The 72,089-nt window shown below is 36.6% G+C and overlaps 1 long non-coding RNA gene across 1 annotated transcript; it reads left to right on the forward strand.

The window, feature by feature from the left end:
• Positions 1-13,805: 13,805 nt before the first annotated feature.
• LOC119253359 (uncharacterized) lies at positions 13,806-33,550 on the forward strand. The gene is made up of 4 exons (XR_005127054.2): positions 13,806-13,945; positions 14,901-15,065; positions 26,753-26,839; positions 33,418-33,550. It is a non-coding gene; the product is annotated as an uncharacterized LOC119253359 (long non-coding RNA).
• The last annotated feature ends 38,539 nt before the right edge of the window (positions 33,551-72,089 follow it).

The following is a 72,089-nucleotide window of genomic DNA, read 5'->3' on the forward strand; positions in this document are numbered from 1 at the left end:
CACTTTGTTCATGATTTAAATATTTTTAATATAAGAGCTACTAGTACTTGTCCAACATGTTTACAAAAATCAGCATCTCCTAACTTGGATATCTACCTTTAATTTTGATTTCAGGAAATGAATGTTATATATTAAAATAAAAAACATCAATACTAAAAATATTATCTTATTCACGTTAATGTAAATTAATTATTTTTAATTCAACACATATTTATTGAACTTTTACTGCATCAAAATGTCTGATACTAAAGCTTGAATGATAGAATTTAATCAATCATTAAAATGTTAATTAATTCTTCTACCTTTTATGTTAACCCAACAACTGAATGCTGTTGTTTTCTTGTGTCCTCAATTAAGCAGCATGTCAGGAAGTCATAGGATTTCTGTCTAGTACTAAGCTATACCACCCTGAATATACACAAATATAATTATAGATGAAAGCTCTGAAAATGTTTTTCTTCCATCTAACACAAGTGACACTAAATAACAAGTTTTAATCAGCATAGATTTTTTTTCCTTTGGACTGCAACTTTTTATCTGAAGGTATAATTCTATTTCCATTATTTTATTTCATTTTTAACCTTTAAGCTCATGAAATCTTTCTAGTCAAAGAACTTGCTACAAAAGATTGTGATTGCTTAGTGCCATGTGCCCTCATGTGCTTGGCTTATGAAATGCATGGCTTGAAGCCATCCAATCAAATATATGCCATAAGGTCATATTTTATGAAAAACATTAAAAAATCACAATCCAGCTTCATTTGCTATAACATAGATATGTAGATATGAGGGGAAATATTTTTATAATCTACATTACTATGTAGAATAAATCTATATAATAAAGTTAAAATGTGTATAGCTATGTTTTATAGACACCAAATAAATATGTGTATATTAAACACATTATATTCATAACAGTACTTTCAGTGGCTCAGATAATTAAAAGCATGGCCTAACATTTAAAGTAGGATTTGAAATAAAAAATTTGCAAGTTTTCATAATTGACAACCACCAGCTGGATAGAAGTAGGTCACCCTACAGATTTCAGTTTCTGTGAAGTTATATAGCTAATATGCCAAACACAGTGCAGATCAGATATGGAAAGTGTAAGGACACTTTTCACTTTTCAGTGAAAATTCAGTCTTTTTTAACATGATCTTAACCAATCCAAGGAATTTGATAAAGAGGTATGAAAATCACAATAAAGTCACTCTAATTTTATCAAAATGCTATAAGTTGAAGAACAACATATTCATTTTCTTCCCTCCCGATACAGAAAACTCTTCAGAATAGTTTGTTATCAGCTGGTGACTTTATCTATTTACATTGAAATTATACTTTATAATTGAATAACTATAGTGAATTTTCATTTCCTATTTTGCTGTTTATTTAGAACAAGAAAAATCTGTGAGTCATGCTGTGCAGTCAAACTAGTTTGGGAATGAGAAACCTGTTTGATATTAACCTGCATTGGTATCAATCATAATATATATCCTTCAAAAAGATGGCTTTATACAATTCTCAGTGATGAAGGTGATGGTGATGATAAAAATGATATGATGGTGATGAAAATAATAGTTCCATTTCCTGGGGATTCAGTACATGTTAGTCATTTTATGAATCATTTCCCATATATTAGTTTACAGAATCTTTACAACAATGATGAAGATATTATTATTGAGACATTAAATATTATTCTTATTTCACAGATGAAAAATAAGTTTCAAAGAATTTAAATTACTATAGATCCCTGAGGTAAAATCCTGCTGAGTGTAGTATTTCAGGTCTAATTTCTAAAATTTAAAATTACTCTTAAATTTAAACCGGCTTTTCATCATTAGCTGTACAAAACATTTTGTGTAAGAGAAAATGATCATTATCAGAGAATGTTTCTTTGTGACAAGTCTTCTTGTAATGGAAATACCCACAATCAATTTGCATGTGCGTAGGCAGGAACTTGTATATTAGGATATTGTGTTTTGTTTTTTATTTTTATTGTTCTATCCAGATCTCATAAGGTGGAAAAGTTAGTATGTTACTGTCTCTTTTTTTAATTTTTAACTGCATTATCTTATATCCATTACCTATTCTCATTTTTAATAACCCAATCTGTAAATTATAGCAAATTATAAAATCTGATTTATAGAATATTTTAATTATTAAGTGGAAAGTACTTAGCATAGTATCAGACATATTAAATGTTCAAATGTTATTATTATGGCTGTTGCTGTTTGTTGTGTTTTGTTTTGCTTCTAGTAATTTTCCATCAGTAATCGTTGGGTGGGCATTTATTTGTAACCGGCATCCTTTTTTTTCTTTCTTTCTACAGCTTAAGACCTGCTGACACCAATCAATAGCTAGAGGCTAGCATTAGAATAATGAAATAAAGAAACAAATCAATATTACTTTATATCAAACAGGACAAAAAAAAGGTCCAATTGTCTGCCATCATTGACACACACAGGAGGACAATAATATAAAAGGAACACTGCTATCTGAACAGTTGGGTTTTCTCTTCCATGAATTCTTAACTGACATTTAATGATTTGAGGAAATGGTGAATCATTGTCAACTACACCTATTACTTAGATCATTCAAGTAAGCATGCATTCCCATTCCAAATATTAATGTAAAATAGGGAAAACAGAATGAGAGATTAATCACACAATTTATTCCAAGTTAAAACAACTTATACTTTCGAGAAGTCATCTATTATTTCAGCAGCTAAATTGCTAAAATACAGTTTTCAATAAAAATTAGAGCCATCACTTATTTTATTTATTTGAAGATATATTTATTTATACCAGAACCAGGGTATAGGCCCGATGCACAGGAGGGTGAGAGGATTCACCAGAGACAGAGCGGGGAACAGAACAGGCAGACTGACGAAATACACTGCTGAGGGGAGCAGCGGGCAAGACAGGAGAGGTCTGCTGTGTCAGGTGGGTGTCTCCCTGGCCAGCCGGGAATTAATCCCGCACTGCAGAGGCTGCAGACAGCTTCACAGTGCTTTGCTCAAGAGGCCCCATCACTTATTTTAGTGGACAAAACACATTTAAAAAACCCCTCCCCCAAATTTAAGTGACATCCTCAAATGTACATATTACTTATGTTCACCATGTTGAAAATCAGTTCTTTAGAAAGCACCCATCTATAACTGGAAGATTATACCTTTGACAAAGACCTTCCCATTTCCCCTACCCACAGCCCCTGGCAAACATAATTCTGCTCTTTATTTCTATTTACTTACAAAAAACAACAAACATCATATGTAGAAATGATACAACATAGTATTCACCTTTCTGTGTCTGATTTATTTCACTTAGCCCTACAGGTTTATTCACATCATTGCAAAATGCAGGATTTCCTATTTTTAACAGCTGAATAATATTTCACTGTATATATCTACAATATTTTCTTTGTTCATTCATTCATTCAGCCACTTAGATTGTTTACCATATCTGGAATTGTGAATAATCATGCAATGAATATGGGATTACAGATATTTCTATCAGGTGGTGATTCCGTTGTCTTTGGATAAACCCAGAATTCATTGCTAGACCATATGGTAGTACCATTTTGTTTTTTTTAAGGAAACTCCATACCATTATTCATAGTGGCTGTATACATTCCCATAAACAATGCTATTGGGTTCCCTTTTTTACACATACTCTCCAATCCATTTTGAATGAGTTTTTGTGCATAGTATAAGGTACGGGTCCAATTTGTTTTGTTTTGTTTTGTTTTTGAATGTGACTGTCCAATTTTTCTAACACCATTTATTGAAGAGATTGTCTTTTCCCCACTGTATTTTGATTTCTTTGATTTAAAATAATTAACCATATATGTGTGTATTTAGTTCAGGGCTTTCTATTCTGTTCTTGATCAAAGTATCTGTTGTATGCCAAACCATGCTATTTTCATTATAATAGTCTCTCTCTCACATATCTGTCTCATCTCGCTCTCTCTGTCTCTTCTCTCTCTCATCTCTCTGTCATCTCTCTCTCATGTACTCTCTCTCTCTCTCTCTCTCTCTCTCCCTCCCTCTCTCTCCGTGTGTGTGAGAGTGTGTGTGTGTGTATGTAACTATAATAGAGTTTGAAATCAGAAGTGTGATGCCTTCAGTTTTGCTCTTTCATTATCATTGTGGCTGCTTGTGACCTTTTGTGATACTACACAAATTTCGGAATCTTTTTTTCCTATTTCTGTGACAAAAGCTATTGGAGTTTTAATAAGAATTTCATTGAATCTGTAGATAGATGTAGATAGTGCAGACAATTTAAAAGTTTTAATTCTTCAATCCCTGAGCACCAAATACCTGTCCATTTACTAGTGTCTTCTTTAATTTCTTTCATCAATCAACAACTGAAATCAGGGCCTCCCCTGGAGGCGCAGCGGTTGAACACTGGGTTGCGAAGCTGCCCGCAGCCTCTGCAGCGCCGGTTCAATCCCCAAGCCGCTTGGCGAGGGTCCCACATGGTGTGCAAACCTCTCCTGCCATGCCCGCTGCTCCTCTCAGCAGTGTATTTCTTCGTCAGTCTGCCTGTTCTGTTCCCTGCTCTGGCTCTGGTGGATTCTCTCACTCTCCTACACTTCTGACTGTACCCAGTGCTTGTATAAATAAAATAAATAAATCTTTAAAAAAAAAACAACTGAAATCAAAGGGTAAATAAAATAACTACTCTTGGCTAAATATTTCATTTATAACTTCATTAATGTAAACTTTATTATCATCTGGCAAATTAAACACTTTATAACTTATGAAAAGTCATGGGAAATTATTTATTTATTTTGGATTTATAAGATAAGGCAGCCCCCACAGAACTCAGCACATCATCACATGTCAATTAAATGAGTTGCATTTTGTTATATGTTCCTATGTTATGTGTCTGTTATATTTTTTATGCAAGTTGTTTGTAAACTAGCACACACTGTTTTCTTGACTTTTGATCTTTCTTTCCAAAATTACAAAGAGTAAATATTCCTATCAGTTGTGATTCCCTCAGCTTTCTATCTTTACATCTTAAAATTACCTGTGTGTATTCATCAATTTCTCAATTCTTAGAGAAATTTGTTGAGTTTTTTGTCTCTGTTGTTTTTGTCATCATTTAACATGCACTCTGAAATGTTTTAATGTTCTGAGAGTTTCCTTCATCTTTTAACTTTAGATTTTGTACTTTAATCTGGCTCTGCTCTCTTGTTAGAGCCCTTATTTTACTTGGCTTGACTTAACTTTAAGGTTGTTCCTTTACTGCCTCCCTGGTGGCTCCGGGGTTAAAAACAGCACTATTAAGCTATCACCAGTCACTGCAGCATGAGTTCGATCTCCAGCCAGGGAGCAAGTCACATGGCACAGCAGACTTCTCCTGCATCGCCTGCTGCTCCCCTCAACAGTGTATTTCAGTATATCTGCCTGTTTTACTCCCCACTCTGTCTCTGGTGAATCCTCTCACCATCCCTCTGCACATCTGGGCTGTACCCCAGTTCTTCTATGCATAAATAAACAAATCATTCTTTTAAAAAAATTTTGTTCCTTTCGTGGTCCCATATTTATCCTTTTTTTCATAGGAACTTACTCAAAATCATATCTTTTATCTGACAGATTAATACTGAATCACATCTTCCTCATAAATACCATGACTCCATCAATATTGTAGAGTCCTCTGCTAGCTATAGTATTGACTTCCATAAACATTCCATCTTACAATATTCTTCCACATTGCTATATATTATCAAACGTTCTACAAGTCATTTCATTCTGAATGCTTCATATAATCTCTAGTTCGGCATATTTAATGAATTATCTTTTACATTAAATGATGTTCCTCCATTATTCATTATATTATGGCAACATAACTTACACAATTGCAAAGCAACTTTAGAAATGAAACTATATTCATATTCTCATTGTAGTCAGTATCCAAGTTTCATTGTATGTTACCTCCTTGTTATTTTTAAAGTGCTATTGACATATAATTTACATACACAAAATTGCATATGGCTAAAGGATATCCTTTGTAAATTCTCCATATATGAACAATTCTGAACATCGCCACATTCATAGGAAATGGATTTATGTATCATGTGAGAGGTTTTCTTGTGGCACTCTATCACCTTTTCCTGCTACTCTTCACAGGCCTATCCCCCCCACCTGTCTCCAAGTTTTCACTATATTATATATTTTTAATGTGTTCCACATCTCTGTGGAACATATTCAAACTCTCCTCTAGCTTATTAAAATAGAAAGAATACATTTACAGTGGTTGTTTTAATATCCTTGTCAAATAAATCTACATGTAAATTTGGATGTTTTCATTGATTTTTCTCTTCATGTTATGTGGTATTTCTGCCTCTTTGTATGTTGGGTAATTTTTTACTTGATGCCAGACATTGTGTGTTTAATTAGCTAGGTGCAGCATATTTTGTAATTCTATAAATACTCTTTAACTTTGTTCGAAAATCATTGTTAGTCGTAGAAAAATATGTTTTTAAATATTGTTTTTAAGCTTTGCTAAGTGGTACCAGAACAAAGTTAAGTTTATAAATAACCTTGTAAACTTTTTGGTTTGTTTTTTTCCATGTTGAGGAAAAAAGAAAATTTGCTCTGATCTTTATCCTCTCTACCTGGATTCCCTTAACTTTATTTTCACACTGCTATCAGTTCCCCATATGGACTATAGCATCCCTGTACAACAAAAATTGATGTTTCTCTCCTTTTCAAAACATTTTAGGGCTGTTCTCTTTATAAATTTAAATCTATAATCAATCCTTAGACATACAAATCTCTCCATGATCTTTGTTACTCACTATAGTCAATGTGGTTGATCCTTCCATTTGGATTCAGAGTAAGAAATAAATGAATCAGGGCCTCACTGGTGGTGCAAGGGGTTAAGCACAGCATTGTGAGGTAGCTGCAGCCTCTGCAACATGAATTTGATCCCTGGCCGGCCAGGGAGCTACCCATATGGGGCAGCAGACCTCTCCTGTCTTACCTGCTGCTCCCCTCAGCAGTGTATTTCAGTCAGTCTGCCTGTTCTGTTCCCCACTCTCTCTGGTGAATCCTCTCACCTCCCCCACACACCTCTGGTCTATACCCCAGTTCTTGTATGCATAAATAAATAAATCTTAAAAAAATAAAGAAAGCAATGGATCAAAGATGGTAACTCACTTGAAATGAATATGTAGACAGAGTGAAAAGTAAGTTTGATATTTAAAGCCTGTAAATGATTGAAGCTATTTTTCATGAAACATCATCGAGTCTATCCTAATATTAACAGATTCTCATTAAATGTTAATTGAATGTGCAAAAGTTGACAGGCGTTATCTAATAGATTCAAATGTTATATTAAAATATTTGAAAAATATGATTCTATAAAATGACAATACTTTAAGATTGAATTATTTTATTGGTACAGTTTATAGAATATAAGTTTTTAAGTGGCGAGTTCCAAACAAGGAATATTTAATTATACCATGAAATTTAAGATTATTGATATTATGCAGAAAAGAACTAATTGATTTACTGATTGAAGGGATTTCATTCAAAATAGTATTAGAGATCTCCATGAACTGATGAAAGTTACCTTGATTTACCAATATATTATTTATTTCAGCAAGCTGATCATTGACAAAGTCATGGCATAAAATATGCTACATGAAAATCTATTGTGCCTATCATGGAAAAAATAGCTCTCTGCATCAGTGCCTTATACTTGTTCTGTGCTTTACAGTGTACAAAAATCTTCATGATAATATACGTCTTCTTACTTTATTTTTGCACTCAGAGAAGGGAATAGGTATTATTTTCTTTGTTTCTGCTTTGCAATGAGAAAATAGAGGCAAGGAAAAATTATCTATCATGCCTAAGGTCATGACATACATAAACTCCACAGAACAAAATAGGTCTTAGAGTCCAAATACTTACTACTTTACAAATATAACTTTCAAAATATTTAATTTTAAGGTATGGATTATGTAAATAAATGTTTGCACTAACCAAAATGCTGAAACAATCCAACAAATTAGTATATTTTAAACTTAAGAGATACTGCTTATGGAAATGAGCCATATAAAGAGGAAAAAAGAAAGGCCAAAGGTTTGAAAAAGACATTTGCAATACATAAATACAACAAAGGATAAAAAGTTTGGTGTGTGTGTATACATGTGTATATGTATATGTATATGTATATATAGAGAGAGATTTGAACTAACAAAAAACTAATAAAAATGTGCATAAAATCTGAATTGATGCTTCACAAATGAGGACACCTAAATGGCCAATAAACATATAAAAAGGAATGTTATTAATAAGTCAATTAATAAGTCATCAAATAAATATTAAGCCAATTAATAAGTCATCAAATAAATATATTAGTAAGTCATCAAATAAATATAAATTAGAACAGTAATATACCCCTAGCTGCAGGATGACTGAAGCTAAAATATAAAGAATAATAATAGCAACAGTAATAATATACTAACAAGTATTAGCATGGATGTAGCAAAGTCCTACTCAAAAATTTATCAAATGTCTATCATGGAGGAATGGAAAATTAAATTATACTACATACAAATAATGCAACACTGCCCAGCACCACAGTTAGCAATCAGCAGCTACATGCAACACTATGAAGGCCTCATTACCGTAAATCGGAGGAAAGATTTGAGAAAAAAAGAGTGCATACTGTATGATTTCTTTTATGTAGTTTAAAAACAAGCAAAATGTATCTGTTGTGTTTAAAATCAGGATTTCAGTTAACCTGGAGAGTTACTGATGAGCCATGGAGAGATGGATCTAATGTCGTCCTGGCAATGCTCTGTTTTTTTTTATGATCTTGGTGTCTTTGTACAGTTACATAAAGTCTATGAAAATTGACTGTATATTTTAATTAAACTCATTTATTTGGGTACAGTTATGAGAATGATATCTCAGTAAAAGTTTCAAAAACTGAACTCAATTATGAAAAGATGTCTTATATCCTGGTATTCCAAGTTCAATTTTTATTTTCATTTTTTAAATTGATAAAGGCAGTGATTGACTTAATTCAATACCATAGATTATTTTCCAATATTTAAAATAAAGTAAACCAAATAATTTAGCATATCACATTTCAGCAGCCACATTCAAGCATGAAGAAAATTAAATGCAGTGGTACATGACATCAAGTATGGTAACAACATGAATAATAGGTGAGAATACTGAGGTTACTTCACAATTTCATTTTTTTAAAGATTTATTTATTTATGCATACAAGAACTGGGGGACAGGTCAGAGGTGTGGAGGGTGAGAGGATTCACCAGAGACAGAGAGGAGAAGAGAACAGGCAGATTGACTGAAATACAATGCTGAGGGGAGCAGCGGGCGAGTCAGTAGAGGTCTGCTATGCTATGTGGGTTGCTCCCTGGCCAGGGATTGAACTTGTGCTGCAGTGGCTGCGGATTGCTTCATAGGTTGTCTCTTAACACCTTGTGCCACCAGGGAGGCTCACGTCACAATTTTAAAGTACAAAGTCTATTTGGACAATAACATTTAACAGTTAATAAGTGTTTGCTAGTTTTACAATTATAAAAATTACATTATAATTATTACAATTGATTTGTTTTCACAGCAAATTATAAGTGGTCTCAGAATAACAAAAATTTAGACTTGACAAGTGTGACTTTACTGGGGAAAAAAATCTGTGTTCCTATAAATCACTTGATGTTATTTACTTGTAGAGGCTTGGTAATTTTTGTGTTCCTAAGTAATGAGTTAACAAAAATAAGTATTTTTGGTTTCTCCTTTAAAAACAGAGATTTTTTTTAGTGCTAACAATGTGTCAGCACTAGATATGTACTTGTCTAGTACATATTAGTGAGTCCAACAGTTTTATGTTCTGAAACACACCAACAAGGTAATATAAAATAATCACAGTCTCAACAAATCTTATGGTAGCAGGAAAGTAATAGATGCATTTTACTTAACACTCAGTATATTTATGATTACATGGAAAAGAGAAACTATGTGAACTTTAATTTTATTTCAACAAATATTTATTGAATGTTACAGGACTCAGTGTTTTGTTGTTGCTGTCGCTTTATTTATTACAATGCTAACTAAGAAATACATGGACTGTGTTCATACAGAACTTTCAGCCCGAGAAGACAGATAACTATTGCATTAAGATATGTTCTAATAAGTTCTAACACATGGGAAAGAGAGGCGCTCTCAGAACACAGAGAAGAGGCATAACAATCGACTTGAGAGACAGTGATAATGGATGACTTCCTGAAAGATGTGAACCCTAAGTGGGTACTGAGAGAGGAGTAGCAGCAAGATCAGGTATGGCAGGGATAGGGTGGAGAGAAGTGAAAGTATGTCTTATACAGAGCACAGTCTCACAGGCTGGAATGAGCATGTCAAGTTAAGAGAGGGAATGTTTGACATACCATAGAGTGAAGAGTTGTGATGTGAAAACATGAAGTATGATAATTCAAGGCTAAGAATGGTCAAGGTGAAAGGACATGGATTATTTTAGAAGTGACAGTGGTTTCTGTTCTGCTTGTGTTGTTTTTTATGAACAGAATACCATGAACAGGTATGTGAGGTCAGTTTTTCAACAGCAAATCGACATATGAAAATAAAAATTGAACTTGGAATACCAGGATATAAGACATCTTTTCATAATTGAGTTCAGTTTTTGAAACTTTTACTGAGATATCATTCTCATAACTGTACCCAAATAAATGAGTTTAATTAAAATATACAGTCAATTTTCATAGACTTTATGTAACTGTACAAAGACACCAAGATCATAAAAAAAAACAGAGCATTGCCAGGACGACATTAGATCCATCTCTCCATGGCTCATCAGTAACTCTCCAGGTTAACTGAAATCCTGATTTTAAACACAACAGATACATTTTGCTTGTTTTTAAACTACATAAAAGAAATCATACAGTATGCACTCTTTTTTTCTCAAATCTTTCCTCCGATTTACGGTAATGAGGCCTTCATAGTGTTGCATGCAGCTGCTGATTGCTAACTGTGGTGCTGGGCAGTGTTTCATATTGACATATGAAACAAACACACCGGAGAAACCAAAAATCACATTTGCGCTTATGGTAGCCAGTGCCATAGGGAAGCCCAATTTCCCCATGAGGCTGACTAACCACGGATGGCTCTGTCCTAAATCACGTTGGACGCCAAATCTGTTATAGGACAGGGAGAGGGGCAGCCCAAACCCCGCAAACCTGCCTATACTAAATGGGTTCTGCCATCCGCCGCATCAACACAAAACACATGAGACTAATGGGAAGGATCTTTAATAAAACTAGGAAACAATACAGGTAAGGCAAAGAGTCTAGTTTCTAAATGAAGCACCCAAAGTTACCCGTCCCCTCGTAGGTAAAAGTCCATCCATATGGGATCGGCCCAGAACAAGGCCCCAAAGCCTGCTACAAGTCTAAAGCATCTTCCAGTGGGGACCCACAGAAAAGGGTCACAAACAACCGGACAAGCCCGGAAGGAAAAGAGCAAAATCAACATCAAGATAAAAGCTGCCATTGTCACCTCCCCACAGGTCTCACCCACATCTGTGTCACCCAGTCCACGACCAAAAGACAAGCGCAGTTTCTTCACGTGTCTCTAGGCTCCATGCGCCTCCTCCAGGTCTCCTGGCTCCATCCTGCTTCCTTCCTTAGTCTCTTCTTCAGCTTCTCCCCTTCCTGCTCAGCTCCACCCTCCCTTGGGTGGGGCAGGGAACCTCCCCCTTTCCTGGGGACCACCCTGTTGCAGTTTCAATGTAAAGAATAAGGTGGAGGAGGCGTCTCCTTGGTGGCACAAGGGGTTAAGTCACAGCGCTATGAAACTATCAGCAGCCACTGCAGCACTGAATGAGTTCGATCCCCAGCACGCAAAGGAGCTGACCCACATGGTGCAGCAGACCTCTTCTGTCCTGCCCACTGCTCCCCTCAGTGGTGTATTTCAGTCAATCCACCTCTTCTGTTCTCCACTCTGTCTCTGGTGAATCCTCTCACCGCCCCCCCTCCCCCACTCCACACCTCTGGCCTATACCCCAGCTCTTATAGGCATAAACAAATAAATCTTAAAAAAAAAAAAAATAAGATGGAGACCAATAGATAAAGTTGGGGAAAATGAGTAATTAAAAGATGTGATACTGGATTGCGTGATCTCCCTTACATGTGGAATCTGAAACAAAAAACAAAAACAAACTAAAACCTAACAAGCAAACAAAAAACCAAACTCAGGGACACAGACACAGATTCATGGTTGCTTGAGGCAGGGCTGGACAAAAGAGTAAGGTGGCCCAATGTATAGACTCCTGTTATAAGATTAGTGTGAAGATGCCAAGAACTGCATGATAACTATAGTTAATGATGCTGTATGATATATATATTTTTAAAGATTTATTTATTTATGCATACAAGAACTGGGGGACAGGCCAGAGGTGTTGGGGGAGGAGGTAAGAGGATTCACCAGAGACAGAGTGGGGAGCTGATCAGGCAGATGTACTGAAATACACTGCTGAGGGGAGCAGTGGGCAAGAAAGGAGAGGTCTGCTGCACCATGTGGGTAGCTCCCTGGCCAGCTGGGGATCGAACTCGTGCTACAGAGGTTGTGGACAGCTTCATAGTGCTGTGCTTAACCCCATGCACCACCAGGGAGGCCGATGATGCCGCATAATATATTTAAAGTTAGTAAGAGTATAGATCTTAAGAGTTTTCATTAATAACAATTTTCTGGTTTTGCTATTTTACCATTGCTATATAAGTTGTTGTCACTAGGGAAAGCAAGATGTGATGTTTGGTATAGGGAATATCTCTGTATTTTTTTCACCTCCTTATTTGTCAATAATAATTTCAAAATAGTAAGAGTTTTTAAAAAAGAAAATATAAATAAATCTAAAGAGACAGAACCCAGATTTAGTGTTAGCCTAAAATGGAGTGAAGGAGGGAAGCAGAAAGGGATGAGAGAGAGAGAAATTACAGTGAAGGAAATACACACACACACATACACATTCACTATCTTGATAGCTTTGAAGATTCCATGTGTATAAATACCTATCAAAATGTATCAAATTCTATGATTAGAGGATATACAGTTTACTGCATATCAGTTTTACAGTAAAACTTAAAAAAATTTCATTTAGGGTCCATAGGGAGTATTTGCATAGGGTGGTTTAGAAGCATAACTTAAAATGAATTAACTAGTTGTGGAACAGAAAGCTTTTGTATACTTCTTGCAAAAAAAAAAAAATGAAAGAGGAGAGAGAAAACAAAAGGAAAGAAAGAAAAGAAAAGAAAGGAGCGAGGGAGGGAAGAGAGGAGAGAGTAGGCATTTAAGAAACTATCTTTAACCTGCAGGGGTAGCTCAGGTGAAGAAGGAAGGTAGAGGATAATGCCCGAAGAGCAAGCACAGTAAAGAAAACGGGCTAAGAAAAGCACTAGGCATAAAGGAGTTTGTTTTTCTTATTAAAGCATTAAGAAATTGAAAGTCTGTCTCATGGCTAGGATATAGTAAGCTCTGAGATAAAATGGAAAACCCTGAGACTGAAGAAGTAGGCAAGAGTAAGAGTCTAGGAAATCCAGACTTTGTTCCGAAAGTAAGTTAAAATCTGCAAAGTTATTACATTCTCTGATATTTCTAGAATCGGTTACTTTTAATGAATAAAAGAGACTCTCAAGATAGAGTGTCCAGTGTATGAAATGCCTGTTATTTGTTACATTAAACCATAGGCAAATCTCTATAGGAGGACAAATGCTCAAATTCTCTCCTTCTGTCCTTCTTTCTCTAGTGTTTTCTAATTGTGTCACCGTGATTTCTTCATGCAGTTAATGTTACTGAAAAGCCACAGGTATTCTGAGCTATGTCATTTAAAATGTCTGGACCCCTGAAAGATCCCTGGATGGAGCAAAACCAGCCGAAGATTAAAGGAGCCATGAAGGTGAATTTTTTTTTAAAAAATTTGTTCATTCTGAATAAGGGACCAGGAAAAAGACTAATTAATACAAAGTAAAAATCTAAATCAACAAGCAACTATAAACCAGAGACACACTATGGTGGGGGGGAGGGAAGGAAGGAAGGGACTGGGAGAGGAAGGACTAGGGTCAAAATAAGGGGGCATGCAATTATATGGGGAATATAAACAAAATGAAAATGCATACATTGTGCAAAAATGAAAAATGATGTAAGAATTATTTAAAATAAAATAGTAAAAATGTTAAATATGGAATACCTAAATCTATTAATAAACTTTTACACTGTTAAATTAAAAAAAAAATGTTCATTCTGTTGCGTGAAATGGCCTGAGATAAGGAAGTACAATAGTTCCTAAAAGCTACTGAAGTTAACTGGGATTAGCATGTTGGAAGTGAAGGTGGTCTAGGGTTAGTGGGTTTCCCTCAGTACCAATAACAAATTCATATAATTTAAGACAATCTGCAAAGAATTGTCCCTGGGTCACAATAATAAGTTCAGAAATAGACTCGCCATACAATTTGAGCCAATAGACTCATGATAGAGGTACAGGAAGCTCAGGAGGTGATCAGTATTGATTTAAAGGGGCCCTTCTCCAACTTCATTGTCAGGAAGACCTGGGGAATGTTGGGAAGAAGGCTTAGGTCGGACTCACAGTATGAGATGGCAGGAGGCATGTAAAACTTGCTGATTGGGAGCTAAACCTAAAATTTAGTAAATATTAATATGAAATGCCATTATTTAAAAAGAATATATAAGGAAATATTTCCTTGAAATTTTCCATTCCTCCTTAATGGCAGGGCAAGGAATAGTAAAATTCAGTGAAGGTTAAGGTCAGAAAATTTCAAAATGTACTGATTCACATCTGAGTTAGTTTTCTGGTCTATGACTCTACATAACTAAGCCTTGTAATCTTCTGATAGTTACCAGTAAAGTGAAAGAAAACAGGCCAGCAAAGAAAACAGTATTAACAGTCACTGAGGAAAGACAACCATCATAAGAAGTTTCTTTAATAAATAATTACAAAAGTGAAAATTACTCTTGAGAAAGGAGGGATACCATGAGGACTAACCACTTATGAGTGTCAGGTAAGCCATGCCAATGGGACATAGATATTATCTATTTAATATTACTTGGAAAGGATTTGGTGAAACTTCCATTGTTGGAACTGAGTTGGGAAGTCTCCCTGGTACAAATGATTTGGAAAGGTGTTCACAATTTTGTGAAAAGTTTTGTATGTGCAATTAATGTTTAACCTTATTTTATGGTCCCCTGCAGTAAGCCTCAGAAAATAACCTGAAATGAGGTGAATTCTCTATTCAAGTGTTATCATTATAAAATTATTTGTAAAAATGAAAAGTTATAATTTACTTCAGTGTCTTTTATTACACTGGTAAGAATATAGGTAAGAGATAGGTAAGAAAACATCACACCTACTTAATATCAATAGAATATTGATGAATTAATAATGACATGAAAATGTGCATCTATTTATAGTCAAATTTAGAGCTACAGAATTATGCAAATAATTCTGCATAGAATTTATATGTGCTTATTCAGAGAGAAAATTCACCAAAATGTATAGAATTCACTTCTTTAGATAGTAAAATTATGGCTGATTTTATGATTTCCATTTTTTATTAAAAAAAAAACAACAAATTCTTACTACAGGAGCCATAATTTTTTAGCTGAAAAAAAAATCTATGTTAAAAACACTTAGATATATTTAAATACATTATATCATTTTGAAATTTTCTGAAATCTATTCGATCATATTATGTTCCATCATTTTATTAAATTCCCAATATTCTCTCTATTATATATGAATTTTTTTGGCTAGTTATGGTAGAATTCAAAGTGCTGGGAAAGTAACTTTTGAATATCTGAATTACAAATCAATTCAGGATATTAAAATGTACTTAATTCTTTTTACCCAAATCTCTTCTTCAAGAAATATATATCTGAAAGAAATGATTATGTGAATATATGAAGCCATCTATACAAAGATTATCTTTCAACACTCTTTCTAGTAGGCCATTTGGAAATAAACTCACTATTCACCAAAATAGGAGTAGCTGGATATAATGCGATACGATACAGTCATTAAACCAAAGACAATCTATCAGCAGACGGCAGCAACAGTCCAGAACTTACTGTTGAACTGAGTGATGGTAGATCACATGTGCTTTTTTCTCTTTTCACATAAGCATTCCCAGGTATTTAATAACCTTTGAAAATATTTTATTAACAGTAATGAAATATTTTTATATTGTGCCAATGCATTGTAAATTATTTAACCATTTGTTTATTTAACTAGTAAACTTAATCAGTTATTTATCCAGCTAGAAGAAACTAAATACAAAAAGAAGTCTCTACACTTACAGCCTCCCTTAACTCTACTATTGAGTTGTACAGATAAACAAAAATGTGCTCAATATTTTCTTTATTACCAAAACAGACCCTTAGATTTTTGGCACAAGAAAAAGAAAAGGACATATGTATCACTGGGAATATAAAGGTTTTCAACTTTCTTTACTGTAAAATAAGAAAGCTTCTTAATTATGCAGATCTTAAAATTGAACATTATTCTTTGTGCAGTTGACTGTCTTGGGTGCCAACTTTTTATCATGTATTAGTGAAAAACAGTATTATATTTATGAATTAAAGGAAAGTAGAATTGGTCTTACAAAGTTACTTAAAATATGATTTACAAATAAGATAAAAATATAATTATACAAACTTCTAGTTATGAAATAAACAAGTTCTAGGAATGGAATATACAGCAGGATGAGTATAGAAAAAATATTTATTCATTATTTACTCATTATTCTCCAAACAACTTTCAAAATAGTGATAATTAAAGAATAGATATACCAGTGTAGAATAATTATATAAAATAAATGTAACTATTTAATTGTTATTTAACATTAATGCAAATGTAAGCACTTAATTTATGATTATATAGTGTCAAATGGTTTAGAATTTAAATTTGTTAATATAAAGTATCTTTTAATATCATAATTTACCACTATAAAATAAAAGCCAAAATCTGAAAATTGATTTTTTTCCTTAACCTGAGAGTACTGAAATTATAAGATTGTCTAATCAAATTATAAATGTTGCAATGTTTTCAGTCATCATAAAAGTTCATTACTTATAAAAACAGCATTCATTATATTAGAAATATTACTTAGGAATAGGATCTCATAGGAAAACCAAAGTGACTCCATCTTACGTCAAACCCTTTATAGGCCGGTGACTGATGGTTGCCCTACTCAGGAAGATAGCCATATTCCCCATTGCTTTCTCCATCTACATTAACCTGTACCTGTTAGCCACACACAAACATTAATCTTAGTAGAATAGAAACATACAAGATAGTCCCTGCATACCTGTAGTCAGTGGTTTTACACAACTCTTATTCTTTAGGTTAAGGGTTGAACCTCACTGTGGTATAAAAGCCCTATCAGGGAGAGGGGTATGGGTCTTGTCTCAACCCCAAATTCTGCCACTGTCTGTGGTGCTGAGGACCCTGTATATTAGTTGCCCATAATAAGTGTTATATGTGATTAATGAAATGTTGTTCTTCAGTCTCAATTTACCTTCTTAATTTGGGGGGAACATATTTGCTTTCATGGTCACACAGACCTTAAGCTGAGAACAAAATAAAAATGTCATTAACATTTCAAAATTTCAGGTTGTATTTTTGTATCACTTTTCCTGCCAATTTCTTAATCCTTTATGGTCTTTAAATATTAGTAATATTCATCATAGAAATGAACAAATTTGAATATTGAGGAAACATCTAGCAGACCCAAGTGCATAAACAAAATTATAAGCATGAAATTAAAATAACTGATGGAAATTATTCTAAATGCTTTTGGCTTCAAAGATGAGTCTGCACAAATGTCTGATTTTGCTTCATAGTTGTATTTCATTTAATTTTTTAATAAGACTTAGACTGGAGGAAAGCATCAGTAATAAACAAAAACTATTTATAGACATTCTGCCTAAAATCAACTAGAATATGTACTTATTAGATTTCCTATATGTATCTCAGGGGTTTCCATTCCCTAACTTTGTCCCGTGAAGAATGTTGTAGGCTTAATGAATGATCTTTTTTTTAATATATTTTATTTTATATACTTTTTACATCATTTTTCATTTTTGCACAATGTATGCTTTTTCATCTTGGTTATAGTCCCCAAGCAAGTCCTTAATGAATGATCTTAATGTAAGACATCATCTGCTACTAATTAAACTTCAGATTTTGAGATCTGATTTAAACACATATGTTTCCTGCTTGTGGTTGCTCATGACTTTATCAGAAAGTAAACACAGATAGGTGGTCAGGTAGGCTCAAAGATTATCACAGAGGTTCTAATACTTATGACCATCCTGTCCCCTACTGAGCCAGCACCTGCAGCTAAAACAGAGGTACTCACTAGATCACCCCTTTAAACCTCCATCATGTGTGAAGATGCCCTGCAGGCCAGGGAACTGTCAGCCCTAGAAGTCTCCATGGAGAGGCTATGGAACAGAAAACCACTCTGTAAGCTATGCCAGTCTCAACTCAAAATGTACCTCAAAGTGCCATTCTTGAAACACAAAACTGAGAAAATAGAATAGAGACATTGCAAGCCACAGAGAGATTCACTGGTTAGTCTATTTCTCTACCAAATGATTTAAATCAAGTCATTCTTTTTTTTTGACATTGTTTTTTTCCACTGAAAATATGAATATTTTATTTCAGTATAAATTATATAAATGAATGGATTTTTACCAAAGTGTTCTGAACGTTAAAACAAAAGTCATAATAATGTGCAAAGCCAAAAAAATCTATCAAAGTTAAATAGATTAAAATTTAGAATCAATTTTTAAAAAGTTCTCTAAAAGAAAATTGTCCATTTCCAATAAAGATATTTTCAGTGTCAGGGGAAATCATACAATGATTATACATGTATCCCAACATCTAGGTGTAGTAGTAATATCACAGGATTAAGAGTGAGATAAGTAGAACAGTATTTTAGCACCATTTTCAAAGATACAATTCCACTAGTGAGAATTTAAAGGATTTTAAAAAGAGCACATTTTGCTTGGGAGATGAGTCAGAAAGTTAATTATTGCTGACACCATTGGTGCATCTGGCTTTGCTTTTTTTTTAACCATTAACGTGAGAGGTTACTGGTAGTTTTGGAATTCAAAAGTGAGTATGTTCAAGTCATGTGATTTTGTGGAATTTAATGTCCCTGAACTTTATTTCCCTCAACTGTAAAAAGAAAATAGCAATGACTACTCCATTTAAATATTATGAAAATAGGGGTTTTACTATTGTTACATTCACTTCTTTATTTCTATGAAAACAGAAAACTGATGACATTAAGCCTTTTAAACTTAATGTATTGATTTCCGTGCCATACTGTGCTCTCCCCTCAGATGATTAGTATAATGTTCTCTTCCTCTATTACATGACTTTCTTTCAACATTCTCCAGTGTCCCTGAAATACAAATTGAGTTAAAAAAAATGAGAGTTCGCTTTTAAAAAGATGTATTTTATGATAATAACATTAATTATATTATAATAATGGGTTCTATCTTGTCATTTGCTGAATAATGTGGGACATTTTAAGTTAAACCTTTTTCATTATGAAATAAATTTTTCACAATTTGCAATTTATAAAAGAGCCAAGAAATAGCTAATACCCTAATATTTACAAAGGTGTTTCAAGTTCCTTGCTGTAGTTTGATCCTAAAGGTCAAAAACTAATGTGCTAAACATCAATAAATTAAGGGGTATGAACAGGTATGATGAAATATAATTTGCTTCAACTTTATTCTATTTTTGTATCCTAGACCTTAAGAAACTCAATCCTAGTTGCTGTACCCAAGCCCATGAGGGTTTAAGAATAAACTCAAGAAAATAAATGTGTAGCAAAGAAATTGGAGTGTAGGGAGAAAGGATTCTGTATGTGTGTGACAGGCTCTCCATTCATCTTTGTGTACAGATACCAAAAGGTACTACCTAAAACCAGAAAAAAAAACAGTTTCTGTCATCTCGCGGTGAAGGGAATGATTGCCCAGCAGGCCTTCTTAGGTAGCTGAAAAGTCTAGTGCATCCAAACTGCCTCCTCCATAAAACAGCCACATTGTTTGAGTGCTTTGTGATAACCTGAGAGATGTGATTTTTTTCTCCAAAAAAACCTTTCCTAGCACCAGCCCTTCACATTCAAGGAAAAGAAAGCTGTATTTTCAATTCTAGTACAAATGACAACACAAGCTCAAAACATCAAATAGAAGACTTTAGCTCTCATAAATCAATAACATTTGCTTTCCCCTCCAAGTTTTGTATATTCAATAATAATATATCAAGAAAATAGTCATGTAGGAAACATTCACAATCTCAGTTTTCTTTTATAAAGCTTAAAATAGGTATGCAACCTTATGGAGGGAACTAATCCTAAATATCAGGAAGAGATAAAACAATATAGTTTAAAAATGTTCCCTTTTCAATCCCTTTTCACAGTAAGTACCATCTGTCATTGTTATGAGATATTGGGGTTTATTGAATTATACATGGGGAATAACAATTTACTAAAAATTAATACATTGCACTCAGAATAGCATGACAACGGTTGATGTCATTTGAGCCCATAAATTAATTTTCTTTATTATATAAATACTTCTCTAATTACTACCAGGTCAGATTATATAGGAACACTAGAGGAACCATAAACAATGATCTTGGGATCTGTCTGCTTTACAAAGATAGTCATACTATAGTTCAAGCCTTCATATTTCAGGAGTAGAAACACTTGGAAGAAGGGCTAGCATTTATATTCAGGAATGTAAAATCAAACTCACCAAACTAAAATTGTGTTGTGAGTATATTTAGCATCACAAAGCTTTCAAATGCATTTAACGATTATAATATATAAGATTACATATATAATATATAAGATTTCATCATTCTCCCACTGATAAAATATAGGAGAGCAGAAATTAGAGAAAAAAATTCATCATTACCAGGAGAAAGTCACCAGGCATTGCCAAATATAAAAACCATTCCCTGCCAACTCCCTCAGAAAGATGAAACGTGCGTAGGAAGGGTAGTTATCCTGCTCTCAAAACATTTGATAAGGAGTTCTTGTGTCTAGTCTAACTTTAATAGCTCCTATCTTAATGATCTCTACAATATTTTAATAAAACAAGCATACGGCTGACCACGTGTACTGTAACTTGTTCTCAAATGTGAAGCTTCAAAGTTAAACAAGGACCATAGGCAGGCTCAGCAGTGAGTGGTAGCCTCAAAATGAAGCCTGTAACGTAGGAAGCTTTAAACACAATTCTCTATAATACAAACTGGCACTTGCTGAAAAGACTGGGTACTGATATCTGCTATTCCACTGACTGAAGTGAACTTTCACAGAGCTGCCATGCAGTTTGCTCCATATGACAAGAGACTGCTTCACATGTCTCTCTCTCATAGACAATCCCATCCCAAGGGATTGGCTAAGGGGAGCTGAGTCATCACATGCTTGAGGTTTACAGTCGTGTGCGTCCAAGTGTACTCTGAAATTTTTGCTCTTTCTGAGGATTAGCGGCAGATTGCTCAATCACACTCTTGGCTTTTTCCTAGAGTCCACTTTCCCAAATATTAAATTTCTCAATTTTAGCATCTTTCTAGATCTAGAAATCTGAGATTTTCCCAAATCATCCAGTTATGCTTCCTTTTTACTTAGCAATTTCCCCCCAAATTTCTTTTTCATCTTGCATTTTACTCAGGCATCAAAAAAAAGTGAAGGAGCACCTTCAGCACTTTCCTTAGGAATATGCTCAGTTAACATTCATTTTCATAGTTTATAATTCTGCTTTCCACATAACTGAAGGGGGAAATTGTGTAAGATTTTGCCTCAATATAGCAAGGATGGCCATTCCTCCAGGTTCCAGTAAGTTCTTCATTGCCTTCTGACTCTTCAGCAGCAGCATCTTTAACATCATTTACCAACAACCTACTAATGCCAATTTAGGTATTCTCCAAGACAAAAAATGTTTTCTCCATCATACTCTTCACTCCTCCTGAGTCTGCCCTATCAGAGCTTTAACATCCCCATTTTTACTAACATTATGTTCAAGGCAATCTAGGCTTTTCCTGTCCTGCTTTCTCAAAACTTTCTAGGCTCTGCTCAAGAAGTCGCTTCCAGTTTTCTCAGTATTTTTTTTTGCAGCTACACTCCAATTACAGGAGCAAAAATAATGTATAATTTTCGTTACAGCCACACCAAATTATTATAAATTTAGTGACTTAATACAAATTTGTTATTTACTGTTCTGAAAGTTAGAACTCTAACAAAGTCTCACAGGACTAAAGTGAAATATTAACATCATGACTATGTTCTTTTCTGTAACCTCTGGTTAGGAACATCTTTATTGTCTTTTCCTATTGCAAAAGGCTACCTATTTCCTTTGCTGGTACCCGGTTGCTCTCTTCCATCTTCAAAGGCAGCTACATCAGGCCAAATCATGCTGATGCAACTATCTTTCTAGCTCTCTCTTCCAATTCACCTTTCTGCTTTTGAAGACACTGATTATATTGGTCAATTTAAATAACTCAGGGCAATGACCCTTTGTTCAGGTAAAATGGTAGTGACTTTGTTTCCAATTACAACCTGAATTCCATTTTGCAGTGTTCTTTGGATGTCCAGGTCCTTTGGATTGGAACATAGACATCTGTGGGAGTCCATTATTCCACATGCCATAGTGTCATTAATTTAACAGTATTCACCTCACAAGAAGCAATAGAATTCACCAGTAGCCTCTTAGGCATGGTACAGATTTGGCATGGTTCAGCCTAAGGCACACTGGAAAATTGGTGGGCAGCTAGCACTGTGGGACTCACCAGTTACTTTGCAACCCCTAACTCTACTTTTGTCATGACACTTCAAGGAGCTCCAACTTGGCAGGTTGTTTGGGGGGGTGTCACCCAATCATTTCTCTGGTTGCTTGATATGGTGAAAGTGATTAGTCCATCTGATCAAGCTGGTACCATTGTGGAATTTGCCAGAAAAAAGATCAGTCTGATAATTCAGACATAGATTATATATTATACAAACTTCATGTCTATAAATAATCTATGAATCATGGAATATTAAAAGAAATAGTTATCAGCAAACCAATCATCTGGTATTTGTAACTATAAATAACACAGATCCATCTCAACTGAAAGAGTTCAGTTGTTTCAACATAGGACTGAACATGTAGACATTAGTATTATGCTACTTAGTAAAACCCTACCTAGGAATATATCAACTGAATACCTAGTTATATTAAAAGTTTAGTGGCCAGAGCTCAACCGCTGCACCCCAGGGGAGGCCCGAAACACATATCTTTTATATATCATTAGAAACATGTAGTATAGAATGATGAGACTCTGAAGGATTTTGGAATGCAAACCTCTCTACCTTGCCTTTGAGGAAAATTGAAGAATACCCTGCCAGCAGTTCAGGTTTAGTATCCCTCACAAGCAAGTCTACTGAACTCAGATTTACATGCTATTTGAAACCTATAGGCAAGCACCTTCTGTACTTCATATTTCTCACTCCACTGCCCAATATACATTATGAATCAAGTCATGGAGATGGTCGAAGACCTTCATAAGAACTATAGAGGATAATGATCAATTATTTTTTTTTTTAATTGAAGTGAGTTGACTTATATCATAATCAGTGTTTTGGAAGTATAGGGTCCCCCTTCAGTATTCAATTATTGTTGTGTACCTACCACCAAATCACCTGTAATTCGCCACCATAGACCATTGTGCTCCCTCCCTTCCTGGTTCTCACCGCTACCCCCAAATTTCACCCTCTGGATGCTTCAGTTCCTAAAGGTGCCTACCATGGACATGCTATGAGTCTTGGAAGATTTGTACCTGCTGTCCAACTGACTCTTAATGTAGTTGGTGGAGTTGGCAAGAAGTGAGGGTCTTTGAACATTTTGTTTTTTTCTTTTGTTCAACTAAACAGAATGAGTAAAATCTCACTTTTTACCCATAGTTCTCCAAAGCCCTTCTTCACAGACTATTCCCCACCCTCAACTGAATTGGGAAGCTGACAAGGACAGTGCATGGCAGGAACCCAAATGCTGTTTCTATTCCCCTAAAGACATTTATAACTATTTGAATTGATTTAACTAAAATTCTTAACCATATTTATTATATTAATAATAACAAGTTTAGTTTTTTTAACAATTTAATTCCTCAGCACAAAGTAAATCCACTTAATCACTTTCACCAGTAGATAAAACTCTTATTCCTTGGTGATCAGTTAATCAAGGAAAAATAAAAGCATGCAAGTACATAAATAGCTTACTTTATAATTGGGGATAAGTAGAATCTATTTAGAGGTGATGGTGGGATTTTTTTGGGGGAAGGACAATGTTGTTCATGCCATTACTAAGGAATTCATGAGGACAGATGCAATTTACCTGTATATTGACCTCAAAAATATAAATTGTGTCCTTATCTGCTATTTTCTATTGTGCTTTTGATAGTGAAAATCTCTAAACCAAGGTCAATTTAATTTGGATGAGAAACAAATTGACAATGCAATATCAAATATTTTAACAAAAATAAATGAGTTGTGATCAGGATTTTTAGCTTTGTTGTTCAGTGCCAAGTTTAAAAATTGAAATTATTTTAGATAAGATTTACAAATGGTCTGGAGATTAGTTTAAAACTTTCGAGCATAAATAAAGTTAAAATGAGAAGCAGATGGGACTATACTTCTTTATAGAACAACTGTCTGTTTCTCCTTATGATCAACAGAAAAGAAAGTAGAAATGGAATAGAACACGCAAGATTTCACATACGTTGCCACACATTTCCATGTATTCATTAGATAGCCAAATATATTCATATTAGAACACTTATTCTTATTCAATTTGTTCATACCATCATGTGCGATTGCTTAATTTTTTATATTTGATTGAAATTGGCTATTTTATACTTAAATTGTTTAAGGTAAATGTTAATCTAATTTTCACTTTAATATAAGGTATTATGGTATTGTATAGTATTTGGAGAAGCTGAAAATATTGATTCACTCTTTCTGCATTATTTAAACTGTGACCTATAAATAGTCTATCCTGTAGTAACTATTGTATAAGAAAAGCTCAAAGACATGCTCACCAGAGCTTAATAGTTAGTTTTACTTTATTATAATGCTTCTAAAAAATATGAAAGACTATTTTTTATATGGTAATCATTAATTTCCAAAATTCTAAGCTCATTAGTGTGGTAGAAATATCTGACCACCATCGAGATTAATGAAAAACTTTTGATAATCACACCTGTGAGAATTTGTTGTTATGAAATAAATAAATAATAAAAGAAAATGCGAGTATGACCAATAAAAATTTTTAAGATTTCTGAATCCTTTGTCTTTCAAATGTAGCAGATTTAGACTTAGTCCATTAAGATGCTAAAAATTTAACCAACTAGTAGAGACTTGCTTCTTTTCTCTATCACACATATCACAGAGAGACACACTGTACTGTTACCTTCTGGCTCCTAGTACATCTTCAACATATTATTTTTCAGATTACATTTCTGCCATATCTCCTTTGTTCAGGCTGACAGTTTACATGATTTTCTCAATCTCATCCTGGTGAACTACCCCACTGACAAAATACATATGCTTCCAAGACATTTATAAAACATTTTATGTCAGAAAATGTACTTACTTTACCTAATTATACTACAATAAAATGTTCTTATGAGAGAAATGATTTTATTTCAAGCTAAAATATTTGCTTTACATTTTCACTTTTTCAGATTTGGAGACTTTGATGACTGCTAATAGACACTTGTCTTTCTCCATTTCAAAATAGGGTGTCTTTCACAAGACTGTTTGACTATCTTCTTTGAATATGTAACTATTCCCAAGCAAACATCTCCTAGTCTCTTCTGCCATAAACTGAACTTTATTACCTGAACTTTTTCCCATTTCATTTCCATGCATCCTCTCATTCCCTTTGTAAGATATCTCTCAAATCTATTTTTTCTCTTTTCCTCCACTAACATTGCTCTGCTCAAGAATTCACACCCTTGTGTAGATTAGTGACAACTGGCTTCAGTATGTAACTACTAATGTACAATAACTTCATGTAACTACTAAAATGGCTTCTGAAAACAAAAAAAAGCACATTAGCTTGATGACATATTCAAAGCTTTCTATATGATCCACAACAATGTCTTCCATAGATAATTGAAATACACAATGGGATTACAAGAAAAGAAACAAAAGCTCCTTAAAAACATGAACCTAATAAATTGTGGAAGTATGTTTTCACTAATGTAGACTTCTCAGATTATTTTGATGCAGTAGGCACTTTTAATATTCAAGAAGATGGACTAGCAGATAACTTTCCCCAAACCTATTTATTCATAAAATCTAGGCTGAGTGGGTAGGGACATAAATGTTTGTCAACATAATTTGATAAAAGCTGCCATATAGGACAATTTCAAATTCTCATGTGTGGCAATATAGAGGTACTTTTAATCCTTCCCATATCTAGATCCTGCTCATATCTACTCTTCCCTGTGATTCCTGCCACATGGAAACACCTATGGCATCTTCACTGGTGATTGTACCTGCTATTAATTTTACCTAATAGTCTCTCATTGGGGAAAACTCCTCATTGGGGAAAACTCCTGCACTACTCTCAAAATCAGCATGAGTCTCTCTTTCTTTAATATTTTCCTCATCTCTTTGTCCTTTAGAATCATTTGAGAAAGCACCAGATTTTGAGGCATGAGACCCTGCCATCTAGAGTTTTTTTCCATCCCTGAATTTAATTCTGAGAGAAGGTGAGCATTGATAACCATTGCTTGAGTTTTCAGAGATTATTCTGACGTTGGAACAGTGTTTTAGCTAATGTATCTTTTCATACTTACTTGCATGCTTTGCCATTAAATCAAGATTATTATTGATATTTATATGTCTGAATAGTATCAGCACCCTGACACAGAGTGGATATTCAATGAGTAGGTATTAACAGTTATTTTTTGATAGGTGGTCTAACATTGGATTTTTAAAAAGATTTATTTATTTATGCATACAAGAACTGAGGTATAAACCAGAGGTGTGAGGGAGGTGAGAGGATTCACCAGAGACAGAGGGGGGAGCAGAACAGGCAGATCTACTGAAATACACTGCTGAGGGGAGCAGCAGGTGAGGCAGGAGAGGTTTGATGCACCATGTGGGTTGCTCCCTGCTGCCTGGGGCTCGAAATCTATTGCAGTGGCTGGCTATAGCTTGATAGCCCTGTCTTTAACCCCTGTGCCACCACAGAGGCCCTGACATTGGATTTTTAGTTCCTGTAGAGATGGACATTTTTACAGATGTTAATTTTTGACCCTAAAGTAATAGAAAGACAAAAGTATACCTTCATAGAAGTGTTATCGTCATGAACATAAGGTTATCTAAAACTAGAAAGCTAGAAAGGAAACATTTTGAGAATTTTTATTTCTTGTGTTTGGAAAGCTTATGTAAAGAAAACAAACCTGGGAGGCTTGAATTAATAATCATAATTATTAAAATATTATAAATCATTCAAGCCTTGGAAAGATAAATTACATAAAAATTCAACAACTTTATTGTTGTAATAGTTTTTAGTATAATGAAATGAAAGTCACTCTATGGAAGAAAACCTAAGAAATAAATGACTTATTTTGCCAAAAGCACAGTATAAGTTTAGCAAAATTACTATTAACATAATAGGTCTCAAAAAAATAATTGTCACAATAATAAAGAAAAAAATCAACTCTGCATATGAACAATGTTTTTTAAAATAACTCATCAAAAATTGGGGCAAATTCTTAAAAATTTAGTTAAGCATAGAGTTAGTAGAAACTAGTCAGCCAAATTAAAGTTTAAGAAAAATCTCAGGCATAAAAAAAATTGACATAAAATTGACATAAAATAAAACTGGGGTATTAATGCACAGCTTATTATATTTCTAAAACAAAAAACCTATAGTTAAACCCCAATAGTGCCCATAACTCTACCCAGGAGTGGAAAAGGTATATTACCCATTCATAATGCATTGTTTTCTTCTTTAATAACAAAAAGCTGATTTTGTTGGGTGGCATTTTGTTCATTTATAAAACCCTATGTTTCCAACTGTTTCTATTATTGTAGTTTTTACTGAGGTAGCATTGGTTTACAACACTGTACATGACTTCAGAAGCACAGGTCCATACTTTTTTTTAATTTTTTTTTTTTTAAGATTTATTTATTTATTTATTTATACAAGCACTGGGTACAGTCAGAAGCATGGGAGGGTGAGAGAACTCACCAGAGCCAGAGCAGGGAGCAGAACAGGCAGATGGACGAAGTACACTGCTGAGGGGAGGAGCGGGCGGCAGAAGAGGTCTGTCGTGCCATGTGGGACTCTTGCGCGGCGGCCGGGGATTGAACTGGTGCTGCAGAGGCTGCAGGCAGCTTCGCAACCCAGCGCTCAACCGCTGCACCACCAGGGAGGCCCACAGGTTCATACTTTTGACAATTTAGCAGAGACAAGTCATGGCCAATCAGAGATCAGTGCAGATTGGGGTAAGTTTTCTGGAAACTGAATTCAGCTGGCTGAATAAAGTCATCCTGCATTTCATGGGCACATGGTGGCTGGAAGCCCAGTGACCCCTCAATGCCAAGAAGACAGCCTCAGCATGGCCATCACCTGCAAAGAGTAGATGATGGAGCAGAAGATAACTCGCCTGTGGTGTTATGGTTTAAAGGAGTCACCACCTCTACCCGAGACTAAATACTATTATACTTTTCTTTTTCACTTTATATTTCTAGACCCATTTTTCTCATTCCTGTAGCAAGTAACCAAACACAACCGAAATTAATCAGCTATGTTACTCTTGGATGACTGTCAGAGGACAGCTTCAATTCCGCACATCTTCTCAGGAATGCAGGCCTACATATCTGCTGTGGGCATGTGAAAGCTGAGCCTGTAGTGAAGAAAGGGCCAATCTGGCTTTTCTGTTTGGCCCCTCAGTGATTAACATTCAAAATAGCCAGGCTTTTAAAGAGCTCAGCTACTACCCATGAGTAGGATTTAAGATATACACAATTCCTCTGGCATTATAGTGAAATTTAGCCTGTGATAAATTAATTGGGGAGCATCAAAATGTAGAGTAAGTTTAATCATCACCACATTTGTCTAAATCATTTGACTCAAGACATTCTTTGTGCACCTGCAATCTAATCAAAATGACCTAAGAGTGCACTTAGGGAGTCATGATAATGTACAACTGTCACTAAGGAAACATATATTAAAATGATTATATTTAACTGTGCTCAAAGAGCTAGAAGAATATAGACAAAGAAGGAAGGAACTAAAAGACAAAATATATTAATATCCCCTGCATTAATCAGAAGGGAAATATGCGTAAAATAAATAAATTAATGTGTATTCTCTGTGAACTACATCAGCATGAATCCAAATCTGACGGGCTGTAATGAATTCACTAAAATAGTGCCATACTGTTGGGAAGTATTTGATTGGCCAGCTGGCATTCCTCAAGTGAGTTCTCTTGGGGTCACTAGCATACAGTTTGCTCAAACACACCACCTCTACAGTATCCCTTTGTCCAATACTGTCCGCGAAAGAGTCATATGCAGGCTATTACCTAGTTATTCCAAAAACCCTCATAAACAATATGATAAATAGGGCCTCCCCAGTGGCGCAGCGTTGAGTGCTGGGTTGCAAAGCTTCCCGCAGCCTCTGCAGCGCTGGTTCAATCCCGGCTGCCAGACGATGGTCCCACATGGCATGCAGACCTCTCCTGCCGCCCGCTGCTCCCCTCAGCAGTGTACTTCGGTCCTTCTGCCTGCTCTGCTCCCCGCTCTGGCTCTGGTGAATTCTCTCACCCTCCCGTGCTTCTGACTGTACCCAGTGCTTGTATAAACAAATAAATCTTAAAAAAAAAAAAGAATATGATAAATAGAAAAGAGTATAGCACTTCGCATTCATATACTTGACTTGTATAAAATCTCTCCTCTGATTACCTTTTTTCTTTTAATCTGACTGCATTTTTCTGTATCACTTATAAAGTGTAGCCATTTACCATTTCCCTAAAGTTCAATCTTTCTTCTCACTTTTTTACATTAGTGAATGATGCCTCACAGTTTAGTTTGAAGTGTGGAAGTGTGATACTGTCATTCTTCCTCTTTTGTCAGGATCGCATTGGCTTTAGGGGGTCTTTTGTGGTTCCATGTGAATATCAGTAATGTTTGTTCTGTTTCCATGAAAAATGCTACTGCAGTGCAGATATATATTGCATATGTATATTGCTTTGGGTAGAATAGCCAATTTGACAGTTGAGTCTTCCAATCCATGGTCAGGCAGTAAATTCATTTCTTTGTGTCTTTTTCTTTTAACAATATCTTACAGTTTTCTGGTTTGTTTTTTTTTTAACTTGAATTTATTTTTTTTTCTTTTTCATGAGGTTTTTTATTATTATTTTTTAATTTTTTTTACATCATTGTTCATTTTTAAACAATATTTGCTTCCCCCTCTCCAGGTGTAGTCCCCATAGAGTTTCCTTCCCCAGTGCACCCGTGCACCATCACCTCAGTCCCCTGTGCTCCTCCCTCCCTCCCTCTGATCCCTCTCCCTCCTCCTCCCCTGCAGGATGTCTCTGATTTATAATTGTCCATTTTTGCTTCATTGTGTTTTGTACTGTTATTTTTTTACACTGGTGTCTTCTTTGGTTCCCCTATATTCCCGGCGTAAGTGAAACCATCTGATATTTTTTTCTTTTTCCTGCTGGCTTATTTCACTGAGCGTAATTCCTTCTAGCTCCATCCACGTTGCTGCGAATGGCATGTGTTTATCTTTTTTGATTGCTGAATAATATTCCATTATGTGTATATATATATATATATATATATATATATATCTTATTGTTTTCTTTTTATAGTTTCTTCACCTCCTTTGTTAGCTTTACTCTGAAGTATTTAACTTTTTTGGTGTGATTGTAAATGGGATCTTTTTCTTAATTTCTTCCTTTCCTAATTCATTGTTTGCATATAGGAAGGCAACTGATTTTTGTGTATTTATTTTATAACCTGACACTTTGCTGCAGTGATTTATTGCTTCAGTTAGTTTCTCATATTTGTCATTTTGTTCATTGCAACAGCCTAGTGTCTAGAACTGAGCAAATGCAGAGTGGAGTCTTTAGGGTTCCTGTGCATATTATGTGTCTCCAGCAAATATTGATAGCTTTATGTCTTTTTTCCCAATTGTATTCCATTTACATCCTTCTCTTGCCTAATTGCTCTAGACTTCCAATACTATATTGAATGGTAGTAAGAGTGGACAATCCTGTCTTGTTCTCTTCAGTTCTTGTCCAGTCCTCTGCTTAATCCACTCCAACCCAAATTTTATATCCATCTCTTTAATAAACTATTAAGTATCACCTTTGCCTTCATGTTTCTAAATCCAGAGGTCAGTGCTTTGTCTTTATCTTACTTAATCAATCAGCAGGATTCCACACAACCGGCCACCCTCCTTGTCAATACTCCTTAGTCTCTTGTTTTCCAGAACTCCATATAATTTAGATATAGCTTTGAATTCACTGATTATTCTTTCTTAGTTTCTTCTGATGGTTTCTTCTCCTTTCAACCCTTCACTTTGCTGTGCCCAGGACTGAGTCTTGATTTTCTTTTGTTCTGTATCAGTGCACAACCCCGGTGAGCTATATCATCTATATAACCAAAATTTCCCAATTTTGTAGCTCCAACTTTTAGACCTTTCTGTCACATCCCAGACTGCCTACTTGATATCTCCATGGGGATATCTGCTATCTCAAATATTAGCTGTAAAACTAAACCAGTAATCTTCCCCCCAAATCATGTGCCACTAAAATTTTATCTCTCAGTTGACAAGAAATCAATTCTTCCTGTTCCTCAAGTAAAATAAAAGAAAAAACAATTCATCAAAAATCAAAGATTTTTTTTTCCTTTCTCTCAGGCCCCATAACAAATATGGCAGGATATTTTACTGTCTCAATACCAAGACATGCTGAGAGTTTGACCACAGCTGACCACCTGTACTATCCCCACCCTAGTACAAGTCAGTATGATCTCTTCCTGAGATTACTGCCCAAGCCTCCTGACTGTTGTCTTGGACTCCACCCTACCTGATACGCTTTTCTTTGTGCATAAATCAGAGAGACCTTTCCTTTTTTTTTTTTTTTTTTGAGACCTTTTCAAAAATATAAATTGATTCATGTGAAAACACCCTCAAGTCTCCTTTTATTCTCTTGGAATAAAGTCCAACAAAATTGTACCAGATTTGGCCCCTTTTATCACTCCAATATTATCTCCAGCTACTTTTCTCGCATAGTCTCAAACATATTTCAACCACACATCTTGCTATACCTGGAACATACAGAAAACAGACAACTCTCACCACTTACGGAGATTTATACTTATGTCCCTATTTTACTGTAAATATCTGCATGTTTATCTTCAGTTATTTATTTGTTTTATTTTTTTTTTTTTTATAGAGGCATTTATTTATTTATTTATTTATTTGTTTGTTTGTTTTTTGTTTATACAAGCACTGGGTACAGTCAGAAGCGCGGGAGGGTGAGAGAACTTGCCAGAGCCAGAGCAGGGAGCAGAGCAGGCAGAAGGACCGAAGGACACTGCTGAGGGGAGCAGCGGGCGGCAGGAGAGGTCTGCGCGCCATGCGGGACCCTCCTCTGGTGGCCGGGGAGCAGCCGGGGATCGAACCGGCGCCGCAGAGGCCGCGGGCAGCTTCGCAACCCAGCGCTCAACCGCTGCGCCACCCGGGAGGTCCTATCTTCAGTTATTTAATTGTCAGTTTTTTAAGCAAGTCTGTATACTCTAACTACTCTGTGTAAATTTCAACTTCCAACTCCTCAAATCCTCCCAAACACCAATAGATTTTCTTCTCCTTTCAACAAAAATTTATCACTTTCTAACAAAATTAAAATTTACCTATGCATTGCCTTCTGTTATCATCTGAATCTTCTCCTACTGAAACAGAAACTCCATCAATAAAAACAACATTTGTCCCTTTGTTCACTGTAACAGCCTAATACCCAGATCTGATCAAGTGCAGAGTAGTTGCTTCGTAATTATTTGCTAAATATGTGAATTATTTATGTTGCCTATACCTCTGTTTTAGTTATCATTTCTGTGATTGCAACTTCTAGATATCATGTTATTTGTGTACTCTATATAATTCTAGTCTATCAAAGTGAATCATACTTAACAATAGCATACATAACACACAAATTATTTTGAGCCTCTTGCAAGCATATATTGCTGGAGAAGAAGGCATTTAGTATTTTCCCTTTCTATACACACCTTAAATCTTTCAAAATATGTTTTTTTCCTACCCAAGGCAGAGGCATATTCCAGAAACCAAGAGCAACAGCAGAAGCATTTCTCAAAAAAGGATGCAAACTGAGATACTAGTAAGAACCAATGACTGCTACCAATCTAAGGAAGAGAGATGCTCAGAAGCCAACAGTGTAAACCCAGAAGCTGGAGGTAATATCCATTTATGCTGCTCAGTATCTTGAAAATGTGCATAAGTGAAATAACCTTTCTGTGTGTCATCATCCTCGTCTGCAAAATAGAAATAATAGTTGTTATCTTATAGGATGGTTTTGAAAATTAGACATTAATGTACATAAGTTGAACTTAGCTTGGCACAAAGCAGACATTATAAACATGCCAGCATGTTAGCCTTCAAATGTATAACCCAACATTTTCACCTCCATTATATGAGATTTCCATTTCTGCTGCTTCTCTGAACAGTGGCATTGATTCTGGCCTTGGTTTTCTTATCAATAAAAGGAAAAGTTTGATCTAGATAATTATCCTGATCTGCATCTGATGATCAAAATTCCTAATAGCACTAAGTCACACTTATCTGAGTGTTCAGGAATGAGATAGACTTTGTCATGCTAAAGTGTCTTTGGCTGTTGAGCATGACAGCTTGGGATGATAATTCTTTTTATATTGATATTCATGGCTATATCCAGGAAAGAGTGAGATGTGTAGTGCTCCATTCATTAGGAGATGGCACAGTAGCTGATTTTTATCCTCATTACCTGGAATTTCCCTTTATGGCCCACAGTTCTGAATGTTGAGAATTCTTGAAAAGAAATAAGGGTTACAATTAGTAAGTAAAATATGGACACTGGTAGTGGCATAAACAAGAATGATCATATAATTGACAGAAATCACATGGGTACTAACAATGAGATTATCCATCAGGTATACAGATACATTCCTGAATACCAGCCTGAGTTTAGGGACATTTTAGAGGATTAAGAAAGGTAAAAGAGGGCCTCCCCGGTGGCGCAGTGGTTGAGCTCCAGGTTGCGAAGCTGCCCGCAGCCTCTGTAGCACCGGTTCAATCCCCGGCTGCTCCCCGGCCACCAGAGGAGGGTCCCACAAGGTGTGCAGACCTCTCCTGCTGCCCGCTGCTCCCCTCAGCAGTGTACTTCGGTCCTTCTGCCTGCTCTGCTTCCTGCTCTAGCTCTGGTGAATTCTCTCGCCCTCCCCGCTTCTGACTGTACCCAGTGCTTGTATAAATGAATGAATGAATGAATGAATGAATAAATAAATAAATCTTAAAAAAAAAAGAAAGGTAAAAGAAACTAGATGAAAAAAGAGCCTCCCTGGTGTTGCAGTGGGTTGAGATGCAACCTATGAAACAATCCGCAGCCACTGCAGCACAAATTCAATTCCCGGCTGGGGAAGTGACCCACATGGTGCAGCAGACCTTTCCTATCTCGCCCACTGCTCCCCTCAGCAGTGTATCTCATTAGATCTGCCTGCTCTGCTCCCCATTCTGTCTCTGATGAATCCTCTCACCCCCACACCTCTGGCCTGTACCCCAGCTCATATGCATAAATGAATAAATCTTTAAAAAAAAAAAACCTAAAGAGAAACTAATAGATGCTTAAACCCAATAAGAGCTGGCAAGGAGAAATACCAAATTCTCTAACTTTTTCGTCCTTTGAAAATATTTTATTATTCACAAAACGGCATCTCTTAGCCCATTTAGGATTCTGTAATGAAATACCAGAGACTGAGCAGCTTAAAAATAAATAATAAAAATCTATTTCTCACATTTCTGGAGCCTGGAAGTCCAAGATCAAGGTGAAGACCACTTTCTGGGTTACAGACTTCTAACAGTTCCCTAAATGGTTGAAAGGGACAAAGGAGTCTGTTTTGTACAAAGCGCTTTTGAAACATCTAATGGTAAGGTACTCTCTAGAGCCTCCTTTGTAAGGTTCTAATACAATTCATGATGATTCTGTCCACATTGGTTAAGCACGACTCTGTCTACTAATGCCACATGGACCATCAGAATTGAATTTGGGGGAGGGGGGGTAAAAACATTCAGACCTTAGCACAGCCCATTAAACATTCTGCTATGTCAATCCACCAAACTGGTGATCTAACTTTTTTGGTGACAGCTAACTTGAGGCTATCTTCCAGCAGGTAACAGTGGAGACACTACAATGCAATACTTTTTTTCATCACTCAATATTAGAAAACCTATTTTGATCTCACTAGAAATGAATTTACCCTGCAACTTCTTAAATTCTAGGCATTTATTTTTCTGAATATGTAACTCTAATGAGGCAAAGCTCTCTTAGAATGCAAAGGTACTCCTTTGCACCACAAAGTAGTAGCAGTTGGAGTGCTTCTGAATCCCTCAATAACAGATGCTCTTGCCTTCTCTCCACCACTTGGCTACCAGCTTCTGGAAACTCATACTGGCAAGCATGGTCCACACTGACTTTTTTTTTTTTAAGATTTTATTTATGTACACAAGAGCTAGGGTGTAGGCCAGAGGTGCGGGGCTTGAGGGGTGGTGAGAGGATTCACCAGAGACAGAATGGGGAGCAGGACAGGCAGATTGACTGAAATATACTGCTGAGGGGAGCAGCGGGTGAGACAGGAGATGTCTGCTGTACCATGTGGGTTAGCTCTCTGGCCAGGGATCAAACTCATACTGTAGTGGCTGCTGATAGTGTCATAGTGCTGAGACTTAGCCCCTTGCACCACCAGGGAGGCCCACACACTGTTTTTAGACTCAGAGAAATAAGTGCATATAGCACAGTGGTTAAGAAAACAGGTTTTGGGCCTCTGAAAGGGGCACAAGGGGTTAAGACGCAACCTATGAAGCTATGCGCAACTACTATACCAAACCTTCGATCCCGGGCCAGCCAGGGAGCAACCTACATGGTGCAGCAGACCTCTCCTGTCTTGCCCGCTGCTCCCTTCAGCAGTGTACTTCAATCTACCTATCCTGTTCCCCACTCTGTCTCTGGTGAATCCTCTCATCCCCCACACCTCTGGCCTGTACCCCAGTTCTTGTATGCATAAATAAATAAATCTTAAAAAAAAAAAAAGCACAGGTTTCACTGCTGGGATCAAATCCTTACTGTGACACTTCCTAGGTGTATGACTTTGGACAATATACTTAGATGTTCCTACCTCAGTTTCCTTCTCTATTAAGTCAACATAATGGCAGTACCTAACTCATATGGCTACTATGAGAATTAAATATGTTCATATATGTAAAGGTTTGAGATCGGTTTGTAGTATTACCAGGTATGCCACCAGTGTACATTGTGACTTATTATCTTCAGCTATTTTATTGATGTTACAAATATTTTCTAGGAACCCATGTTTGCCTTTGAAGTCTTATTTATTCTAGAAATAGTCTTTTTAAAACTCACAACCATACTTTGATAAAATATGAGAACAGCATTAAACAAATATGTGTATTGTGTAATTTCTCATTATTTAATATGTAACTTTTAACTAATGCTTCCATATTTTCGGTGATTCTTAGGATTTTGCATTATTTTGACTGAAAACACATACCCAAACTGAAACCTCTCCTGCAGTATATCGCCTTTAAAATATAATGATACTGTATTTTTCTTAGACTCCTTCAAAAAAAACCTGTGATTTCCAGTGATAAGCTTTAATAATATCAGCTACCACTCTTGTGCTACTACTTAACACTAAAAAGTGGGCTTAAAGGACCTCCCTGGTGGTGCAGGTGGTTGAGCACCGCACTGTGAAGCTGTCCGCAGCCTCTGCAGTGCGGGTTCGATACCCAGCTAACGGCAAGAATCCCACATGGTGCAGCAGACCTCTCCTATCTCGTCCACTGCTCCCCTCAGCTGTGTATTTCGTCAGCCTGCCTATTCTGTTTCCCGCTCTGTCTCTGGTGAATCCTCTCACCCTCCCGTGCATCTGTCCTATACCCCGCTTCTTGTATGAAAATAAATAAATATTTAAAGAAAAAAACTGGGTTTAAGCAGCACCAGTGACATGAGACTATGTCAAGGTGGCTCTGCTGACCTTGGTGACATTAAGGCAATTTCTGACCCGTGGACTTGTGATGGAATGAAAAAGATGATTAACTTTGACATTCTCTAGGGTCGTCATCATTATTTCAATATAAAAGGAAGGATAAGGTAGTCACCTCAAGACCTCTTTTTTACCTAGTCTTTATCCTTACAAATATACTGGTTTTCAGTACAGTTTTTCCAGTTTAAGAATTTGAATATTACTTCTCAAAGCCTTATGTTATATAAGCTGCTCTCACAAGATGGAATCAAAAAGGAAAGCACTGGGACATTTTCATGGTCAGAATATTGGTGTAGTTGTTTTGTTTTGTTTTATTCTCTTTGAAAATTGAAGTGAAATTTAGGATCAGACTGTGAAGATGTTTAGCACAAAATGTATTATGAATAAAAGTTTTCTTTGTGCTGCACAGCAAAACCAAGAAGTCACAGAATGTTCTAACCTAATATATTAGGTGTGGTGTTCTAAGTAAGTTAAAGTAGATACAGTTAAAGTAGTGAATCAATATTAATTAACCCCACCCCACCTCACTGGCTTTTTTTTTTTTTTTTTTTTTCCCCAGATCATTGAAGTATTAGTTTTGCTTTGATGACACTGCCTTTGGGAAAAAGAAATAGTGATGGTTGCTTCCATTCTAATTACTAGGTACTGGGCAGATATTTTAAAATACCTGAGTCTGGGAGCAAACCAGAATAATTAGAGTTGAAAACATCTCTGTGATAAAATGAACTAAGACCCAATCTCCTTAGTTTTAGAGCCTTGGAGGCCAGCACAGAGAGGTGTAGGACAAAAGGACCCATTAGCACCTCTTCCACTAGAGGGCGCAAGAAAGTGGGAGACCAAACTCCTCCAGAACCACTGACTTCAGATAAAGGGGATGGAGCTGTACAATTCATGTCACATATTTACTTTCCCTTTTACTGGTGAGTCCAATTAATAGCTTCTACCCTTTAAGAACATGTTGTTAAAGTGTGCTTAACTTAGTTGAACATGAATAGGTCGAGAAGACTTGAAACTCCCTACAAACTGAGTTAGTGCAAAAGTGGTTCTATAGAAGGATTACCTGGTTTCAGTATACAGACCATCTTCAGATATAGACAATTGATATAATTTAGACCAAAAAAATAATATAAGGTATTTCCACTGTCAATGTCTTAGTGAAGCTGTCATGACCTTCACCAGATTATTTCAACACTATTGCAGTTGGATTACTTTCTTTGCTCTCTCTCTCAATTTATATGTGTATCAGAGTGATTTCCAAGATAGTTATCTTGTATTATCTCTAGAATCTGACAGTGACTGGAACAGAGGAAATACTCAGAAAACAGGCACTGAAGTAATGGATGGACCCCAAATCAAAGATCTGAAAATGCCAATTTACTGCTCAAAAATTTTGGTGGATTCTTATGACCTACAACATAGTTTGCATTTCTAAGCATATTAGTCATAGTCTTTACACCTACCTCCCAATTTTTATTCCAAAATATCTAACGCAATGCCTGAAAAAAAAAAGTATAGTTTCCAATTGAACTAGACTTTAAATTCAGTCAAAATAGATGATCTACAGAACACACCTTGCTCTTGGATCTTTGCCTAATACTGTTACATTAGCCTAGAAATATTTTTATCCTTCTCTAGCCTTTGAAATCACATCAACACTTCAAATAGCAATTCAAGCTTAACCTAAGTGACTCTCCAAGTGGAAGAATTTTCTCGAGTTTATAAGATGTTCGAGTATAAGTATTTTCATCAGATATTTATTCATTTTCATAAAGTAGTTATTGCAAAATTTTATGTATGAATCATTGAGCTAAATGCTGAAGGTCCAAAACCCATGAAACATTGTTCCTACTCATGAGACATATAGGCTAACAGGAAATCCAGGCATGCAAATTTCACTATAATAGAGAGGATTCAGCAGTCATCAGTATAGAATTCTAGGTAATCTGTAAGGGAAGCATAAACAAAGGTTCTGGCAGATGTCAGGAAAGAATGTCTGGAACAAAATAAAGTCTGTTGAGCCTAGGATTCAGTAAGTCCGTTGAAATGATAAATAAATCCCAAATTAATTAGAAAAAAATCATAAAGTCTCCTTATTTTCTGCAAAATAGAACTTATGGTGCTAGGTCACTTACAAGTGTGTAGGAGTTAGTCAAGTGAACAGAGGCCCAAGAGAGTATTTGCAGCACATAAACAGGTCTGAAGGAGAGAGTGCATGGGACACTGGAAAATTCTCATAATTTCTCCCCTTCTGACTCTCACATTTATCCTCAATCAAGAACTACAAAACAGGCCTTTGTGTAAAAATGTTGGACAGTGTTTCAATATTTACCACCATGTGGTGAACTCTTTATTTGAGAGATCTGTGTGATATTCTATAGAATGTCGTACACACAAGCTAAGACACTGATCAACAGACTATGTTGAATGCAGTTAAATATGATAGCAATATGCAAAGGAAAAGGATCAATATAGAGGAAAATAGGGTGTTTTCTCTTCATATACTGTCAGCTGCTATTAATTATTAATTTTGAACTTAGCTTCTGACTTCTCCAAAAATTATTTTAACTTACTCTCAGCCTGATGTTTCCAGTTTATTCGCAGCCAACCACAATTGCATTTCCTTCTGTCTGTCAGAATTCTCCACTTAAGATGTCAGAAGCTGATGTAAAGTCTTGTGCCTCAGGCATCAAAAATCTTTCATCCTTCTTGACTATACTGAGTTAGAGCTTTATCTCTCCCTTTCTCCTTAAGGTTCTATTTTGTTTATCTGCCTGGATATCTTTCACAATTAGAACAAGAAAATGATTCCATCTGTATTCAAATTTCCTATGGTTTGCCACATTAGCTGTTGCTATAAAAACATACAGTGATCACTTCCTAAATATTGCCACTGTCTTACCATTTTCCAAAGAATGACATCGATGTCTATTCTATATTGCCACACATAAGTTTCTTTTTCTTATGGTTTTGCTTTTTAATAGCACAAATAACTTGTTTTTCCTCCTGAGCCAGTTAAGAGTAAGTTAAAGACTTGATCTCTTGTCCTTCCAAATTCCTTAGTGTGCAATTTTTGAAAATTAAGACATTCTCTAACATAACCACAATATGATCATAAAATCAGGACATTAATACTGACCTGTTAATATCATTTGTCATGGACTGAATTGTGTGCCCACCAAATTCATATGTTGGAATTCTAACATCCCATTATATTAGAATAAGACTATATTTGGATATGCAAATAGACACCAGGGGAAGAGGTACTTGTGATGAGGCAGCTCTAAGGCTGACCATCAGCAGGCAGAGGCAAGAGACCTTAGGAGAGACCAGAACTGACAATACCTTAACCTTATATTACTAACCTTCAGAACTGTGACGATAAAAAGAATCTGTTGTTTGAGATCATTCAGTTGTGGTATTTGGCTATGGTAGTCCTAGCAAACCAATAAATGCTGTAGTGCACACACGCCTTTCAAATTTCTTAAATTGTCTAGTGATAATGTTTATAATGAAATATCCAATGATTGCTGGTTTCATTTAGTTGTCATATCTCTTTATTCTCCTTTAATCTGGACTCATTTCTCATTGTTCCATTGACTTTCATGACCTTGACACTTGAACATATACTCCTACAAAACAGTTTTATAGAAAGACAATCAATTTGCCTCATATTTCCTCATGATTAGATTCAAACAGCGCACACTGTGCTTTATTTCACTGAATCTTATTTTGGACTCTGTCCCAATACTGGTGAAGTTAATTCGATTAGGGTCATGTCTGCTGTGATTTTCCACTTAAAAGGTAATCTTTTACTTTTTGTAATTAAGTTTATTGTTGTTGTTCCAAGGGAGATAGAGGGGGCCTCCCCAGTGGCACAGCGGTTGAGCGCTGGGTTGCGAAGCTGCCCGCAGCCTCTGTGACGCGGGTTCAATCCCTGGCTGTTCCCCCACCACCGGAGGAGGGCCCCACCACCGCTCCCCTCAGCAGTGTAACTCGGTCCCTCTGCCTGCTCTGCTCCACTCCCCGCTCTGGCTCAGTGAATTCTCTCACCCTCCTGAGCTTCTGACTGTACCCAGTGCTGTATAAATAAATAAATAAATCTTAAAAAAAAGGGGGGGGGAGCTAGAGTGAAATTAGATAAATATCCTGGTTCTCATCAAAATTTCACCCTCAATTTTTGGCATCATAGATGATTTCTGTTGGAATCAATTATTATGATATCTAACAAATGGTGAGTTTTAATTCCTCCTATACAAATTTCATGGTTTTCTTCTGCCATTTACAATTTTATAAATAAAATTTGAGAAGTACTCAAGATTTCAAAATAAAAGGGAATATGCATCCTCTCTCCCTTTAGTTACTTCTTTATTTATAAAATTGTTATATTTATTTTGATGCTTAAATTGTCCCTAAATTCAATAGCAGGAACCTCTTCAAGCTCACATTTATTTTCATTTGATATGCTCAACATTTTTTGAGGACTTTCTTCACAAGATGTTCCAGGTTTAATGTATTTTTTTTGCCCTTTTCCTGGAATGGGCAACTTCAAAAACCATGTGTGCTCTTAGTGACAGTTGCATTTTAGTCAAGATCTAGGGACTAAGTGAGGATTTATTGTAGTTTTCTTCCTCTCTGTATTTATATTTCCATTCTCTTAACAGTGAAAAATATTACTTCTCAATGTATTTATCAGTGTTAATAGACTCAGTCCTCATTTATATGACAAATTTCAAAAAGGAAGGCAGCAAACAGCCTATTGTACAACATTTTATCAGCTAAATAATTAAAATCTCATTGTCCAAAATATCAACAATAATGCAAACAATTGCTACATAAAAAAATAATAGATGTCCCAGGTCTCAACAAAATATGAGTATAAGTGATACCCAAATTATAATAGCCCCATTCCTTGTAATGATTCCATTATACAATCTAGCACATTTACCTCGGGTTCTTCCAATAGAATTACAAGCAGGTATGCCATTGGAGAAGCATTTTCATTCTTTCATTCTGTTTTCCCAGTATTGAAAGCAGTCGTGTTCATCTAACTTAACAAAGAATCACCTGGGAGCATTTAACAACTACTGAAGCACTAGTCCAGCACCTAAACAATTAAATCATAATCTCTGGTGTAAAGTTCAGTCATGAGCATATTCTAAAACTCTCCACACATTTCTACCTTCAGGTAATCATTGATTTAGTGATTTCTCTCTTTCAAGTTTTATTTGTCATGAAAATTACTCGTGACCTAAACTTACTGTGAGAGAGAAACAGTTAGGGGAAATCTATGATCTCTTAACACCTGACATTCCAGCCTATGTGCTCTCTGTCTGGTGGAACATGCTTTGTGCAGATAGAAAATGGCAGAAGTTCTTCCAGCAGACAGAAAATGGCATCAGTGAGAGAATTTGGTAGATATTATGTATGTTCCCAATCGATTTGTTTTGAACCCATCAAAAAGGAGATCATCTTGGATGAACCTGATTAAGCTGAAAGATCCTTTTAAAAAATGTGCAGCCCTCCCTAATGATAAGGGCTGTCCTCTGGCTTTGAGAAACTAAGTTGCCATATCATAAGAAGCTAAAGGAGAAGGTAACTAGGCAGGAACTGAGAGCAGCTTCCCAAAGTGAGTGTGGCTCCTGGGTAACAGGCAAGAATACTGGCATCAGCCCCACAGCCACAGGGGAAATGAATATTTGCAAGAACCAGGGGGTTCCTAGGAAATGATCTTTCCCCACTGGATCCTCTAGAAGAGAATGCAGTCTGACCACTAACTAGATGGAAGGCTCAAAGGTAAACTCTGCCCAGATTCCTGATCCATAGAAATGTGAAATAGCAAACTAAAGTGTGTTGTTGTAGCGGCAGGAAGTGGGCACGGAGCAGGATCCCTATGATCCCATGCAGACCAGGTAAAGGAGGAGAGAGTCCTGGAGACCTCAGTGGGTTTTCAGGTGTAGGGTAAGGAAAAAAATGTCAGGCTTTTCTGTCCTCCCGCCATCAGGATAGATGATGGATCCTTGCGGTCCTGAAGGCATGCCTGATGGCAGGCACCTGGAGTAGGGTGTGGGCATAGGTAGATGGGATTCACCTGGGCTAAGACTGGGCTTTTAAGGGCGGCGTCACGGGGACGCCAGGAGAAGCCGAAAGAGAAGCTGAGAAAGCAGCAGCAGAAGCCGAGAGAGAGAGAACGCCAGAGAGCCCAGATAGAGTGAAGACTTGCTAGGGGCTGGGTGGCCTGCCAGCCTCCTGGCCCCCCAGTACCCCTGCCTGCTGTGTACCTGGTAAACCCCAATAAAAGACCTGCAAAAAACCACTGAGGACTCTTGACTCCTCCTTTACCCGGTCTTCTGGATCATAGAAAACCTGCCCTTTGTCATTCCTGACCCGACATCAGGTTTTTATTAGGATTTACCAGGTACATGGCAGGTAGGGATGCTGGGGGGCCGCAGGCATGCAGGCCTCCCAGCCCCCAGCAAGTCTTCACTCTTTCTGGGCTCTCCAACGTTCTCTCTGCTTCTATGCTCTCAGTTTCTCTGCTCCTGCTGGCTTCCCCGTGTCGCCGCCCTTAAAGGCCCAGTCTCAGCCCAGGTGAATTCCATCACCATATGCCCACACCCTACTCCAGGTGCCGGCCATCAGGCATGCATTCAGGACCGCAGGGCGGGAGGGCAGAAAAGCCTGATACTTTTTACCTTACCCTACAGTTGTTTCAAATCGTGTGTGTGACAATTTGTTTTGCAGTAATAGAAAACTAACAGTGTGGGGTAAAAAGAAGTGATGGTTTTTCTTCGCCCACCCACCATTAGCATCAATGATGACACCTGTGGTCTTACACGCGTGCGTGGCGTGCGCGAGTGGGCACAGCTGAGCCGAGAGAAGGAGCATATAAGGGCGGTGTCACAGAAGCGCCAGCAGAGGACGTGGGGAAGCTGAGGCCCTCAAGGCAGAGCACAGTAGATGCCAGAGGAGAGACCATGAGAGAAGGCCAGAGAGCCCCCCGGCCCTCCCTGCCTGCCCTGCACCTGGTTACCTCACTATAAACGGTGTGGAAAGATCATTAAAAGCCTGAAAAAGCCCCTGAGGGCTCCAGAACTCCTCCTTTACCCGTCTGCCTGGATCCACAGAGAACCTACTCCATCTTGCTGGCACCTTACAAGGTTACCAACCTCTTTTTTGCTGGCGGACAATGTCTCCATTTGTTAGAAGCTACCCACATTGCTTGAACCTGAAGATGGAAAAAGCAGAGCATTGGTCAGAAGGTAAATGACTAGTAAATATTTCTAAATGACTAATATTTTACAAAAATGTCAGTAGCATGATGAGTATGTCGGTTCTACTTCGGTCTTGCAAAGAATATTTACTCTTTCAAGGAGCGCATTTCTAAAATCTTATTTTTTTAGTTAAATAAGAGTTTACAGCACTATATATGATTTAGGGTGGCACACATTTGATTTTATTTGTCCTGTTTCTCTATTATGGAATGTTCAACGCGTCCTTTTCCTGGAGAGTCCTATTCCCCTCCATTGAGACACTAGTAGACAAAAGTTATGAAAGTAATTCAGTGAGGGTAAAATATAGCACTAAGAATTTTTTAATTGATTGTATTGTGATCAGATCATTTTTAATGAAAACAACATGGATTAAATTAAGCCTGACTTCACCAACCTGTAAATACTCAACCATTCAATACATACACAGCCTTCAAACAGTAAATCTATCAAAGCTATTCTTTGGTCAGTCAACTCTGTTATCATGCTCTTGAAATATCTATGCAAATTTGTAAATCATCTTTACAAATATATTCCTAGGGTAAAAATAATGACATTTTCCTTGAAGGAAACTTGACCCATTAGAAGGACCCTAGGTGGTGTATTAGGCCAGAGCTGGAAACTGCCATCACTTTATTCCATGTATGACTTGAATAAACACAACCCACTCCTCTTTCTGGAACAGATATTTACTGAAAGGGGAATTTTGTAGAGTAAGAATTAACATTGGGAACTATGTAACCACTGACATTAGGAATACAGTTTTTCCCAGTTGAATTTTTAAATGGTTAGTGAGAATAATTGAAGAGACAGGAAAAATGTTTAACAGTTTTGAAAGACTTCTCTAAAGACAACTGACACTAAAATCAAAGGTGTTTAATTGATAGGAAAAATATAGATATTTTTCCTCTCTCTAGTCTGTCAGTCTGATAAATTACAATCTAAGAATTCTTTTCAAATGAACATCAAAGAAGAAAACGTGTCAAACATTAACATCTGTTCTGAAGTAATTCATCAGCATTGCCATAAAAAGATGAGGTAAAACTTTCTTAAATGCCCATTGAAGCCACTGAAGTTTGCATGTATTAGTAATGAATCTTAAGTATTTGACTTCTAAAATGCAGCCAATATGGTAGTATATCACAGTTTTATATTTTTTAAGCAAATTATTTAATACCAAAAGGCAATAAAATTAGAGCGGATTTATTTCTACCTGTCCTGCCTGGTGAGAAACTGAAAGCACTTGAACTGACTGACTATAGCTTATTTAGATGGTGCAAAGACTGGAGTGACCGTTTGCTGCTTGTTAAATGTTTAGTTTGAAAAAATTGGTCACATAGAAATAGTCTATTGGGGTCAGAATGGGGGGATTGCAATTGTATGGGGAATATAAAAATAAAATTTATTAATTAAAAAAAATAAAATAAAGTATGATAAACCATAAAAAAAAACTGCAAATCATTCATTATAATTTACCTTCAAGTCTTTATAATAAAAAAATCTTGCCTCACTCTAAAAAAAAAAAAAAAAGAAAAAAAAAAAGAAATAATCTATTGGGCTTAGCAGTAAGAGATTTATCAGGGTTAAACTATGACCTGTTCTGTAATTAATTGAAATACTTAGCCATTGGTTCTGGTATCCTTGCTGCCTCATCTATATTGGAATCTTATTTTTCCAATCATATTACATTTTATTGAGGTAAATTAATGGCATTAATTGCATTTTTTGGTGTATTATTCTTTATCAAAATCCATAATCTGTAGGTCCCCCTTCCCCACGTGCCCTCCATGCCACATAGCCCTACCTTCTGGAAGCCTCAATTCTTCAATCAGATTTATAGCTTTTATTTTTATTTAGTTTTGTCTTTTTGTTTTGTGTCTCTATATTCCACACATGAGTGAAATCATCTGGTAGTTGCCTCTCTCCTTCTGACTGATAGCACCTAGCATAATCCCCACTAGGTCAATCTATGTTGTTGGAAATGGCAAGTTTTATTTATTCTAGATTTGTTCCTTTGCATGGGGTGTTTTTCCAGTTCCTTTTTATGGCTATGTAGTATTGCATTGTGTTTGTATACCACATTTTCTTAATTGACCCATCTGTCTTTGGATGCTTAGGTTGTTTCTATAATTTGCTTATTGTATACAGTGCTGAGATAAACAGAGGAGTGCATATATTACTTCTTATGAGTGTTTTTTCATACTTTGAATAGATACCTAGGAATGGATTGCTGGGTCATATATTAGATCAATTTTTAATATTTTGGAAAGCTCCATATCATTTTCCATAGGCACTGGACTCCTCCACATTTTCACCAATTGTGTATGAGAATTTTTTTTTCTTCACACCCTCACCAACACTTCTATCTTTTTTTATATGAGCCATTCTCATAGTTGTGAAATATTTCATTGTGGTTTTGATCTGCATTTCTCAGATAAGTGATGATGAACATTTTGTTGTATGCCTGCTGTCCATTTGCATATCTTCTTTAGAGAAGTCTCTACATAGCTCTTCTGCCCATTTTTTGATTGGGTAATTTGTTGATCTGTATGAGTATTTTGTAGTTCTGAAATGTCAATCCCTTTTCAAATGTGCAGTGTATATGTGTGTGGGGGTGTGTGTGTTTCTCAAATGCAATAGTGTGTCTTTGTTTTAAATACAGTTTCTTTCATTGTACAAAGCTTACTTTGCAATCAAAAAATGGTTTATTTTTTTTTTCCTTTTAAATGAACTTTAATGAAACATAAACTTTACAGAAAAGTGGTACAAAGATGAAAATATATATCATGATGATTGTGCACATGTTAAACGTTTGTATACAGTAGATCAAAAAACACTTTCTGAACCCTTGAAATTCCCTCTTTTTTTTTTTTAATTAAATTTTATTTTTATATTCCCCCATACAATTGCAAACGCCCCATTCTGACCCCAATCCTTCCCCTCCCGCCCCCCACCCCCCAAAAAGTGTCTCTGGTTCATAGTTTTTTGTTGATTTTGATTTTCACTTTCTTATATTCATTTTCCTGGTCCCTTATTTAAGTTTTCTAGATTCCTGCTATGAGTGAGACCATCCGGTATTTTTCTTTTTCTTTTTGGCTTATTTCGCTGAGCATGATCCCTTCCAGTGCCATCCATGTTGCTGCAAATTGCATGTGTTTATCTTTTTTGAATGCTGAGTAATATTCCATGGTATATATGTACCACATCTTCTTGATCCAGTCATCTATTTTTGGGCATTTGGGTTGTTTCCAAAGCTTAGCTATTGTAAACAGTGCTGCTATAAACATAGGAGTGCAGGTGCTCTTTGGAATTGATGTTTCTGTGTCCTTTGGGTAAATACCTAGGAGTGGAATTGCTGGATCATATGGAAGCTCTATGTTTAGTAGGTCCAGAAATCTCCACACAGCTCTCCATAGTGGTTGGACCAGTTTGCACTCCCACCAACAGTGCACAAGAGTTCCTTTTTCTCCACATCCTCGCCAACATTTGTTGTTGCTAGTTTTTTTAATATGTGCCATTCTCACTGGTGTGAGATGGTATCTCATGGTAGTTTTGATTTGCATTTCCCTGATTACAAGTGATGTTGAACATTTTTTCATATGTCTGTTGGCCATTTGCATTTCCTCTTCAGAGAAGTTTCTTTTTAGCTCTTCTGCCCATTTTTTGACTGGATTATTTTCTTTGTTGTTGCTGAGTCTCATCAGCTCTTTGCAGATTTTTGTGATCAGTCCTTTATCATTAGTGTTGGGTGCAAAAATGTTCTCCCAGTTGGTGGGGTTTCTCTTTGTTTTTGTTATTGTCTCTTTTGCTGTGCAGAAGCTCTTTAATTTGATGTAGTCCCAGCTGTTTATCTTTCTCTTCACTATCACTGCTTTGGGTGATGTGTCTGTAAAGATGTCTTTGATGTGCAAATCCCGTAGTGTTTCGCCTATATTTCCTTCTATGTATTTTATGGTTTCAGGTCTTATGTCTAGTTCTTTAATCCATTTTGAGTTGATTTTTGTGTATGGTGTGAGGTAGTGGTCAAGCTTCATTCTTTTGCATGTAGCGACCCAGTTTTCCCAGCACCATTTATTGAACAAACTTTCTTTGCTCCAATGCATAGTCTTCGCTCCTTTGTCAAAGATTAGTTGACCATAAATCTGTGGGTTTATTTCTGGATTTTCTATTCGATTCCATTGGTCTGTATGTCTGTTCTTGTTCCAATACCATGCAGTTTTGATGATTATGGCTTTGTAGTAGAGTTTGAAGTCTGGGAGTGTGATGCCTCCATTTCCTTCTTTTTTTTTCAGGAGAGCTTTGGCTATTCGGGGTTTTTGGTGATTCCATATGAATTTCATCAATAATTGTTCTATTTCTTTGAAGAATGCCATTGAGATTTTGATTGGAATAGCATTGAATCTGTATATTGCTTTTGGTAGGATGGCCATTTTAATAATGTTTATTCTTCCAATCCATGAGCAGGGATGTCTTTCCATTTCTTTGTGTCTTCTTCTATTTCTTTTAACAGTGTTTTATAGTTTTCTTTGTATAGGTCCTTTACCTCTTTTGTTAGATTTATTCCCAAATATTTGATTTTTTTTTTGTTTCGATAATAAAAGGGGTGGTTTTTTTGATTTCTTCTTCTTCAGATTTATTGTTTGTGTATAGGAAGGCTACTGACTTTTGCGTGTTGATTTTGTATCCTGCCACTTTACTGAATTGATTGATGAGTTGAATTAGTTTTTCTGTGGAGATTTTGGGGTTCTCTATGTATATTATCATATCATCTGCAAATAGTGATAGTTTGACTTCTTCTTTTCCTATTTGGATTCCTTGGATGTCTTTCTCTTGTCTTATTGCTCTGGCTAGGACTTCCAGTATTATATTGAAAAGCAGTGGTGAGAGTGGACATCCTTGTCTTGTTCCAGATCTTAATGGAATTGCTTTCAGCTTTTCACCATTGAGAATGATACTGGCTGTTGGCTTGTCATAGATGGCCTTTATGATGTTGAGGTATGTTCCTTGTATCCCAAGAATTTCAAGGGCTTTTATCATGAATGGGTGTTGCACTTTGTCGAAAGCTTTCTCAGCATCTATTGATATTATCATATGGTTTTTATATTTCTTTTTGTTGATGTGTTGGATAACGTTGATTGATTTTCGGATGTTAAACCATCCTTGTGCCCCTGGAATGAATCCAACTTGGTCGTGGTGAATTATCTTATGGATACATTGTTGGATTCTGATAGCTAAATTTTATTGAGGATTTTTGCATCAGTGTTCATTAGGGAGATTGGCCTGTAGTTTTCCTTTTTTGTGTTGTCCTTGTTCGGTTTTGGTATTAGTGTAATGTTGGCTTCATAGAACGTGTTTGGTATTGTCCCTTCCTTCTCAATTTTTTGGAAGAGTTTGTGAAGGATAGGCACTAATTCGTCTCTGAATGTTTGGTAGAATTCATTTGTAAATCCATCAGGTCCTGGGCTTTTGTTTTTGGGGAGGTTTTAATTACCATTTCAATTTCGCTGCTTGTAATTGGTCTGTTTAGGTGTTCTATTTCTTCTTTATCTAGCTTTGGGTGATTGTAGAGTTGTAGGAATTTGTCCATCTCCTCTAGATTGTTGAACTTGTTTCCATATAACTGTTCATAGTAGTTACTGATTATTCTTTTGATTTCTGCTGTGTCCGTTGTGATTTCTCCTCTTTCATTTATGATTCTGTGTATTTGTGCTTTCTCCCTTTTTTCCTTTGTGAGCCTGGCTAGGGGTTTGTCTATTTTATTTATTTTTTCAAAGAACCAGCTCTTGGTTTCATTGATCTTTTGGATTGTTTTTTTAGTTTCAATTTCATTTATTTCTGCTTTGGTTTTTATTATTTCTTTTCTTCTACTGGTTCTGGGGTTTTTTGTTGTTCTTTTTCTAGATCTTTGAGCTTCGAGATTAGGTTGTTTCTTTGAGTTCTTTCTTGTTTTTTGATGTGAGCTTCTATTGCTATATATTTTCCTCTTATTACTGCTTTTGCTGCATCCCATACATTTAGGATATTGGTGTCCTCCTTGTCATTCAATTCAAAGAATTTTTTAATTTCTTCTTTGATCTCCTCGTTAGTCCAGTGGTCTTCCAGTAGTGTGGCTTTTAATCTCCATGAGGTAGGATAGTTCCTTGCCTTCTTTTTATGATTTATTTCTAGTTTGATGCCTTCGTGGTCAGAAAAGATGGTTGGTATGATTTCAATCTTGGTGTATCTGTTGATGTTTGTCTTGTGCCCCAGTATGTGATCGATCCTGGAGAATGATCCGTGTGCGCTTGAGAAAAATGTGTACTCCGTTTTTTTTGGGTTTAGTGTTCTATAGATGTCTGTTAAGCCCAAATGCTCTAGGTCCTTATTTAGAGCTTTAGTTTCTTTACTTATTTTTTGTCTTGTTGATCTATCCATTGTTGATAGTGGTGTGTTGAAGTCTCCCACTACATATGTGTTTTCTCTGATGTCTGTTTTCAGAGAGGACAACAGTTGTCTGATATATTTTGGTGCTCTTTCGTTTGGTGAGTATATGTTAATGAGTGTTATTTCTTCTTGAAGTATTGTCCCCTTAATCATAATGTAGTGACCATTGGGGTCTCTTTTTATTTTTTTGAGTTTGAAGTCTGTTTTATCTGATATAAGTATAGCTGTTCCTGCTTTCTTTTTTGGCCCATTTGCTTGTAGGATTGTTTTCCATCCTTTGACTTTGAGCCTATTTTTATCTTTTGTAGCTAAATGTGTTTCCTGGAGACAGCAAAAGGTTGGGTTTTGTTTCTTAATCCAGGCTGCAACTCTGTGTCTTTTTATTGAAGAGTTTAGTCCATTTACATTTAGAGTTAATATTGATATGTTAGCATCTGTATTTGCCATTATGTTTGTCTTTCCTTTGATTTTATTTATTTATTCTTTTAATAACTTTTTTTTTTTGGTCTTCTTTCGTTGTTATTCGTCCCTCTGAGGTTCTGGCTTTAGGATTCCTTGTAGTATTTTTTGGAGTGGGGGTTTAGTCGCAATGAAATTCCGGAGTTTCTCTTTGTCTGGGAAGGTCCATATTCTTTCTTCATGGAGGAAAGACAGCTTTGCGGGATAGAGTATTCTTGGTTGGCATCTGTTTTCTTGGAGTCTGTTGACTATGTCCCTCCACTCTCTCCTTGCCCGTAGTGTTTCTTCAGAGAAGTCTGATGTCAGCCTGATTGGTTTTCCTTTGAATGTTATCTGTTTCTTCCCTCTTGTCAGCTTCATTATTTTTTCCTTGTCCTGGATTCTTGGGAGCTTTACTATTATGTGTCTTGCTGTGTTTTTCCTTTCGTCGTGGAAGTTTGGTGTTCTTCTTGCTTCTTGTATATCAATTTTCAACTCCTTCTTCTCATTTGGGAAGTTCTCTTCAATTATATCCATGAATATTTTCTCTGTTCCTACATCTCTCTCCTCTCCTTCTGGAATTCCTATAACTCTTATATTTCCTTTCCTCATGGAGTCAGATAGTTCCCGAAGTCTTTCTTCATTCTTTTTCCTTCGTACTTCTCTTTCCTTTTCTGTTTTGGTTCTTTTTATTTCTGTGTTCAAGATTACTTATTCGTTCTTCCATTTCATCTATTCTGCTTTCATTGCTTTTCCCAGAGTTCTTTAGTTCCTCCATTAATTCTTTGATCTCCTGCATTTCTCTTACTTCCCTCTTTAGGGACTCAATTTCCTTCTTCTGATCTATCACTTTTTTAATCATGGCAATTTTAAATTCTCTTTCTGGAAGGCTCAGAAGTTCTTCCAAGTTGCTGTCGTTGCAATCTGGGGAGTGGTTTTCTTTTTGTGGTGTGCTTCTTTCCTGAGGAGTTTTTAGGTTGCGTGTGGTTCTTCTACTCCCTACTGTCTGTTTTCTAATTTGTCGTATGCGTTGGGACACTGTGTTGCTCGGACTGACTGACATCTTGGGTGAACTTCTCCGCTCCCCTCTGGCTCTTCCAGGAGCCATCTCTGTCTTCTGGGGGAGCTTTCTGCTGGTTTTAGGCAGTTTTTACTGAAGAAATGTCCCTGTTCTCAAATGGCGAAGCGGGATGCAGTCCCTGCGCCTCCGGTTTCAGGCACACTCTTCTGCGCCCCCGGTCTGCCCCGGACGTGGGTGCCTGCTCCCTCTGTGGGCTCAGACTGCTGGTCGGAAGGGGCCTGGCGTGGAATAACTTCCCGGCTGGCCACTGGGTCCTCCAGAAACCTTCTGCCCTTTTCAAGCAGTCTTAAGAAATGTCCTGTTTTATAGGGTGTTAGTGACTTTTTTTTTCCTGGTCGCTAGGTGGCGCCAGAGATCTCTCCTATTGTCCTTGGGGGGCTGTTTTTCGCCTCCCCCCACCCCGTGGGACAGAGAACAGAGCGGGAATGGTAGGGTACACCTCAACAGCTTTGGGGTGCTGTGTCTGCCTTGTGCCCCACCTTCGTGGAGAACCCACGCCCCGAATTTTCGTGCCCCGGGTCTCAGTTCAAAGCCCTCAGTTCCAGGACGCGGGCTGTAGCCCAGTTCAGTGGCGCGGGAATGGCGCCTTTTGCACAGCTCCCGTGCCTGGGCGCCTGGTTCCTGCTCACTCAGGGAGGGACCTTCACCTCAGTGAGGACCTCCGTGCGTCTCCCCGCAAGCCTAGGTCGTCTCCCCGCAAGCCTAGGTCGCAGGCGCGGGGACCTGGGCAGCCGCGATCCAGGTCTGCACTTGCTTTTCAAGCTCCCCTAGCGCGCCGCGTTTCCGTGCCCGCTTACCGCAGCCGGCTGTGTGCGCGTCTCCCGGGGTCTTTGTTCTTCTCTAATGGTGCCCGGAGCCGTTCGCTCACCGCTGCGGCGGATCCTGCAGGGTTCGCCTCAGCTCCCGTTCACGGGGTGTGGTGGCTGCAATAGTTCCTTTCCACGCACAGTCCCGCTTGCTGCGTCGTTTGTTCTTGTGGGCCGTTTTGGTTTGTTGTTTCCTCCTCTCTGCCGGTCGGAGAGTGCCCCAAAAAATGGTTTAATGGTTAAATTCAGTGGTGATGTTAGCAAATGATTTTTTTTTTTTTTAAGACAAAGACAACTTGAGCTATCAGCTCCTTTCTACCTTCTCACTCCCCCTTTGAGAATTGATCTCTTCCATGGTTTCCTATGCATTAATACACTATACATTGGTGTGCTAATGGGGCCTGTATCTTTATTTTCAAGCAAAATATCATTCCTGAGATCTAGGTTCATGTAGTAGGGGGCCAACTATATTTTTTGTGTGGGGCGGGGAGGAGTTGAAATACATTTCCAATCCTTGTCCCTCCCTCAATTAATAAAAACCAGGCCCTGTTTCTTTCTATTTTAAATGCTTAAATAAATGATACTGTCAGTCACCTAAGGAACCAGAGTTAAACTTTGAAAGCACCTGGTAGGTCTTTATACTTCTATTCACTAAAGCCATTCTATCTGATTTATGATCAGGCTGTGTCCTCAGCCTTCTCTCTGCCACCCCCATTAACAGGCTTTCCTGCCATCACTATTTCTCTTTGCCTTTGCCTCCGAGGCTCCCTCCAGGTTCTCCTTCCTAATTGAACCAGATCATCTCCATTATTCACAAAGCTTAGAAATTCACTAGGGATTATGGTTTGCTCAATGTCTTTTGCTTGCAATTTGTGACATTTTCAAAATTTCATTTATGTAGTAAATATTTGTTTATATTTTTCCTCACTGTTGAAGGCATTTTCCTCTCTCATGGACATTGTCTTAGTTCTCATTTTCAGAGCACTTTGCCTTGGGAATTGTGTATGGTGGAGATAGTAGGTGGTAGTCAAATACTAACTTTTAAAAATGTGATGGACTGAAAACAGAATTTGCACATGAGAAGTTGCCTTCACTAAAACTTTGATTCAGGCAAAAAAAGACTTGTGCTGCGAGGATCAGAAGTGGGCCATTCTAGGAAGGTTGAAATTCCTCAGGGTGATGGTCTCAAAGGTTCTTTGTGTATGATGAATATAAAGCTCCCATCTGAACACGATGCCCTATGTTGGACTTTGTTGTGAGCAATCGGTTGCCTGTACACTCCTACACTTTCCAGATTAAAGACTGAAAGGTCATTGTAGGTAGCACAGTATGGCTAAATTCTGTGTAGATATTAGTACTACTTGCCAAATACATGCATCTCTTCCTGGATACATTGTAGGGTATTAATTTGCTGCCCTTTGGAACTTAGGTATACCCTCATGACTTGCTTTGCCCAATGTTAAATATGAAAGGAATTATTTTGTTACTTTCTGGTAGAAACTTAAAGACACAGTGAGAAATTCAGGACACTTTCTTGACATCTGCCATGGTGCTAGGAACATTCCTTTATTCTTGTTTCCAGTATATTCACAATACAAATTAGAGCCCTTCAGCTGACCTTAAATGAGTATGTAGCCTGAGCAAGAGAAACATCATTAGGCTTCTGGGGTTTGTTGCTACCACAGCATTATCTGACCAAATCAATACCCTGACTCTGTGAGCTGTGTCCCAAAGAGCTTTTGAAGACCCTGTTTTATCAAAGTACCGGTAACCGAAAAACTCAAGAAAATAATAGCATCACACTGGGTTAAGGACCTGGCCCTTCCTTCGATTTTGGTAATCCATGAACGCCTGTGGGGAGAGGGAGCCCTAATGGAACTGCGATTGAAACTCTTGCAACAATACAGATCTCGTTAAAGTTTGAGTGTGACATATATTAGTTCTGTGCACTATGATTGCCACCTGTTATGCATGTTTTGTGTGTAGAAATCTTGCAGCCCAGTGTACTAAATCGTCTCCCTCAATTGTAACATTTAAACCTGACTTCTAAGAACAAAACTTAAGCTAATGCTCCATGGCCCGTTCCCCAAGACACCATTGGAACTAATTTTGCAAGTGAATATTACATTATTAATATCATTAATTATTGAATTACTGCCAAGCAATATTGTAAGTATTTTACACAAATTATCACTATCATTCGTTTCGATAAATCTATGAAGTTGTTGTTACCCTCATTTACAATTTTAGGAACTTGGAAATTAGAAAGTTAAAAAATGTCCCCAAGTTGTGTTATAGGACAGGGAGAGGGGCAGCCCAAGCCCCGCAAACCTGCCCATTCTCAATGGGTTCTGCCATCCGCCGCATCAACACAAAACATATGAGACTTTAATGGGAAGGATCTTTAATAAAACTAGGAAACAATACAGGTAAGGCAAAGAGTCCAGTTTCTAAATTAAGCACCCAAAGTTACCCGTCCCCTCGTGGGTAAAAGTCCATCCATATGGGATTGGCCCAGAGCAAGGCCCCAAAGCCTGCCACAAGTCTAAGGCATCTTCCAGTGGGGACCCACAGAAAAGAGTCAGAAACAACCAAACAAGCCCAGAAGGAAAAGAGCAAAATCAACATCAAGATAAAAGCTGCCATGGTCACCTCTCCACGGGTCTCACCCACATCTGTGTCACCCAGTCCACGACCAAAAGACAAGCGCAGTTTCTTCACGTGTCTCTAGGCTCCATGCGCCTCCTCCAGGTCTCCTGGCTCCATCCTGCTTCCTTCCTCAGTCTCTTCTTCAGCTTCTCCTCTTCTTGCTCAGCTCCACCCTCCCTTGGGTGGGGCAGGGAACCTCCCCCTTTCCTGGGGACCACCCTGTTACAATTGGGCCTCCCTGGTGGCACAAGGTTTAAAGTCTTAACACTATGAAGCTATCACCAGCCACTGGGGCATGAGTTCGATCCCCGGTCTGGGAGCTAACCCATATGGCACAGCAGACCTATCTCTTCTGCGGCTCCCCTCAGTAGTGTATATCAGTAGATCCAGCTGTTCTGCTCCCCACTCTGTCTCTGGTGAGTCCTCTCACCCCCACACCTCCAGCCTACACCCCAGTTCTTATATGCATAAATAAAAAAAATAAATATTAATTAAAAAAAAAAAACTAATTATACCCAAGTCACAGAGCTGGTAGGTGACAAAGCCAGAATGCAGCCCAGGCCTGCATGATGCTGATGCCATTACTCCATAGAGCCCTCACCTCTCACCTGGATCATTGGAACAATTGTCTAACTTCTTTCTCTGCTTCTATTTTTCTTTAACCCTCTGCAATTCTAAGTAGACTTATGAATAAGTAACGCAAATATGATGCCGGAAATTCTTCTATTAAAATTTTGCTGACTCCCAATCACTCCTTATATAAAATCTAAACTCTTTATTGTGCCATACAGGGTCCTCAAGGACAAGGCCCAGCCTATTTCTTAGCGTAATCTCCCAGCACTCTTTTCTTCCTCTGTTATTCTAATACTGGCCTACTTTTGTTTTATTAATTCTATTGATAGTGACCTAGGTATGTGAAGTCTCTATATGCAGTGCCCTCAAGGGGAAGATCCATGAATCCTTTCACCTAAATTCAACTGTTATTTAGTAGGACAATGGGGGTATATCTTGCTCCATGGAGAATTATGCAATATTCCAATTTGGGTTAAACATTCCTATTCTGCTATCATACATCATGCAGTGCTTTATCACTGTCTGTATATGTGATGCTTTAAGTAAATGAGGCCTAGAATCACAAAGTCAGGGATTTGGATAGCAAGTCTGCCACTCTATTTAAATATGCTTTGACAAATTATTAAACTTCTCAAAACTTCAGCTTCATAGCTGGTTAAAATGTAAGTATAGAATTTTCTTACAGATTTTTATTATGCTTTGCTTTAGACTTATAAATAATGTGCTCAACACAATGCCTGCTCTAGTCAATTGTTCAATATATTTGTCTATTTTTATTTCATTCACTACATTCTAGAATAATTATCTAAATCAGTTTCTGAGTTGCTTGGTGTTAAGACGTGTATTTTTTTGTTCTTCTTTAGACCTGCCCAGTGCCTAATATTGCAGACCCTAAGTAAATCTTTGCTAACTGAATGAATGGATAGATTAAAAAATGTAGGAACAGGCCACTTAACATGCTTAAACTCAAAGGAATTAGCATGCATTCAGATTTCCTCCAGATGCCAGAAAGTAGAATTCAAATATACAGTTCTGGATTTTGGAGAATTCCACCTTATCACACTCCTATTACTGTGGGAAAAAATGAAGAAGAAAGTGAGGAATGCTGAATTTTCCCAAAATGCCCAGTGAAGTAAGAACTGTGTTCTGAGATTGGGGAGGAAATATTGGAAGCTTATGAACTGAGGTGATTTGGAACAGTTCTGAGAGCAATGAGCCAAGGAGTCAATGAGGGAGAAATATCAGACCTGCTGAGAAGTGGTTAGGGCCAGGTTGCAGCTGGTTGGTATAAACATTAAGAAGGCCAGGTCTGCTTGGCTATCCTTCTATCTTCAGAACAGATGCAGGCTTTAAGAAGGTGGCCCTCATGGTGGATCCTATGAAGGAGATCATCAAGGGCAACAAAGTGAGAATAAAAATTTAACAGGGAGAATGTTCAATTTTGCTGTAATCTTTTGCAGTGGACCAACTAGGTCCAAAAGAATTAGTATTACGTTTTTTTACAGATATTTGTTGAAAAAATTTTTTCATTATATGAATGAGAGATATATTCTTTCTGGGAATATGTATCTTATGAATAAAGCCCCAAAAATCTTAGAGTATTTTCAAAGAATAATACTTCTTCTGGGGAGAAGGTATTTTGTGTTTTGAGTTATGAAATTCCTAGATTTCATGTTCCAAATTTATGCAGACAAAATCAATATAAATCAGTAAATAAACTCTAAAAATGTCCAACATTTTCCTTGTTTGACTTATGAGTATTAAATTTTGAGGGTGGAGAATGGTTTGAGTGAACTTATCATCAGTTGGATTTTTATTTGGAATCATAATGACTATAGTAAAGATAATTAATTCAAGTCAATTTAGAAAATTAACCTAAATAAACATAATATAATTTGATATGATTAAAATAGACAGGTTCTATGACAGATTAATATAAACATGCTTTTTTTCTGACTTCACATTTACTTGTATATGCCCCTAATCGAACAAATCACAAAGAGAGATTTAAAAAGAGAAGATAATAAAGATTGTTTAAGGGAGAGAAGCAGTATTAACAAACTTTTAACTTTGTACATAGGTATTTAGATATCAGAGGACAAAAGAATTGATTGTTCCTTTTGGACTATTCATTTGGACTATTCATTTGGACTAATAATGGTCTCTCGTGGCACCATAATATAGTATGAAAGAAATAGATTATAGGAAGAAACAAGAGGGTGAGTGGGTAACCAAACCTGGGAAACAGAAAACTTAAAATCGCTTCTTTTCCTTTACTTGAGTATAAGAAAAGTGAATTTAATTCCCATGTGATTCCATAAAATTTGGATCTATTTAAAATATTTCAGAACTTACTGATTTCAATAACAGAGTTTGATATATATATATATATATATATCATAAAATGAACATAAAATATCATATATGAACATAAAATAGGTGCTTTTTTGATTCCCATGAAATGCATCCTTTCATATACCTGCATATATACAAAAGTGAAATCTGATTGTCTTTCATAATAGGAAAAAGTCTCAAGAGTAAAACTATTCTCCCTTCAACCTATTTTTTTTTTTCTGAGTGTCTCTCCAGTGACCAAGAAGCAAGTACAATCACTTTCTTAAGTATTAAGTACTATTATATTTAGCCCAGAGCAGAACATCACAGGGAAGACTACTGGAGGTTTCAACATATAATGCACAAAAAGTCAGCTTAAAGGTCCCTGCCTAATTTGTGTAAAATAAGGAAGGCATGTCAATTACCTATATTGCATCTCCAAGTATATTCCCTAGGGCTCTCCTCGTCTTTACTCTTCTTCTTTCCGAAAAGACCCTTTTTCAATATGCCCCACTCACCTTGCCCATTTTATCGCCCCACTGGGAAACCGCACCCCATAGTCAAAGCAGAATGATTGTGATTCTTTGCAGTCTGGTACCTGTGGTGTAGACACAGTTAAATAGAGGTTCTCCTTTCTCCAGGAAAAAGGTTAGGTTTGGCTGTGGCTTAAAAAACTATTTTAGAGTTTCTAAAGGCAAATGAGGAGTTTCAAGGAGTGAAAAAACATTTTTTTTAAAGGCAATATGAATGGGCAGAGAATGGGGACAAAGGGGCAACAAGGGAGAGGGAGAATGTTAAGTTGTCCTTTGCCCTTATGTTCTTCAATAGGCGCAGGCAAGTTATGTTACCGCTTTTACTTGTTGGCTATTAATGTCTATTGATAGAAAAATGGATATTCTGAAAATGTTCATATCATGATTAGCTGTCAACAAATCTATATATTCAGAACATATACTAAATTTGTTTTTCCTTTCTTCAAAGCAAATTTGATAATTTAGGAGTAAATGGATATTAAAGAAATATGAAATACTCTCAGATAAAGTAACAAAGAAAATTATATTCTCTTGCACATATTGAGGATGAACTAAATAATAAATTGTTCTTGAATTTTAACATATTGCCCCAAGTGGCATGATTATTATAGTGGTAATAATTATATTTGTATTTGATAATATAATACAAATTATATTTGTATTGACTGAGAGGTGGTAGAAAGAATATGATCTAAACTTCATGTAGCCTGTTCATATGAAGTGGTGAGAGCCATTCTTTAACTATTTTGGCCTGCTGGACTACAGTGTACAATCACATTTCTCACTTTTCCTATTAAACCTGATCTACCTCATAGGAAGAAAATTTTAAAATCCAACTGGGTATCATGCTTTGCTTTGAACAGCATTGCTTTTAGTTTTGCGACAGTGTTTTTATACAACTCTCATATGCCCCGTTGCAAACACCATTCCTTTCTGTGAACATGTCCAGTCACCCCAATCCCTAACCCACAGCAGTGTCTGTTCACAGCAGGAGGGCCTACCTTTTTTCCTCCCACTACAGTCAAGTTCTGTATAACATGGTTTATGTCCTGTGATGGATGACAAGGCACTTTCAAGCTACCAAAAGTTGCCTATGTATATGTTGCAAGGTGTGCTTATTATATAACCTACTGCAAATCGTTAGGAAGTTAATACATTAAAGAAATTACACAATTCATACAAAACCCACATGGTTTTGAAATTACACAATTCATACAAAACCCACATATAAATAAGCAAAAGTGTCATGGAATAAATAAAAGGAAATTTGTGCAGAATATATCTGGAACTTTATCAAGCTATCTGATCCCGTTTTCCCTATTTTTTTAACCACGTCTATCAATCAGAATATCAATGTGCCCATTAAAATCAATATTTTAAACTAATTCCCAATTTGTTAAAAAAAGTGAATAACATCACATTGCCAGTAATAACAGATAATCTTTTAAGAATGAAGATGGATGGGGCCAGTGATGAAAATCCACAGAATGGGATGTTTGGCATTTTTTCAGGTTGTGTTTCATTAATTCTTAATACATCTCAAATACTCTTTACATGGCCATTATGTCAGACAATTTTCTAATTCCTGAAGTGTATATATTGTTGTATAGATGTGGTTTTACAAAATCACTGCATCTGGGGTCTCCCTGGTGGCACAATGGGTTAAGTCTCATCACTATCAAGCTATCACCAGCCACTGCAGCATGAGTTCAATCCCCTGCCAGGGTGAGACCTCTCCTGTCTCACCTGCTGCTCCCCTCAGTGTACTTCAGTAGATCTGCCTGTTTTGCTCCCCATTTTGTCTCTAGTGAATCTTCACCTCCCTACATACCCCACACATCCCAGTTCTTATACACCCCAGTTCTTATATGCATAAATAAAAATAAGTCTTAAAAAAAAAAAAAACACTGCATCTGGTAGGGAAACAAATATTAGTCACACACAGCATTTTAGGTGCCATATAAAGACAGTAAGTATCAAAGTAGCACAGAGATCAAAACAAATTAATGCAGAAATTCTTATACCAAAAGATACTATCTCATTTGCCAACTTGAATGACAATGGCAAAGAAGTGTGTGTGGGGGGGAGTATCCTGAGGCTAGGATAGGTCCTACAGTAGGTTAAGAACTGCATCAAAAAAAAAACCAAAAAACAGAAAACAGTCCCCTGTGCTCTTCTCTTCCTCCCTCTGTTTCCTCTCCTTCCTCCTCCCCTGCAGGATGTCTCTGATTTATAATTGTATGTTTTTGCTTTGTCATGTTTTGTCATGTTTTGTACTGTTATTATTTTTTTACACTGATGTCTTACTGGGTTCCCCTATAGTCCTGCTGTAAGTGAAACTATCTGATATTTTTCTTTTTCCTTCAGGGGACTGAGGTGATGGTGCATGGGTACATTGGTGAAGGACTCTATGGGGACTACACCTGTGGGGATGGGCGGAAGCAAATATTGTTTAAAAATGAACAATGATGTAAAAAATAAAAACAAATTTAAAAAGTAGAAAAAAACAAAAAAACATATGAATACTAGTTTTAGAGTGAAAATGAATAGGAATTGATCAATTGCCTGGAACAACAATAGAGGAGAAATAAGTCACTTTGAGATGTCCTCAGGAATTTCATGTAGGAAGGGTAGACCATTGATATGAAATAAGAGCAAGACATATTTTCTCCAGTAGTTGACCTTTAACCTAGTACATTAAAGAGGCTATTAGCATGGACTAGACCTGGATTTGTTGCTGAAAGGGTGAAAAATAAGTTACTGTTCAGATTAAAAATTCTGGGGTATCTTAATAGGAGATTTTCTAAATTTATTTTCAACCTGACCATTTGAAAAGTTCATTTAAACAATATTGGATTGGAAGAATAAACATTATTAAAATGGCCATCCTTCCAAAAGCAATATACAGATTCAATGCTATTCCAATCAAAATTTCAATGTCATTCTTCAAAGAAATAGAAAAATTATTGATGAAATTCATATGGAATCACAAAAAACCCCGAATAGCCAAAGCTCTCCTGAAAAAAAAAGAAGGGAATGGAGGCATCAGACTCCCAGACTTCAAACTATACTACAAAGCCATAATCATCAAAACTGCATGGTATTGGAACAAGAACAGACATACAGACCAATGGAATCGAATAGAAAATCCAGAAATAAACCCACAGATTTATGGTCAACTAATCTTTGACAAAGGAGCAAAGACTATGCATTGGAGCAAAGAAAGTTTGTTCAATAAATGGTGCTGGGAAAACTGGGTCGCTACATGCAAAAGAATGAAGCTTGACCACCACCTCACACCATACACAAAAATCAACTCAAAATGGATTAAAGAACTAGACATAAGACCTGAAACCATAAAATATATAGAAGGAAATATAGGCGAAACACTACGGGATTTGCACATCAAAGACATCTTTACAGACACATCACCCAAAGCAGTGATAGTGAAGGCAAAGATAAACAGCTGGGACTATATCAAATTAAAGAGCTTTTGCACAGCAAAAGAGACAATAACAAAAACAAAGAGAAACCCCACCAACTGGGAGAACATTTTTGCACCCAACACTAATGATAAAGGACTGATCACAAAAATCTGCACAGAGCTGATGAGACTCAACAACAACAAAGAAAATAATCCAGTCAAAAAATGGGCAGAAGAGCTTAAAAGAAACTTCTCTGAAGAGGAAATGCAAATGGCCAACAGGCATATGAAAAAATGTTCAACATCACTTGTCATCAGGGAAATGCAAATCAAAACTACCATGAGATACCATCTTACACCAGTGAGAATGGCACATATTAAAAAAACTAGCAACAACAAATGTTGGCGAGGGTGTGGAGAAAAAGGAACTCTTCTGCACTGTTGGTGGGAGTGCAAACTGGTCCAACCACTGTGGAAAGCTGTGTGGAGATTTCTGGACCTACTAAACATAGAGCTTCCATATGACCCAGCAATTCCACTCCTAGGTATTTACCCAAAGGACACAGAAACATCAATTCCAAAGAACACCTGCACCCCTATGTTTATAGCAGCACTGTTTACAATAGCTAAGCTTTGGAAACAACCCAAATGCCCAAAAATAGATGACTGGATCAAGAAGATGTGGTACATATATACCATGGAATATTACTCAGCATTCAAAAAAGATAAACACATGCAATTTGCTGCAACATGGATGGCGCTGGAAGGGATCATGCTCAGCGAAATAAGCCAAAAAGAAAAAGAAAAATACCGGATGGTCTCACTCATAGCAGGAATCTAGAAAACTTAAATAATGGACCAGGAAAATGAAAAACTATAAGAAAGTGAAAATCAAAATCAACAAAAAACTATGAACCAGAGACACTTTTAGGGGGGCGGGGGCGGGAGGGGAGGGATTGGGGTCAGAATGGGGGGCGGCAATTGTATGGGGAATATAACAATAAAATTTATAAAAAAAAAAAAAAAAAAAAAAGAAACTTTGACCATTGTATGGGGAATATAACCAAAATGAAAATGCATACATTGTGCAAAAATGAAAAATGATGTAAGAATTATATAAAACATTAAAAAAAAGAAACTTTGACATTAAAAAAAAAATAAATAAATAAATAAACAATATTCATTATCTTTTTAATTAAAATGTTTTATTGATTACTGGGTTTCTATCTGACTAGTGCATGGCACAGGATGATAATTTAATAATTATCTTTGAATGAAAAACATGTGCCACAAAAACAATATCGATTCTAATGGTAATTCTGGACTAATCTTGGTAAGAAAATGGATATGTCTTCAGTAGAATGAGTCCTCGAAAATCTGTAAAGAGATGAGATTGAGTAGTTACTCAGTAGCCTTATCTTGAAGGCTCTTGGTACATATGGTAAAAAAAGAATTGAATTTTATTTAAGAGGGGTAGAAGTGTTATGTAGGATTTTACACCTAGTGATACAAAGGGATGTCACATGATCAAATTTTGTTTTTTAAGAGCTCATTTCCTTATTGGGCAAATATTATACTATAAGTGTGAAAGAGTGCAAATGAGAATTAAAATCCCTTTGGTCAAAGGTGATTATAGCAAAGATCATTAGCAATAGCTACCTTTTGAAGGTAACCCACATAGGAATTGTGGACAGATTAGTTGTGGCATGTGGAGGACAAATAGAATCAATAGTATCTCTTACATAATAAATTACGTACATTTTGTAGCTAAAAATAGTACACCTCTATCATCTCAGTTCCTGTGGATCAGAATTCTGGGCACTGCTTAACTGGGACCTCTGCTTAGGGTCTCAGAAAGTTACAGTTGGGGTTTCAGACTGTTCTTGTCTGGAGGCACTCCAGGAAAATCTGCTTCCAGCCTTTCTCAAGTGGTAGACAAAATGTATTTCCTTGTGGTTGTAGCTTTGAAGACACTAGTTCCTTGCTACCTGTTGGTTGGTGTCGGCTCTCAATCACAGAAGCCACCCTCAAAACATGATTGAGTGTGGGCCTCCAAAACATGATTGCTTGCTTCTTGAAAGCTAGGAAGGAGAGTTTCTAGAACAAATCTGCATAACAATCAAAAGGAGTGATGTCTTGTCATTTATACTGGTTAGAAGCAAGTCACATGTCCTACCCACACATCAAGACAGATTATACTAAGGTGTGACTACTAGAGGTCAGGAATCGTGAGGTTTTCTATAACAATGTTTGAGACTCATATGACAATATTATGTAGAAATAACCCTGAAATCATCTACCTCAGCAATTTTTCTTTGACACAAAAAAATGTCCTAATCTTTAAAGGCACTTTTAGTAAAGGAGTTGTGCTACTTCTAGCCAAAAATACCAAATCTGACATAAGGACAAGGAATATTAAGAACTCAGTTCAGATCCTCTTTGAAGCACAGGACAATGATAGATTTGGGTCTTACCATGATTGGAGGTTTAACATAGCACCTGCAGGGAGTAGAAAAGGGAGTTAATCAGGATTACATACAAGGCATTGCAGGTAAGGTCCAGATGAGATTAGAATTTTTCTGCATTATGATTAACAGCCTAGATATATAATTGGAGATATTAGACCATTAAATGTGAAGTAAGAGTGGGTGAACAAAGGAGAAACTGAGAGATGAAACTATTGGAAAGATAATGGGTAAATTGATAAATATGATCCTAGCTAGTTGGAATAAGGAGCAAGGAAAGAATTTTCCTGGTAATTGGAAAAAATAGTCAAACATAAACTCTCTAAATGTAGACAGAAAAGAGGCGTGAAAAAATAAAGGAAAGAGCAACTTGAAGAAATAGCTAGGGAGTGGAATATGAGACTCAAAGGTGAAAATACTGCTACAGAAACCTTTTCTGGAGGCGTGTGAAAGATGTGGGAGTGACTGGTGCAAGGGAAAAAGTCTTAGAAATTGAAGGCACAGAAATGAGAAGTCAGAATACTCTGCCTTGTGACGAGGTATGTGACAAGGCTTAAGGTATAGGCTAAAACTTTGAACCAGGTCAGAGACAGGGTGAGAGGGTGGGTAAAGAGCAGTGTGGCTGCACTGGTAGGATTACAGAGATGAGTAAAGGATAAAAGTGATAAAGCCAGATAAAAGCATCAAAGTTGAGAATGCCTATTTACAGGAGTTTGGGGTCATAATGATTTAGAAACAGCAGCATTCAAGCAAGAGACAAAATCTCCTCCACATCCTGCATTACATGAGCCTTGGGAAACTAGAAAAAGTCCCCTTGAGCAACTGATGTTGAAGTGCTTCCCTGGTGGCCCAAGGGGTTAAGCACAGCATTGTGAAGCTATTCGAAGCCTCTGCAGCACAAGTTTGATCCTCAGGCGACAAGGAGATACCCACATGGCACTGCAGACCTCTCCTGTCTCACCTGCTGCTCCCCTCAGCAGTGTATTTCAGTCTATCCACCTGTTCTGTTCCCCACTCTGCCTCTGGTGAATCCTCTCACCCCACGCACCTCTGGCCTATACCCCAGTTCTTGTATGCATAAATAAATCTTTAAAAAAAAAGAAACTGAATTTGAAGTCATCTTAGGAAAAAAGCAAGTGTTAGTAAAAGCCAACAGAGGAGAGGACATTCTATAGCATGCTGAGGAGGTTGTGTACCTGAGTTCAGGCTTCCTGGACGAAGTGTAAAGGTCTGGGTGGAGTTGCAAGATGGTCTGGTAGAACACTGAAACATAAGGGGATGACAATATTGAAGAGAACACATTATCTAGTGCTACTGAATTTATCGAATTTGTTGCTTTTAGCCAAATAAGAGTTCTAGCAGATGTCCAGACATTTGAAGTCCCACATTACTACTATATCTTGCTTCTGTGACAGTTTCATGATCTGTATTAGGGAAGCATCTGCTGGTTTGAGTGAGCTGTCATCTATTTCCACAGCAACATCAATTACGGTTTTCTTTTTGTCCTTACCTGAATATTCTCTCCTGTGATCCACCCTCAGATCTGTGGATTCCCTTTCACCTCCTTGGCTGCACAACTACTCCTCAATCACTTCTGTTCTAACTGCTTTTATTAAGAAAACAATTTAAATGATGCAGTTTCTGGGTTCCCTCTTTTGAAATTCCCCATGGTACTTAGGAAGTGATGTTTGCTGATATTAGTTGACTTATGTTTAAAAGTGTTTATTTCATGTTATATATTATCTGTTTTCAGTATATTTCTGTCTACATCTTCGTCTTTTAGTATGTTTTTGAATAGATGTAACTTTACAGGACTTACTGAAATTTAAATCTTATACCATTGTCTATTTTATTTATTTTTCCTGCCTCTTTTTCTCTTTAATTCCACTTAAAAACCTTTATAGTGATTTTTGGACAGATAACTGCTGGCATTTTTCCAAATTCTCAGGAGATGTCCTCTTCAACGTTTCCAACAACATTTAAAGGCCTTTTATTTGGATCTCTTTTAGCATATATTAGAAGACAGTTTATGTATAATAACTAAAATGTCTTTGATCACAAGTACTTCAGTAAGTGGGTCCTGGTACCCAGGACCTTCCTGTTCTGAAAACACCCCAGACCCCTGTGCCTGCCCTCTGTGCATGACTGAGTCACAAAACAATGAGCTACATTTATGGTGAGCCAGTCACATTCACCCCCTGCCTGGGAATTTGGGTCATAACTAGAAAGATACAAGTGGGATTCTTGGATGAGATGAGGCAACTTGATATTAATGTTTTGGTGATAACATCTAGGAATTCTTGGATCTGGAGCTGTCCTGGCACATATCCTTGCAGAGGCTTTGCCACTCTGCTCTTTCATTGACTTTGAGCACCATGCAACCTCAAGAATAAATCTCCTTGGTATTTAAGTAGGCCAAGGTCCATTGCTTACTATTGATGTACCCAAAATAACCTTAACAGATACAATAAACTTGTTAGTGCTACAGAGAGAACTGCACTATGTCCAAGGACAGCACATTTAAAATTAATCAGACATTTTTAAAAAGTCTGTGTCATAAAGGAAAGTTGAATCTGAACCAAAAAATATAGGTGGATCAGTAAAAGCCCACTATTTCTTTTGGAAAAGCAAAAGAGTATATACAAATCATCCTAAAAGAGCATTATAACAAAGTGCATTTCAGGTGTATAATATGTTTGAGTTTTGATTATAAAAAGTTATGACTCACTTCTTGAATGTGTCATGCTAATTATACCATGTTTATCATCTATGAACATTTTTATATGCTGCATTTTGGTGACAATTCCTTTTTTCCTGCAATTTCCCAAGAAAAAATTGAAGGGAAATAAGATTATTCCATCTCTTATATGTACTCTAGTTCACTCTATAAAATGAAATGAAGGTGGTTGAAGAAGGCAATTATCAGATTTAGTTTTCTCTCTTAGAAGCTCAAAGTACTTATCTGTCGTTATTCAATTGATTTTGTAGGATCCCCTTGAGAGTTGTGGGAAACAGCTATTTTATAACCAGAGAAATTAATGCAGAAACACCGCATGCTGCGTTAGACTATAAGAACAGGATTAGGAATCACCACCTCTGTGTTTATGAAATGCTGTTAGCCCATTAAATTATGCTGGGTCCATCCCACTGCTTATACAGTTTCTCCTCTTCACTGTGCCTCCTGTGTTGTAGTGAACTAAATATTTCACGAACCTTCTGCTTTAAGGTGAAATAAATCGTTTAGTGTCAATTAACTTCATTTGTGGATCAACTCGTCTTTCCAATTTTCTATGAAAGTGAGTGGATCACTGTTAAAATGTCACGTCCATAATGATTCGACAGCACACTTTAGCTGTTACAATCACTTTTTAGTTGCCTATTAAATGTCTTAGCCTGATATTCTATTTGTGTCTACTGTCTTTGTCTTTCTGTATTTACTATACAGTTCATCAGCCAAACTGTTTCACTCCCCATGAGGTGAACATTACTTTGTACATTCCCATTTCCTTTCTTTTCATATTTGCTGTTGTTGTTTTTTTAAGTCATGTTGTTTCTCTGACATAAAGCTGTCTTCTTCCACTAATATAATCCAAATCTCTCTTACCCTATTTTCTACATAGTCTTTCCAGAAATTTCAATCAAGCTATCTTTCCCCTTTTAAATTCAGGTTACATTTCTATCTGTTGTTAGCAATGTTTTTGTGTTTAATTCACTGTTTCCTCTTCCCTTGAACATTTACTTAACTCTGACTTTGTTATTTGTAGTATTTATCTCTTTTCTTCCCAAAGAGACTCTTCCAAGGGCAAAAGCAACAACTTACCTTATTCTAGCTCAGATAACATCTAGCATGTTATTTCACACTCTTCAGGTGCTTAATAAGTGGACAGTGCAGGGTGTTGGCTAACTTGCTAGCATACTTAAGGCCGCTCTGGTGTTTTAGACAGAGAAAAATCTTAAAATGCTTAATTTAAAATCTATAAGGTGGGAGAATTACATACTCATATATGAAACAAAAATTATTTACAAAACCATGATTTTAGTTCTATAATTTCCTTACACTGAATAATATGCCATTAGATAACAGTTTATATATAGTTTGCTAAATATCACAATTGCTAATAACCCCTGTAGATTAACATTAATACTGATGGTCTCAGAGTCAAAAGAAAATAGCATTTTGGTTGATTAGGCATTTTATTCTGTTGTCTATGCAGGCAATCATTGACTGCTATATAAACAACTAAGAACTATCCCCAGACCTAATTTAAAATCTTATTGTCTACTTGTCATTTTAACTATATCCATCCATAATTATTACAACATATTGCCCTTGCCTTATTGTGTAGTAGATAGCTGATCTAGTTTATTATTTTTATACTTTGTATAAAAATACTTACTCCAGGGTTCCCTAAACCACCTCATTACTCTGAGTTCATTTTATATCTCACCGTATTCCTTTACTCAACTTAGACATTCAATTACACTAATAACTCTTGCATTCTTATTAGCAGCAGGGTGCTGGACTAGCTGTTGCCAATAAATCTACTGCTATGTCAAAATATTTAAAAAGTCATAAAATGTGAATCATTTAATCTAGCTATTCCACTCTAGGATTTATCCTAGAAACAATCAGAATTAGGCAATTACATTCATATACAGAGATGCTCATTATAGCATTATTTTAAATGTCAAAATATTTCCAAAGAAAGAAAATAAATATTGCCATTTCATAGACTTGAAACAACACACAAATATTTAAGAATGTTGGAAAAGGACACTTTATGACAAGCATAAATGGGGATCACATTGTTTTATGGCATGATTAGCTAAGTCATTTATTCAAACACATTTGTGATCGCATCCAATATGTCCCCCACAATTCAAGGTAGAAGTTATTATATGCCCATAAACAAACACAGTCCTGCCCATGTAAAACTTATATTTGCATGGTGAAAAGTAAAAAAAAAAGAAGATAAACAAGTAACTATATTATAAAGTGTCAGGTAGTTAAACACAGTATAAAGGACCACCCGATTCAGATGCTTCTTTTAAGGATGGCCGAGGATGATAAAATCTGTCAAGTGAGTATCTGGGAAAAAGCATTTGAGACAAAGCAAATATTAAAGCCTTTATATTGAAATGGGCTTAGCACTGAATGCAGCTGGCTTTCAAAATGAATAAATGAATGAAACATGAGTTATTCAGTTCATCAGCTATGAATTTTAGGATTGCATTACCTTTATTGGTCAGCTTCATAGAGTCATGTATTATGCATATTAGCCCTAGACTTATAATAATTGAGTGCCTATAACTTGCCGGGAACTTTTTCCAACTAATTTTATTTCTATCAATAGCAAATCTTTTTCAAATCTGTCAAGTCTAAAATTTTGGGGGTTTTATCTGCCCTTTTGTATTGGGAGCCAAAAGAATAATACAAAGTCAAATATTCTACCACTGACCTGCACCCCCAAAATCAGAAGGAAAAAGTTAAATATGGGATGATTTCACTTATATGTGGATTATAGAAAAACCAAACAAAGGTTCACACAAAGACAGACTTTTAAGTCTGATCAAGATACAAGGCATCCAGGAGGGGCAGGGAAAAGAAGGCATGAGAGGTGGTTTAAAACAGCCTGGGAAGAGCACAAGGAAATATGGTGATGGACTATGGACACTCTGGTAGTGAGAGAACTGTGCTGACCACACCTGAGGGGAAAAATCATATATTGTCCAAAAATTAACAGTGATTTAAGAAAAACATACTACTTTTACAATTTTTTTATAAAAAAATAAGGGCTTTACATCTCAACACAGCAGTGCAAGTCCTGGAATCAAACAAGTGTTTTATATCCAAACACTTTCTACCATGTTCTACCTTTTATGACTTCTGAAGGTGTAAGCATGTTTTTTGTTTCCCCATAATAAAAAAAAGTAAGAGGTATTCCACATGTGAACTCATGAGAAAAGTGTTCTTGAGCTTTCCCTATACGCACACAAATAAAATTTTAATATACTTAACTAATCCTTACTAACCTTAACAAAGGCATAACATATCCAGTAGGACTTTAAATATAAATATCTATGATTTATGTTTTGCAAAATAGTAATTGCTTACTACCGACATTAACCTTGGGTTATCTTATTTGGAAAATAAAGTGTTTTCTAGATTTAGGCACATACCAGTTCTCATCTTTAATTACAGTTTAAGGCAATATTTCAGAAGTTTAGATTTCATACCTAAATTTGCTTATTTTTTACCTCAATGGATGGTAATTACTCCTTTTAATTACTTCCCCTGAAGTTTACATAGCTATTTCCTAATAATCTTGAGGACCTAAAGTCCTTTTCTTTGTCTGTAGAAAAGTATTTTTTTTTTCAGCATCTCTAGATTTCTTTCAAAATCTTTTGTCTTCACTGGTTCATGGGAAGAAACATCAGAATTCTAAAGAGGAACCAGACTCTTCCATAATAGTCTCACTCTGTCAAGCGAAGCTTACTCTGAAAGCCAGACACAGATCCCATTCCCCGCACCCACATCCCACTCAACTCCCACCTCCTTCTTGAGTAATTAATTGATTTTGCATTGAAACAATTTATTTTGCTAAAAAAATTTATTATTACTTTGCGATGAAGAGAAGATTCTTTGATGTAAGTTAGACATGGGTTAAAAT

The sequence above is a fragment of the Talpa occidentalis genome, unplaced genomic scaffold (genome assembly GCF_014898055.3).
Source record: "Talpa occidentalis isolate TD23 unplaced genomic scaffold, MPIMG_talOcc4v2.1 talOcc4.2, whole genome shotgun sequence".
Classification (NCBI taxonomy): domain Eukaryota; kingdom Metazoa; phylum Chordata; class Mammalia; order Eulipotyphla; family Talpidae; genus Talpa; species Talpa occidentalis.